This window comes from Balaenoptera physalus, assembly GCF_965194825.1.
Source record: "Balaenoptera physalus genome assembly, chromosome: 15".
Taxonomy (NCBI): Eukaryota; Metazoa; Chordata; class Mammalia; order Artiodactyla; family Balaenopteridae; genus Balaenoptera; species Balaenoptera physalus.
Window position 1 is genome coordinate 73096709 of NC_138894.1, and position 59439 is coordinate 73156147.

Here is a 59439-nt window from a genome sequence, read left to right on the forward strand (position 1 = left end):
AAAGTCTGGCCAGAAGTAGAGGGAGAAGAAGGTGAAAACTGCAGTGGCAACCTGGAATAAAAAAAAGCTTGAGCCCTGGCCCTAACCTGGGGAGGTTAGAGGAGTCAGGAGGACGGTTCAAGTGGCGGCCCAGGTGTCCACAACCCTAGAGCTTGGGCCCCTCCCAGCCTGGCCCCTCCCAGATGAGTACACCATAGTTTACTCATTTTGTTGAGCTCCACTGAAGGGGAAAATGCATCAGCTCAGCCAATTCCTCTTGTTGAGAATTAGACTAAGCTATTTAACCTCTTCTTATGGCAATATCCTCATCTGTGAAACCCGGTCTAAGAATGACACCGCACAATGCTGTCGTGGGGATAAATTGACACAGTGTAGGTTAAGGACCTAATACCATTTTATAATCTCTATACAAATATCTATCTATCTATAGACATAATTACATGTATGTATATATATGTGTGTGTATATATATGTATGCACATACATATGGCATGTAAGTTCACTTTTGTTCATTCAGTTTTCATTCATTCAAGGGGAAAGTGAACTACTGTTCTTTCTACTTGAACTACTGTACTTTCCCCTTGAATGAATGAAAACTGAATGCATACAAAGAAAGGGAAATCTGGAATAAAAATAAGGAGATTAGGAAATTGTACTCGGGAAATTTATAAACAGAAAAGGAGATGAAGTAACAGGCTGAGTCCAGTTGTTCAGTTGTCCCTGAACAGCCTGCCCTGTTCATACCGTTACTGCCACACCTATTGATACTTAATTGCTGGAACGTGCATCTGTCATACACAGCAGCTCTCGTGGGCAGAAAGATAATCTCATCCCTAGGTTACCAGGGGTGAGCTCACCGGAAAAGTCCAACATCACAAGGAAGAAAGCCCACACCATGGGAGGCAGTGGTGGCTGTCTGGTTTTATTAAAGTGTCTGCTTCTTGAGCCCCTACAGCTCAGTTTTCTCTCTGAGAACCTCATCTCCCAAAGGCAAGACATTTGTAACTTACAAGATGTGAGCTATAATTAGAAAACCTTTCATCATCACCTTCATTTTCAGTCTCTGCTTTCATAGCACTTGTGTTCCTAGAGGGTGGGCATTGCCCTTGTAGCATCTGGTCCTCACAGCAGTGCTGAAAGTAAAGATAGGAATGTTTCCTCGAGAGGAACACTCACGCAGAGAGGTCGAAAGCTTTGCCCACACAGGCATCCTCTGTGGAGCTATCTATCATCCTACCTCCTTTCCCATCAATCCACAAAAGGTGTGAGGCAGCTTTCCAAAATCTCCTGAATTCTGAAAATTAATTTAACCCTTGAGGCAGTAGATAGGAGGAGAAGGGGCAGGTGGCTGGTGCAGCGATCATGTCGGGGGGAGGTGCGCTCACCCAGTGCTCCTTAGAAGTGAGCAGCTTGTGCGGCTCCGAGCTTCCTGATGAAAGCAAAACCAGAAGCAAGTTCTTGGTCCCAAGCCCAGACATATCAATCTGTCCCTGCAGGCAGTACCTTGATTGCACCATCTCACTAAACAACCCCCCTTGGGTAATAAAAGTAACAAAGCAGTGAAACGACAAAAACACAGGAATCCAGAGGGACCCTGGAACAAGGACAAGTCTTGAGCATCTTTCCTAGATGGTAAATCTTGCCTGTCTCCCCACTAGGGGAGGTAGAGGAAGCTTCTTAATGAGGAAGGCTGAGCTGTTATTTCTCTTGAAGTCGAGCTCAGTGCTGGAGCAGGCCCCAAACTTGACTCATTAGGGAAGTGGCTCTTGATGGGCAGAGAGACTGGAAATGTGAATTGCCTGCAGTTGGCTAATGATTGTAAAACAATAAGGCTATGACCATCACAAAGTGTGTACCAGCAGAAGGAACCTGATAAAGGCAGAAGACAGGAGCAGGCATTATTTAAAAATACAAAAGCAGACAACAGTGGAAGTTGAAGAAGCAGAGCCTGCTCCTGTCTTTAAAAATCTGCTACTCAGCAACTATGTCTCGATTTTTCTCTATTTAAAAACTGTATTTATTTTTATTTTCTTTAGTTTGTATTTTTTTTTTCCAATTCATGAACACAGGATGTCTTTTCATTTATTTACGTCTCTTGAACTTCTTTCAATTATGTTTTGTGGTTTTCAGTGTGGAAGCTGAAAACTTGCATTTTCTTGTTTTTTTTTTTTGTTTTCCCACACACACACACACACACACACACACACACTGTATTTTATTTTTACAAGAGATAAATAAACTGGCACCAAGCATTGTAAATGGATGACCACAACAAAAGCAACGAAGATTGCAATTGCCAAACACGAAACACACTCATAACTATGTCATAATATTGACATTCAGTCCAGTAATCCTCCACTGTAACAGCTCCTTTACTTTGCAGTGAAAATTGACTTGTATATTTTTTGCCTCTGAGTCCTTGTGGGATTTTTTTCTTCAAACAGAAAGTCACAAAAAGTATAATCATCCTCATCAGTTCACTCAGTCCCATGTAATTAATTGTTTTTTCCATCTTGATCTTTTGTTAGCACTTTTATGAGTTCATCGGTTTTTCATTAGAGTTCTGAAAATGCTTATTCATTCAGTTCAGCAGTACAGTCAGTTACCAGAAAGCTGTACTTGTCAGAGTCTTTTCCAAGAATTCCTTGAAGATGAAACCCTTTTATAGGAACATATTTGCAAAAGCATCAGAGTACACCCAGAACTCTCTGTAAATGACAAAAGACTTAAAAATGACCACAGTTAAAGATTTGATGAAAGTTCATAATAATGCAATTGACAAGGAAATTTAGTTATTTCTGAGATATACATTTTAAAGTAATAACTAGAATTATGACTTATAACATTATACCAGAACATATAAGATTTTTAGAAATTTCATGTAATGTCTGCAACATTTATATTAACATATTTCCATACAAATAACCCAATGAAAGTTTAGTATTAGTTGTTTTGTTTGTTTGTTTTTTTATACTGCAGGTTCTTATTAGTCACCAATTTTATACACAACAGTGTATACATGTCAATCCCAATCGCCCAATTCAGCACACCACCATCCCCACCCCCCCGCCGCTTTCCCCCCTTGGTGTCCATACGTTTGTTCTCTACATCTGTGTCTCAACTTCTGCCCTGCAAACTGGCTCATCTGTACCATTTTTCTAGGTTCCACATACATGCATTAATATACGATATTTGTTTTTCTCTTTCCGACTTACTTCACTCTGTATGACAGTCTCTAGGTCCATCCACGTCTCAACAAATGACTCAATTTCGTTCTTTTTTATGGCTGAGTAATATTCCATTGTATATATGTACCACAGCTTCTTTATCCATTCGTCTGTCCATGGGCATGTAGGTTGCTTCCATGACCTGGCTATTGTAAATAGTGCTGCAATGAACACTGGGGTGCATGTGTCTTTTTGAATTATGGTTTTCTCTGGGTATATGCGCAGTAGTGGAATTGCTGGATCATATGGTAATTTTACTTTTAGTTTTTTAAGGAACCTCCATACTGTTCTCCATAGTGGCTGTATCAATTTACATTCCCACCAACAGTGCAAGAGGGTTCCCTTTTCTCCACAGCCTCTCCAGCATTTGTTGTTTGTAGATTTTCTGATGATGCCCATTCTAACTGGTGTGAGGTGATACCTCATTGTAGTTTTGATTTGCATTTCTCTAATAGTGATGTTGAGCATCTTTTCATGTGCTTCTTGGCCATCTGTATGTCTTCTTTGGAGAAATGTCTATTTAGGTCTTCTGCCCATTTTTAGATTGGGTTGTTTGTTTCTTTAATATTGAGCTGCATGAGCTGTTTATATATTTTGGAGATTAATCCTTTGTCCGTTGATTCATTTGCAAATATTTTCTCCCATTCTGAGGGTTGTCTTTTCGTCTTGTTTATGGTTTCCTTTGCTGTGCAAAAGCTTTGAAGTTTCATTAGGTCCCATTTGTTTATTTTTGGTTTTATTTCCTTTACTCTAGGAGGTGGATCAGAAAAGATCTTGCTGTGATTTATGTCAAAGAGTGTTCTTCCTATGTTTTCCTCTAAGAGTTTTATAGTGTCCAGTCTTACATTTAGGTCTCTAATCCATTTTGAGTTTATTTTTGTGTATGGTGTTAGGGAGTGTTCTAATTTCATTCTTTTACATGTAGCTGTCCAGTTTTCCCAGCACCACTTATTGAAGAGACTGTCTTTTCTCCATTGTATATCTTTGCCTCCTTTGTCATAGATTAGTTGACCATAGGTGCGTGGGTTTATCTCTGGGCTTTCTATCTTGTTCCATTGATCTATGTTTCTGTTTTTGTGCCAGTACCATATTGTCTTGATTACTGTAGCTTCATAGTATAGTCTGAAGTCAGGGAGTCTGATTCCTCCAGCTCCGTTTTTTTCCCTCAAGACTGCTTTGGGTATTTGGGGTCTTCTGTGTCTCCATACAAATTTTAAGATTTTTTGTTCTAGTTCCATAAAAAATGCCATTGGCAATTTGATAGGGATTGCATTGAATCTGTAGATTGCTTTGGGTGGTACAGTCATTTTCACAATATTGATTCTTCCAGTCCAAGATCATAGTATATCTCTCCATCTGTTGGTATCATCTTTAATTGCTTTCATCCGTGTCTTAAAGTTTTCTGCATACAGGTCTTTTGTCTCCCTAGGTAGGTTTATTCCTAGGTATTTTATTCTTTCTATTGCAGTGGTAAATGGGAGTGTTTCCATAATTTCTCTTTCAGATATTTCATCATTAGTGTACAGGAATGCAAGAGATTTCTGTGCATTAATTTTGTATCCTGCAACTTTACCAAATTCATTGATTAGCTCTAGTAGTTTTCTGGTGGCATCTTTAGGATTCTTTATGTATAGTATCATGTCATCTGCAAACAACGAAAGGTTTACTTCTTCTTTTCCAATTTGTATTCCTTTTATTTCTTTTTCTTCTCTGATTGCCATGGCTAGGACTTCCAAAACTATGTTGAATAATAGTGGTGAGAGTGGACATCCTTGTATTGTTCCTGATCTTAGTGGAAATGCTTTCAGTTTTTCACAATTGAGAATGATGTTTGCTGTGGGTTTGTCGTATATGGCTTCATTATGTTGAGGTAGGTTCCCTCTATGCCCACTGTCTGGAGAGTTTTTATCATAAATGGGTGTTGAATTTTTTCAAAAGCTTTTTCTGCATCTATTGAGATGATCATATGGTTTTTCTTCTTCAGTTTGTTACTATGGTGTATCACGTTGATTGATTTGCGTATATTGAAGAATCCTTGCATTCCTGGGATAAACCCCACTTGATCATGGTGTATGATCCTTTTAATGTGTTGTTGGATTCTGTTTGCTAGTATTTTGTTGAGGATTTTTGCATCTATATTCATCAGTGATATTGGTCTGTAATTTTCTTTTTTTGTAGTATCTTTGTCTGGTTTTGGTATCAGGGTGATGGTGGCCTCATAGAATGAGTTTGGGAGTGTTCCTTCCTCTGCAATTTTTTGGAAGAGTTTGAGAAGGATGGGTGTTAGCTCTTTTCTAAATGTTTGATAGAATTCACCTGTGAAGCCATCTGGTCCTGGACTTTTGTTTGTTGGAAGATTTTTAATCACAGTTTGAATTTCATTACTTGTGATTGGTCTGTTCATATTTTCTATTTCTTCCTGGTTCAGTCTTGGAAGGTTATACCTTTCTAAGAATTTGCCCATTTCTTCCAGGTTGTCCATTTTATTGGCATAGAGTTGCTTGTAGTAGTCTCTTAGGATGCTTTGTATTTCTGTGGTGTCTGTTGTAACTTCTCCTTTTTCATTTTTAATTTTATTGATTTGAATCCTCTCCCTCTTTTTCTTGATGAGTCTGGCTAATGGCTTATCAATTTTGTTTATCTTCTCAAAGAACCAGCTTTTAGTTTTATTGATCTTTGCTATTGTTTTCTTTGTTTCTATGTCATTTATTTCTGCTCTGATCTTTATGATTTCTTTCCTTCTGCTAACTTTGGGTTTTGTTTGTTCTTCTTTCTCTAGTTTCTTTAGGTGTAAGGTTAGATTGTTTACTTGAGATTTTTCTTGTTTCTTTAGGTAGGCTTGTATAGCTATAAACTTCCCTCTTAGAACTGATTTTGCTGCATCCCATAGGTTTTGGATCGTCGTGTTTTCATTGTCATTTGTCTCTAGGTATTTTTTGATTTCCTCTTTGATTTCTTCAGTGATCTCTTGGTTATTTAGTAACGTATTGTCTAGTCTTCATGTGTTTGTGTTTTTTACATTTTTTTCCCTGTAATTCATTTCTAATCTCATAGCGTTGTGGTCAGAAAAGATGCTTGATATGATTTCAATTTTCTTAAATTTACTGAGGCTTGATTTGTGACCCAAGATGTGATCTATCCTGGCGAATGTTCCGTGCGCACTTGAGAAGAAAGGGTAATCTGCTGTTTTTGGATGGAATGTCCTATAAATATCAATTAAATCTATCTGGTCTATTGTGTCATTTAAAGCTTCTGTTTCCTTATTTATTTTCATTTTGGATGATCTGTCCATTGATGTAAGTGAGGTGTTAAAGTCCCCCACTATGATTGTGTTATTGTCGATTTCCTCTTTTATAGCTGTTAGCAGTTGCCTTATGTATTGAGGAGCTCCTATGTTAGGTGCATATATATTTATAATTGTTATATCTTCTTCTTAGATTGATCCCTTGATCATTATGTAGTGTCCTTCCTTGTCTCTTGTAACATTCTTTATTTTAAAGTCTATTTTATCTGATATGAGTATAGCTACTTCAGCTTTCTTTTGATTTCCATTTGCATGGAATATCTTTTTCCATCCCCTCACTTTCAGTCTGTATGTGTCCCTAGGTCTGAAGTGGGTCTCTTGTAGACAGCATATATATGGGTTTTGTATCCATTCAGCAAGCCTGTGTCTTTTGGTTGGAGCATTTAATCCATTCACGTTTAATGTAATTATCGATATGGATGTTCCTATGACCATTTTCTTAATTGTTTTGGGTTTGTTTTTGTAGGTCCTTTTCTTCCCTTGTGTTTCTCAGTTAGAGAAGTTCCTTTAGCATTTGTTGTAGAGCTGGTTTGGTGGTGCTGAATTCTCTTAGCTTTTGCTTGTCTGTAAAGCTTTTGATTTCTCCATCAAATCTGAATGAGATCCTCGCGGGGTAGAGTAATCTTGGTTGTAGGTTCTTCCCTTTCATCACTTTAAGTATATCATGCCACTCCCTTCTGGCTTGTAGAGTTTCTGCTGAGAAATCAGCTGTTAACCTTATGGGAGTTCCCTTGTATGTTATTTGTCGTTTTTCCCTTGCTGCTTTCAATAATTTTTCTTTCTCTTTAATTTTTGCCAATTTGATTACTATGTGTCTCGGCATGTTTCCCCTTGGGTTTACCCTGTATGGGACTCTCTGTGCTTCCTAGACTTGGGTGGCTATTTCCTTTCCCATGTTAGGGAAGTTTTTGACTTTAGTCTCTTCAAATATTTTCTCTGGTCCTTTCTCTCTCTCTTCTCCTTCTGGGACCCCTATAATGTGAATGTTGTTGCATTTAATGTTGTCCCAGAGGTCTCTTAGGCTGTCTTCATGTCTTTTCATTCTTTTTTCTTTAGTCTGTTCCGCAGCAGTGAATTCCACCATTCTGTCTTCCAGGTCACTTATCCATTCTTCTGCCTCAGTTATTCTGTTATTGATTCCTTGTAGTGTAGTTTTCATTTCAGTTATTGTATTGGTCATCTCTGTTTGTTTGTTCTTTAATTCTTCTAGGTCTTTGTTAAACATTTCTTGCATCTTCTCGATCTTTGCCTCCATTCTTATTCCGAGGTCCTGGATCATCTTCACTATCATTATTCTGAATTCTTTTTCTGGAAGGGTGCCTATCTCCACTTCATTTAATTGTTTTTCTGGTGTTTTATCTTGTTCCTTCATCTGATATATAGCCCTCTGCCTTTTCATCTTGTCTATCTTGCTGTGAATGTGGTTTTTGTTCCACTGGTTGCAGGATTATAGTTTTTCTTGCTTCTACTGTATGTCCTCTGGTGGTTGAGGCTATCTAAGAGGCTTGATGGGATGCTCTGGTGGTGAGTAGAGCTGACTGTTGCTGTGGTGGTCAGAGCTCAGTAAAACTTTAATCCACTTGACTTGTGATGGGTGGGGCTGGGTGGGGCTGGGTTCCCTCCCTGTTGGTTGTTTTGCCTGAAGCAACCCAACACTGGAGCCTACCTGGGCTCTTTGGTGGGGCTAATGACAGACTCTGGGAGGGCTCACACCAAGGAGTACTTCCCAGAACTTCTGCTGCCAGTATCCTTGTTCCCACGGTGAAAAAGAGCCACCCCCCGCCTCTGCAGGAGACCTTCCAACACTAGCAGGTAGGTCTGGTTCAGTCTCCCCCGGGATCACTGCTCCTTCCCCTGCATCCCGATGCACACACTATTTTGTGTGCACCCTCCAAGAGTGGGGTCTCTGTTTCCCCCGGTCCTGTCGAAGTCCTGCAATCAATTCCCACTAGGCTTCAAAGTCTGATTCTCTATGAATTCCTCCTCCCGTTGCTGGACCCCCAGGTTGGGAAGCCTGACGTGGGGCTCAGAACCTTCACTCCAGTGGGTGGACTTCTGTGGTATAAGTGTTCACCAGTCTGTGAGTCACCCACCCACCAGTTATGGGATTTGATTCTACTCTGATTGCGCCCCTCCTATCGTCTCATTGTGGCTTCTCCTTTGTCTTTGGATGTGGGGTATCTTTTTTGGTGAGTTCCAGTGTCTTCCTGTCGATGATTGTCCAGCAGCTAGTTGTGATTCTGGTGTTCTCGCAAGAGGGAGTGAGAGCACGTCCTTCTACTCTGCCATCTTGGTTCCTCCTCACACCTAGTTTGTATTTTGCTTCTCAATTTTGATTATAAAAATTTTTTTTTGCTTACTGAGTTTAAAATTGTTTTATAGGAAAAGTTATTGGTTTTTTAAAAATTTTTATTTATTTTTACTTTTGGTTGTGTTGGGTCTTCGTTGTTGCACACGGGCATACTCTAGTTGTGGCGAGTGGGGGCTACTCTTGGTTGCGGTGCGTGGGCATCTCATTGCAGTGGCTTCTCTTGTGGAGCACGGGCTCTAGGCACGCAGGCTCAGCAGCTGTGGCTCATGGGCTCTAGAGCGCAGGCTCAATAGTTGTGGTGCCTGGGCTTAGTTGCTCCGCAACATGTAGGATCTTCCCGGACCAGGGCTCGAACCCGTGTCCCCTGCATTGGCAGGCGGATTCTTAACCACTGCGCCACCAGGGAAGCCCAAAGCTATTGGTTTTATTCTTTATGATTTCTCCCATTACTACATTAAACTTAGAAAGAGTTCTCCTGGTCAAGAATTTGAGTTTTTATTTTCTTGAAATTGTTCTCTAGTTTGAAACTTTTATATGTAACTTTAAAATTCATCATTAGCTTTTTTTTTTTTGGTATAAAGTTGTGGAGTGGTGATGTATTCAAAATTATTTCCAGATTCTTTACCAGTTCTCTGTTGAATAGTCTTCCATTCTCTTTTGATTTGTCAAGTCTTCTTAAAGACACATTATTATAAATTATTGGATAATATAAGCCCTATTTCAGAGTTATCCTGTTTCAGTGAGCTGTGTCTATTTTTAGTAACATGCCATTTAAATTACTGTAATCTTATGATACATCTTAGTATCTGGTATGAATATTCACTCTCCCTTACTACCATGTTTTAACAATCTCTTAGTCTCACTTTCTTCTTGTCCTTGTTGTCTTCCCCGCCACCCCCTCCTCCTCCTCTCTCTCTCCCTCTCTTTCTCAATCTTCTGTTCCTTCTAATTGAAAAGTAATTATGAAATTTGGGGGTAATTTAGTTTCTGTCTTATTTCTGTCAATATATATTTATTTATCCTCTGCCTTTCCCCAGTCAACATTATACCATGTGTATTTCACATATCCTGGAAAACTATTCAAATAATTAATGGGAATGAATGCTAATATTCAACTCTATGGAAATTCCTTAATTTAATTAACCGTAATAAATAACAACATGTAAGTCATTGGCAGAATTATTGCCAACAATAATAAAAGCTTTATTTCAGAGTTATCTATTCTGTTTCACTGAAAGATGAACACCTTTGTACATAATTCTTCATCCATGGTTTTATTTACTTAATATGTATTTTATAAATGGAACCATTGGGAACATTATTAATTCTTTCGATACTTACCACAAAATTGTTTTTCAAAAGAGGTACAACAGTTTATATCCCTATTGCAGTGATGTTAGAGTTCCTAGGGTTTTTTTCTTTCCCCAACACTGTATGTTATTATTTAAATAAATTCACCAATTTGGGAACTGGAAAATATCTCATTTTTTTAAATGAGTGTATATACTATTACAAAAAAGTTTGAAATTTTTCATTTGTTTATTAGCCATTTATATTTCTTCTGTGACTATTTTTGTTTATCCTTCATTTTTCTAAAAACATTTTGTGTTTTTCTCATTGTTTTGAAAAAGTTTCCTTGTTTTTACAATAAGGACATTAATCTTATGTCTCTGTGTTTACTCATCCAGATTAATTTTGAAGATGTTTTGTCAATTACCTTCTCCTCGTCTCTTCCCTCCCGCACAAAACAAGATCATTGGGATATTTTTTATCAGAATCTCAATAAAACTATAAATTAATTTTTGGAGAATTAACATCTTCTTAATATTTAAATTTTCAATCCAAGGAAATGATACAGCTTTCCACTTATTCTTTTACATCCGTGTAAACTTTTCGTAGTTTACAACTAGGTAAAAAAATTTCCTGTAAGATTATTCTCAGTTATTTTATATTTTTATTGTTACTATGAAAGATATTTCTATTATGATAATTTCTAACTGCTGATTGCTATATATAGGAATGCCATTACTTTAAAAAGTGTTTATCTTATGTATAGGTTTTTTTACTTAATACTCATTCATACAGTACTTTTTAGTTCATTCTTAGTTTTCCAGTTAAATGAGGATCAGCTAGTGTTTTTCTTCTTTATTAATACTATTTAGGTTTATAATTGTATCTCATATTTTGCCAGAATTTTCAAAACAATGTTGAAATTTTAAAAAGGAGCCTTCTTTTTTTGTTCCCCATGTCAGTGCTACTCTGATACCTATCTGGATTCTTCTTTCTTTCACCTCCTTGGCTTGGGAGTTGTGATCTTTTTCAATGCTTTTTTTTTTTTTTTGGTTAGATAAAAAAGTATTCTTAGCATCTGGCATGTAGCATCCTCTTAGATTTGACAGATACATGTATATGTGTGTATATAGACTCCTACATACATAATTACGTATTTGTGTTATGTGCTCCGAGTGTTTCTTAGAAGCCTGGGTAGATGGTGATTCTGTGAACAGAAACTGAGACCACAGGAGGAATAGTAGGTTTGGAAAATGATACCTACTGATAGCCACAAGGATACTGAAGCTCAGTCCAGGATCTTCTCAAAGGGTTTCCTTTTGCAGGATGGGACAGAACTCACATGTTTTAACATGTGAGACATGAGATTGAATTGACAGCAAACTCAATGTGAGTCAACACTAAGATGTAGTTGCCAAAAATAATTCTAAGATTTGAGCCGCATGAGCCCAAACATAGGAGATGAGGACAATCAGTGCTGCCTGGAAGCCTGTTATATGGCTGGCACTATGCTAGCTGTTCTCACACAGATGACTTACTTTGTTTTCATGACAGTTTGAAGTGTCATGATTCTCCCAGAGAGCAGAACAGAAGCTTAGTACCTAGAACGAGGCAGAGCAGGGCATGTGCCACAGTTTTTATCAAGTGTAGGTGAACTGATTGATAAACCCAGATGTGGTCTGATATGGCATGGTTAACAGTAAGGGAACCAGTCACTATGTTGTATTATGGATAATTTAAGGAACTGAAATTTTAAAAATTATATTTGGAGGACTGTTCCCTGCGAGGGCAAAAACAACCAATCTACTACTGTGCTATTACCCACTTGCAAGATTTTGATTACCATCTGTATGCCAATAATCCTAAACATTCATATCTCCAGTCTGAGCTTCCCCGGGATATCCTGTAGACAGGCAGCTCACATTCAGTCCCAGGAGTTAAGAGTTTCCCAAAGACCTCTTGGTAAGCACTAAATTCAATCATTAAGGAATAATTTTAATTACTATTTTAACACAATTTACTGAGTGCTTATTATGGACCAGCCACCGGACTAAATGTTTTGTACTCATTACGAAATGAATAGTTGAATTTTCCCACTAATCTTACAAAGTATATATTATCCCTATTTTGTAGATGATAAAACTGAAATGATAAAACTGAGTCAGTAAATGGTTAGAGTTGGGTTCAAACCCCAGGTTTATCTGGCTCTAAATGTAAGCTCCTTCTAGGACACAGACTCCAAATTCCAGAGAGGGCAGACCAAGGCAAAACACATCATGCATTTAGGAGGCTCAGACCTGAGGGTGACTAGGTGACTGACGTCTTCAAAATTGCTGCCTCATCCTCGAAAGCCTGGACACTCAGGCTGATCAGAGATTAGGCTCTTGGCTTAAAAGGATGTTTGATCTGTTATGTATTGAAAGGCACACACAAACCCTTCCATGGAACTGTAGGAGGAAAATATATTTCAACATAAATTTCTGCCAATGTCCTGTTGAAAACTTTAAGCCACACGTTCCATACAAGCGTGTTGTTTTCTGGATATAGAGAAACTCTTATTTTAAGAGAATGCGAGGTTGAGGACGGCTAGTAGACATAATTGTAAAGGTGAGGATTTCCTTTGATTGGCAACCCGGAAGCTTCCATGTTAGAGACATCACTTTAGACGGTTATGCATGACAGAACTCTCAGGAATTGGAGCTACTGTATTGGCACTTCTACTGGAGTCATCACCCTGGCTGGAATGCTCCTGGCTTTGGGACTTTTTTCACCTCCTTTCTTGCATTTTTCTGGGCATGAGGAACCTTGTCGTACTCATTTTTGTACCCCTGGGATTAGTCACGGTTTATTTACCATCAGAGCATTTTTCCTGACAAAAATCTTGTCGCCACCTCTTGGAAGGAAATATGGAAACCACACTGTTCTCCTCAGCAGTCAATTTTCCCTGCCATGAGCATCATAATGGCAGGCAAACGTACTGCCAATAAAGATAGCCCAGGGCACAAGTCAAATGGAAAATAAACAAATAAACAGATCCACACCGACAGATAAACAGAGGTAAAATTGTGAGACACTCAGAGCAAAATGATGTCAGGAATAAAGTAAGGGCCGGGAAGAAGAATGGTTAGCAATATGCTCTGTAGTTGTGTATCAGTTGGACAAGCTTAATAATGCCAAGAACATAATTAAGAATAGAGGCAGAAAATAAGAAATGTATACTATGAGGCTTTGACAGAAAGAAGTCTAGACAACATTTTTTCTCTGTCAGGGAACCAGGCTAGGAGCTAAAAAAGAAATGAAAAAACAAATCATAATGTAGACCTTTTTGTTCCTTTGTTTTTCTCTCTTTGGACAGTCTTTGTTTGGAAGAATAATCCATAACTTCATAATTGTGTGATTTTGGGGGGGGTACCAGGAAGGCCCATCATGCCAGGAAGATCTCCCCTAGTGGCTTATGGTTAACAGATGAAGTTCTAGGTTTCAAGGTCTATGTTTTATAATTGAATCATTGGCATTTGACAATTAAACTGTCATCAGTCATGCACATCTTTTCATGAAGTAGGTTATCAGATTCTTTCCAATGGTCATGGGGGAAAGTATGTTAAAAAAAAAAAAAAAAAAAGAGCCCAGAGTGCTAGATTAATGGATATTTCATGAACTTGCTAAAGAAATGCCAAAATGCACTTCCAGTCAACTGAAATGTTACATAACGTATATGATATATATGTCATATACAAGTGTGTCCCAGGCATTACCCCAGTATGACCCTACTTGCTACACAAACCTGGTCCCCTGGACCAATATTAGGTCAGAGAAAGTGGGGTAGAGAAGACAATAACCCGAATGGAGGGTGATGGAGGAGGACTCCTGCTTCTGCTTCCATTTAACCTCCATCCACCCCAGATTTAGTGACCAATTCTGCCCCAAGACTGGGGAAATAACTAGGACCTAATTGAGATATTTTTATGGGCCCTTGACATCTATCTCAATAATTCTGCTCTCTTGTTGTGTGGTTTTCTATGAGAAGCAATTGCCTTTCATCCTAAACCAAGAAGAGCTCCCTGCCTCAGACCCTCTTCCCTAAGAGACGGAGGTCAGCCTTACAACCGCCGCTTTTCTAGGAATCCAGCTGTGTTCTGTGGTCAGGTCACCATAGCTGTTTTAGACCCTCTCTGATGTTGCCTGCCTGGAGCTGGACCTCGCTGTATTTCTGCATCTTTTTGCCCTCACCCATTCCAGACCATCCTGCCCTGATGCCTGCCCTGCCTCCTGATCTGCCTGACTCCCAGTGCATCCCCAAGCCCTTCCCAGATACAGCACACCTTGACAATTGGAGTTCACTCGGGTTATGGGTTAGAAATAAATGTCCTTGAAATTCTAATTAACCCTCTGACAACTCAGGAAAACACCCTCCTGTTGAAAAAATACCTTGTCTGTTTTTATTTCCAAACTTCCTAGTGAGTTTCTTAAAGAATATTTTCCTATGACATTCTGAATATATTTTCAGTGTGAAGAAATTAATAATTTAGGTCTTAGAATTTACTTTGGAACCTTGAAGATGACTTTTAATTTATGAGCTCATCCACAAAGCCTCTTTTTATTACCTTGGTTTTTGGATAAATTTCTAACGCTTAAAAGTTATATATGGAATCACCAATTTTTCCTTTTCCTTTCTCCTACTCACAAATCAAATCTCTTCTCTTTTCCTTGTTGGATCCTAGTTTTAAAGACATATAACTGAATAAAGATCAAGTGGGAAGAAACATCAGAGATACTGTCAGTTTGTTTTATGAAGCTTTGGTGCTGCCATAACCACCAGGACCTTAAATCCCCGTCTATAGGGCTGCCATAAGTAACCATTGCCAGAGCTATAATATCTCATGATTTACTTGTTTCACTCTTATATCTGCAAAAAAGGGGATCAATGCAGGGAGTGGTTAGATCTTAACCACAGTATTTCAGAAGTTTTTCTCATTTACAATTGTATTGGACACATAACAGCTTTACTTGTTTTTTAATGTGAGTCTAATATAATAACATAAGTGATCCATGTAAGCAAGAATGAACACTTTGAACAGTTACTATTCACTATACTGGGCACCTTAACTTATCCCTCTCCTGGACTTTTTTACTTCTTATCTCACTGCCTGAGATTCCAACCACCAAGGATTAGGGCAAGGAGTTTTCTATTTAAAACGCAAATACCTATGGTGAAGATAAGGATTTGTGAGCCCCTTCACACAATAGTGAGAACTAGTTCAATCAGATTGCTTTCCAGTGCCCTAAAAGAATGAGAAGTCTGATTGTAGGAAAAGGAAGGAGATACTTCAGAGAATGCACTGAAGTTTGTGGGAAGGTCCGGCTTGTGCAGAGCACGCGGATTCTTTGAAAGAAGAGTACCAGGAAGTTGGGTAAGAAGAGACAGAGTCAGTTTCTGACAAGAATTCACTTCCTGGCTGGTAGATGGCTGCCTTCTCAGTGCACCCTCATGTGGCATTTCCTCAGTACACAATGAGAGAGAGAGAAAGAGAGAGAGAGAGAGAGACACGCCTCTGGTATCTCTTCTTTTAAGGACACTAATCCTATCGGATCAGGGCTGAGTCACTACAAACTCATTTCTTTCCTTACTCCAAATACAGGCACACTGTGGGGTTAGGGCTTCCACATATGGATTTTGGGGAAGACACAAACATTCAGTCCATAACAGCTATTATTATCAGTACTCTTTTCTTTATCAGTATTACTCAAATGAGTGAGGTGATAATTGTACAGAAAGATCGAGGTGTGAGAGATTAGAGTCAGGGCAAAAGGTCACTGCAGAGAAGCAGGTAGGAAGGCAGAGGAGAGAGGAGTTCTAGAGGTAAGGGACCTTTTAATTCCACCGACATGTACTGAGCACTCACTGGGTGCCAGTCATCGCTCTAGGTCCTAGGGATCCAAGGTGTGCAAGCGTGGAGTCAGACAAGCTGGAACTGATTTAATCACCAGGAAGAAAATCTGTGCAAGTTGTGCTGGGAACCCAGAAGTCTTCCCAAAAGAGCAACCACGTGAGCACCAGGAAGTGTTTTGAGGGAGGAATAGCCAGTGTGAGATGTAAGGAAACAATCAATAGGGGTCAACATTTCTAGCTTTGAGTGGTCAAAGACATGAAGGCAAAATTGGCAGAAAAGTGGGATTTGGGGAGCAGCTTTGGGAAGGGAGAGGGGGATCTCCCCTATCTCAGTAGCAAAAAGGTGTCACAAAGTTCCTCCTCAGCAGGAAAAGCTGCATCAGACTCTGAAGACCGCAAAGGAAAATAATAATTGTATTATTTCTGGCGATGATATAATGCTCTAAGCCGTATCTCCAAATACCCTCCCTAGATTGGAACTGAGAAGATGACTCTCTTCAAGGCATTACTGGAACAAGTTCTGTTTGTATGTTGTTCTAAGAAAATAACTGGATTTGTACCACGTCATCACAAAGCCCCGGGCGGTCCCCTCCCTTCCAGGGAACACACAGCGGGGTGGAACCAAAGCTGTGGAAGGCAGGAACTCAGATTCTCAGCCCAGCACTTGTGCCTAAGAAGGACCTTACATGAAGAGTAGTCTCGGGCAGCTGGGTTCTACCTGCATTGGGATTAGAGCCTGTCCAGTTGCTTAAAGAAGCAAGATCTCCTGTGCAGGTAAATTTCTTTAGCTCCAAGTGTGGGTCCAGAGCCTCTGAGGCCTCTGTGAGGTCTGGATTCAGAAGGTGAGAGAAAGGTAGTTGCTTTTCCTGGTATGAGCTTTGCAGGTCAGGGTGTATATAGAAAGAGTCTGGAGTCTGGAGATGTGAATGTTGTTCTCAGCTTTGCGTTTGCTCACCAGTGTGACCTAGGACAGTGGACTTCAGCCCTTTGGTCTCAGTCTCCTCATTAAAATCAGGGGGTCTTAGGACCTGGGTGATTCCTGGGGTCCCTTCTGCTCTGATTTTCATCAATGGTGATTTGGTAGAGTTATTAATGCTGCTAGATGCTGTCATTTCCCAGGGCTCAGGACTTTCCGGGGATCTTCTGAGCCTCCTTGATTTGGGGAGGGGGCTGAACGGGTCCTGGGGCCTTGTGGGGTCCTGATGTCCCGGGAGACAGGCTGCTCTCTGGGTGCTGGCAGGCAGCAAGGCTGGTTTGACGTCCTCTGGGAAATCAGATGTAAAGAAACACTGATGACGATGCTCACCTTCTGTGAGAGTGAAATGGTCCCTCACGTGATAGTTGTCAGTTTGGTGCTAAGGAGTAGCGCTTGCCTAGATGAGAAATCTAGAAATCACCATGCTGGAGCAGTTTGCTGACCTCTGGGCATCTGAGGCTTGGGATGGCTCCGGAGGAGGGTTGTCAGCTCTCAGCTCAGTGTGCGACCCTGTCCTATGAAGGCAGAGGGAGATACCCTTTGTGTGGGTGGGACGCAGCCTGGATATAGGTTAAACATTTCTGTTCCGGACATGCCAGATTCAGTCTACAGGAGCTCAGGGCTAGAACTGTGATCCTAACTTTGAGCCAGTGAAGTGGACTTAAGTTTCTCAGTCTGGGGAAATCTTCCAGACCTGGCAGGGTGGGAGCATATCTCTAACTTTGGAGAGTGAGGATTCTTGGATGGGCTGGGTACTGACCATTACGGAGTAAACCTCACAGGGAGGAGAGGAGAGCCCTCTCTCTTGGCCTGTGATGTCCTTGAGGGCAGAAATTCTGATTCATCCTGCATCCCTGCCATTGAGGGCCCATGGGGAGGTGTCCAGTCAAGCAAGATTTGTTTAAATGAGTAGAATGTATCGCTTTTCAATCTCCCTTGTAAATCTCTCTACTGACGATCACAACAATCAGTAGAAAGGAATAGAATCTATTTAACTATTAGTGGCATAATTGGTTTGGGGACAAATCTCTCCACCCCAAGGGTAACCACTAAGCTGATTTCTAACACATAGATTGGTTTTGCGTTTTTTGAAAGTTATGTAAATGGAATCATAGACTTTCTGTGTCTGGATGTTTTCACTCTGTACTAAGTTTGTGACTTTCATCCGTATGGTAGCACGTAGTCCTTGTTTGTTCACTCTCAATGCTCTATAGCATTCTATTGTGTGAATGTTCCCCAATATCATTTATCCAGGTTCATGGCCTTGTGGGTAGTTCTCAGTTCAGGGCTATTTTGAATAATGCTGTTATGTATATCCTTGCACATGTTTTGTGATACACAGATGTAAGCATTTCTGTTGGGTAATATCCAGGAATCGCTGCATCAGAGGATGTAAATATGTTTACCTTTAGTATTGACTACCAAATAGTTTTTGTGAAAGATGTTTTTGATTGACTTCCTTTTTCTGAAGTGTTGCCTGGGTTTCTAACTGCATAGCTTGATTTTCTGGAGTGGTGCAAATCATAGCCTGAGATGCGAGGCCACCCGTTCCTCAAGCCCAGGACCAAGGTTTCGGGGGGCTGGGAAGTGCTGTCACCCAGCATTGTCCTCCCCAGGTCATAGCAGATTTGGGATTGTTCTTTCATGGTGGCTTCTTTTGCAACAGTCTCCTTTTTTTTTTTTTTTCTGTAGACTGGATTTATTCATTCCTCCTTGATCTCATAAAACCTACCACACGGCAATAATTCTTATTGTTCCAATTTTTTTCATGCTACATACCCGGTCAATGAAGAGATTACAAAACTCTTGCAATAGAACTATAACCCGAACAGGGGTATTATAAAACGTGGAATGACTCCAGATCAGACAGATGGTATGAAATAACGAGGCAATTAATACACCAGTCTGTGGGAATTCCGTCTCCTGGACACATTGAAGGTGTCTCCTCAGGGGTCTCAGGTAAAGTTCCACGTCTTGGGCTTCGAGAAGAGCATTTTTCACAGCCAGGAAGATATCCTTCAAAGTTGGAAAATAGCTGCTTTGCTTATTTTTCAGGATCTTAACCATTTTGAGGACAATGGGAGCCTGAAGTTGATCATAAATGCATGCTAGGTTCTCTCTCCTCATCATCCAGAAATCCAGTTCAGTTTGAGGATTTGAGTGAAGACTATTCAGCAAAGGCTGCACTAAATCTTTTTCTACAATTTCTTGGATTTGATGCGACCATTTAATAACCACTGATTCAATTGCATGGAGTACTGTCCTTTCATTTGGCTCTAGTTTGGTCTCTGAATATTTCTGATCCAGGTCAATATTTCCTGCAATAGTGGGAACTGGTAGAAGAGTTCTTCTTAACATTTTGCCCTTATAAATATGCATTTTATTTTTCATGACTTCTATGTGACGTTCCATGTCTTGTGAAATACAACAGGACCAGGATTTATGGTTGTTCTTATTAGAAATAATTGGCACTAAAATCTCGTCTAGGAAAGCAGTTACATGTCCAAGAGATGAGGCGGGTAACTCTCCAAATAAAACTGTTTGAGAGAAATCATTTACTCCAATGTTTTCAGTACTCTTCTTGGCAATATAAACAAGTTTATGTTTTGCATCTCTTGGAATCTCGCGCCTCACGCCCAGGCAGCTGAAAGACGCGCTGCTTTTCCTGCTTTATCGGGATGGAGCAGGCGCAAAGGCTGACCTTCGCAACAGTCTCCTTTTAATACTGTCACACAAGCTCAGAGATCCTTAGAATGCCTTTCCTGAGGTGTAAAACAATCTGTGCATCAATGAGGTAACTCAGCTGTGAGAAGATAAAACATGCTAGAAAGCTGGAGAAGGCTCTGGGGAGGAGGGGAAACTTGACCTGAACTTTGAAAAATGGATGCAGTTTGAACCAGAGAGGGCAAGACACATCTTGTGTTTGTGTGCGAGCGAAAGGTGTGTTGGAATAGAGCAGAGGGCATGTGCTGGGGGTTGTTTACCCAGAAAGGGGCCCAAACGCTGAGAGCCTGTCCATTTGGGTTTGAGGCCACGCTCTGTGTGAATCAGGGGAAGGAAGGCTATTTCTGTTTCATCAAATAACGCAGTTCAAAGCCTGTGACTCTCTTAAGATGCAAATACTCCTGAAAAAAAAAAAAGAGGAACTCATTTACATCTGTTTTAGAACTCCTTCCTATTCAGGTGTGTTTTGAAATGTCCAGAAAGGAGAAAAATCAGAAAGGTGGTCCTTTAAAAGGGTGGAAGGTGCTGGAGAAATCAGAGTAGGGAATGACTCCAAGACTAGGATGGTAAGAATTGCAAGAAGCAAATGGTGTGGCCCCGCTGAGGTTCCGGTCTAGGAGCCTGTAAAAAAGTAAAAAAAGAGGATGTGCCAAGAAGATGCCCCCGGGCTTTTACACCAGCCAGGCTGGACGGCCAAGAGCCACTGAAACTGCTCGGAGGTCCTGCCTCTACACAGGGCCGCTGAAAGGGAGGACCACCAACTTCCTTCCAGCCCGATGTTTAGTTCACCTACAAAGAGTGACATCAGGGTCTGGCTTCCACATGGGCCAAGTGAATGTTCGGAAGCCTGCAGAAATTTACGTGGCAACTCAAGGTGCACTCTCACATTCTGTGGGAGTCTGGGGGTGTCTGCATTTCTACAGAGATCTGTGGCTGTGTAGTGTCTCACAGAGTCAGATGGAAGATGAGGCAGTTGGGAGTGGGTAGGGAGCTCCATCCGCCAAGTTCTTATTTCTCCAAATGGTCCTGCAATCACCCCAGAGGACCCTCTCACACAGCATCACCAGTGAAGGCAGAGGGCTTCCTGCCTCTCCTTCCCTAACCCCTGCCCCGGCCCCAGTCTACTCTCCCGGTGCACGGTCACTATGGAGACTCCTTAAGGCTGACCTTGATTTTACTTTGTTCCTCAGGGCACTTTGCCCTAGATCCCACACACCCTCCTTGAAAAGGAGCCCTAAAGCCAGCCTGGATGAGGAGGGAGTGGTATTAAGGAGGCCTTTGAAAACAGTTCTCAGCCTAAACTAGTTCCAGGGATGTGATCAGAACAACAGAAGAGCAGCCGAATGGTTGAGAGCTCACAGAAAGTGTTCCTGTCCTTTTCTCCTTTCAGCTTCACATCAAGAGGGGTGGAGAGGGCAGGCTTTACCATTCTTTACATTTTACAAATGAAGAAACATCTATTCATTCAGTCAGTCAGTCAGTCAGTCAGCAAACACTTATCAACCACCTCTTTTTTCATAATACAATGATGGGCACTGCAAATCCAGGAAAAAAAATACTCTTGCCTTCAATATCTCATAGCTGGACCAAGTCCTTCATTGTTTCCTGAAACGCAATGTCTTGGGGTCTTCTATTAAAAATTCAATCTAAATGCAGATAGATATCTAAATGGTAAAAACTTTCAAGATCCTTTCCAACTATTAATTTTGTAAAATCATTTCCCCTTTTATGAACAAGTCATGATCTGTACATAGAGATGTGGGTTTTCCTATTCATAATCAGTACCCACAAAAGCATCTGAAAACTGCTCAAGAATGCCTGATGTCATCACCTCTAAAAAATGCATTAGAGACCGGACTTTAGCAGAGAGAAGTGGCAAGCCAAATCTTTAAGTCTTTTTGAGACACAAATGTAACTGAAAATGTTGAATCTGTAAAAAAAAAAAAAAAAAAAAAAAAATCAATAAATCAATTAGAGATAAAATTCTGTTGCATTAAGATAAATTCTCAGTGATGGATTCAATTAACCACATTTTATTCTGTGAATTCCTCCTTGGAGCTTACCCCTGTGCCTAGTGCCACGCAGCAACAATCCACCTGGGTTAGGTAGTGCTTTAGAGCAGACGTCTCTGTAAAGGGTCAGGCTGTAAATATTTTTACTTGTTGGTCATATGATCTCTCCTCTAACTACTCAACTCTGCTTTTGTAATGTATATTGCAAAAGCAGCCATGGACAGTACATAAATGGGTAAGTGTGGCTGTGTTTCAATAAAGCTTTATTTACAAAAACCAATGGTCGGCCAGATTTGGCCCATGGACCATAGTTTGCCATCCCCTGCTTTAGAGTTTATTCAAGCCACTTCACATCGTTGTCTCTTTGAGTCCTGAGAGTAGGCACAGTATATGTCATCTCCTTTTTATAGGTAAAGCAACCAGCTCATGCATGGTAAGTGGTCTGCCCATGGCCACACAGGTAAGAGGTGGCAAACCCAGCCACCTGCTGGGTTTTCTAATTCCAAATCTGGCACACCATGAACACTGTACAATGCCTGTTACACAAAAGAAGTATAGTTCTTCCCAAGATAAATCAGGCAGGGCTGATTCTTAGTCTTGTTCTTTTGTTCCGACTGTCAAGAGGATGGAATTGATCATTTTTTCCATCTGATGCCTTTTAATCATGTAGACAGAGCCATTGTGCAAGGAGCCTAGGTTTCTATTCCAATTTTACCTGAGACAACTCAGTGGGTTGTGGTAAGATGCCAGAGCTCTCTGGAAATCAGTCATCCTGTAGGAGGATTCTACAGGTCCACTGTAGCTGTGAGCGGGGACATGCTTCTTATTTCTTTTGTTTCCTTTTCAGAGCCCTGACTCTACCCTTATTGGTGAGTCAAGAGCCAAGTGTATGTGTCCAGCATGGTACTGTGTCTGCACATAGTAGGTTCTCAGTAAACATCTGAAGGAACTGACCATCAGGGCAGGGACCTGAGGCATGAAAGAGACCCAGTGTCTCACCCGGTGATGGTGCTCCATGTTCACCAGCCAGTTAACATTGTAAGGCCTCCTGGGGGTCATGAGTACCAGGGATCCCCCTCCCCACCATAAAGCTCTCTCTTGCCCTCAGCATCTACAGAGAAGGCAAGCATAGCCAACATGGGAAAAGTGAAGATTGAAGCTCTGACTACTGATTTGCTGAGGACAAATGAATCCCGACCTGAAGAACATGATTAATGAGTCCAACTCCCTCTGGGGAGCCAAGGAAGCTCTCGGGCCAAGCAGCGTGTCTTTAGGCTGCACACGCTAATACCTGTGTCCTGGTTAGTGTGTTCATTTACCGGTCTGCTCCAACATTGCTCACTTACAACAGTTAAAGTGTATTTCCACATATGACCGAGACCCATGTGGCCCTTTGTAGAGAGCTGTGGCAATATGGGAATGAGACAATTTCTTCCACAGCTTGTAACAGAAGACACACAAGAACTTCCAACGGGCTGCATCTGGGTCTAGACTCTCCTGAAGGTGACTTAGGAATACTTCTTTAAAGATAAGGTATGTGTGTGTGTGGCCTCATCCTGAAGAAGCTATTAATCACTTTACAAGTGTTCTTCTCTTCATAAAACGCATCAACAAGTCCTTTAAAAGGCAACGTCTTAGTGTGTTCAAAGGCAATCCAGCTCCCCCAAACTTGGTTAACACACAAGATTTCCCAAACACGGCTAGTGAACAAAATGACGTCAATCTGTGCTACAGATTCTCCCCTTTTCTGTTCCCTATTCAGCCGTTACCATCAGGGCCTGTAGCCCCCGACTTACTAAGTCCCTACTGTGTGTGAAATTCCCAAGAGAGCCTCCTAAACTAGATGACAGCCAAGATTCTCCTTCTCCCAGAAAATCTTGGGAACTGCTGATGTAGTGAGTCTGTCACACACCTGACCTTGAGGGAAGCGTGCACATGCAAAGATGGAGGGATTAGGGCCTGCTGTGGAGCAGAGACGGCCCCCCACTCCCCCTGCCCCCCCAAGCCTGCATCTCAGCATGGAAGCCAAAGAGGCCGCTAGACTGGGGGTTGGGGGTAGGAAGGAAGAGTAGGGGGAGAATAAGGAGAATGAGAAATCTCTAGGAAAAATTAGAACACCCCCTAAGAGAGGTGCTTCCATTTTTCACAGATGCCCAAGAAAAGGCATTCTTGATACAAGTGCTACTTCTCAATATCTACATGGGGTTCTCCAGGACTCTCACTTAACATGAGCTGCAAGAAGGAATGAGAAATACAGTGGGCAGAATCTGTATGCCTGATTTTCTGGAACAGCCCTGATTTCACATATGTTCTATATTTATGTCCCCAGAAGTCCAGTTTGGGGATATGGGAAACTGTGGTCCTTGTAGCTCCAGGAGCTTCTTTGTTCTCACTCAGAAGGACATTTCTGTTTGTTCCTACAGGAGCTGCACGGCAATCCCCACTTCTATTCTGCCAAGGCCAAAAGGCTGGATCTGTGCCAGGGACTGTTAGGTAAGTCTGCACAGCCCCTGAGACGCACAGCTGGCACTACCCAGCCCAACCCAGACAAGGCAGAGCTGGGTGGGGAGGAGGGGGATTGAGAGAGCCCAACGGGGGAAATGGCCACCCTGAACTCTACCTTGACATGTTGTCCTTTGATGAGAAAATGATCACAACTTGTCCCCTGAGGATGTGTGGGAATGCCACACCTTGCCTAACGATCATCCTTGTTACCAGTTTACAGGTCTAAGTTTCATCTTTGGAAAATGTGCTCACTCTACCTTAGTCCCTGTAATGAGTTCTTCTTGGCACACCAGTCACTAGATACCCCAGAATCCAAGCAGATCTATCCTCAACCCAACTTTGTTTTTAGAGGAATAGAAAAACCCTTGGCCATGAGGGAAGGCACACGTGTAGTGATACCCATTTCACAGACAGAGAAATGGAGTCCAGAAGGGTTGAGGCTTTCTCAGAAGAATATAAATCAGTTACAGAAGCAGGCCTTAGAAAACTTTGGTTGTGTTTAGGCCCAAGTTCCTGACGTTGGGGCAAGGGGAAGCTAAAAGCTGGTCCAGGAATATGGTTCAGTTCTTGGTGTCAAGTCTGGATTCCAGACAATGTTCCCCACCCTCTATTCTGCTCACTCACCATCTTCCTCCCCGGTATAGAATTCCCTTCTCCTAAACTAGGCTGCAAGCCCAGAGAGGATAGCAGTTGGCGCCAGACATTTCTTGCATGCAGTGAGCCCTCAGTAGATTCATGTGGACACTTGTAGCATGTGCAGGCCTGTACAGTACACCCATGCAGACACTGCGGTCTGTGCACGCACGTCCAGCAGATTCATGTGGAGACTGTGTGCTATCTGGCTTAGGCGACTGCTGGCTCTTGGCGGCTTTGCAAGCTCTGACTTTGCACCAGGACATCCTGAGTCGTGTCATTCCCCTGAATCAGAGTTTCACTGAGAAGTATGCTGGCATCTTCCGGTTCTGGGTGAGTGTCCTCCTGGTGCCCCAGCCTGGAAAGAGGGTTCTGGAAGAGTCATGTCTTTGCTCCCTGGGCTGACTAACCTCCATGGCAGTCTTCACTCACCGGCGGGCACTCTCTCCTTCCAGTTCTGGCACTTTGGGCAGTGGGTTCCAGTGGTGGTAGATGACCGACTGCCTGTGAATGAGGCTGGCCAGCTGGTCTTTGTCTCTTCTACCTACAAGAACTTGTTCTGGGGAGCTCTTCTGGAAAAGGCCTATGCTAAGTAAGACAACCCCTTTCCTTCCCAGCCCTTCCCACGTCCTCTGCCTCTGTCTCCCTCTCATCAATGTTGAGGGAGGACAAGACGAAGAAGCAGTGAAGTTTCTCACGTGAGACATGAGGCGCGTCTCAGCAAACGTAGAGGTCACGCTATCGGAACACGCTTTCAAGAGTCTGACCTTTCCCTGATGGATGGAGTCCTTTAATAGGGTTAGAAACTCTGAGTATATATTTTCTTTTTTTGCCCCTAGGATGCAAGGAAGGAATAGCAGACACATGACTGGGGAATAACCAAGTGGGGGATTCTCTAGACTTGTTTGGACCATCCCAGGCTACAGCATAGACACCCTTCCCTTATCCCATGCTTATGCCTTCCCTGGGCAGGCTCTCTGGCTCCTATGAAGACTTGCAGCGTAAACAGGTATCTGAAGCCCTTGTGGACTTCACTGGAGGGCTGACAATGACCATCAACCTGGCAGAAGCACCCGGCAACCTCTGGGACATCCTAACCCGAGCCACCTACAGCAGAACCCGGATTGGCTGTCAGACCCACTCAGGGGTGAGGCTGGGCTGCGCCCTGGCAGGATGGCCTCCCCCCTGCTCCCATCCCCTTTGTCAACCAGCTGCTGCTCTCACCTCGTGTGGGCCCCCGGACTCCACCAGCTCCCGCACCCAGAGTCCTGACGTTCAAACTAGAATAGCAGAGCTGAGCCCCCAGGGCAGGGGAGAACTCCATAGAATACAGATTGTGTTCAGAGAAGGGAGCTAACAATTCCTGAGTGTCAACCACATGCAAGGCCATTTACCAGCACCACTAGCTGTCGCCGTCTAATTTCATAACAAACAAGAACCCGGAAGTGGAGTAGGAAGCCCTCAGTTCAGCCCTGCCTCTGCTAACGACCGTCGCAGTCACCTCACATGACTTAGCAGCTCTGAGTCTGTGTTTCCCTCGGGATAGTGGGGAGCTAATCACTGCAGAGTGGCACCCTGACTTCTTGAAAGGCTCAAATGAGACTGCAGGTGCTGAAGAGCTTTGAAAACTGTAAGGAAACGCAGCATGGGTCTCTCCCACCCCCTCCCCATAAACCCTGGCTCCAGCCAATAAATCCCCCCAACTCCCAAGTTAGCTGTACACAGCAGAGTGCTGACAGGAGCTCTCTGTCTCTGCAGAAGGAGAGAGTGCTGAAGAATGGGCTGGTGCATGGTCATGCCTATACTCTCCCAGGGATCAGGAAGGTGGTGGAACCCAGCCCCTCTGTCTCCCTTCAACCTCTCCCTTCTCTCCCGGGCCTTCTCGCCGAGGCCTTGCCTCATCTTGGTGAACATTGGTGTCTGTGCCCAGTCTAGGGGGTGAGTTTTTCTGGTAGGCCTGCCAAAGCAGGTAGTAGGCTCCCCGGACCTCCGTGCCGCTTCTTTGGGGTGAAGTGGTGGGTCCAGCCTTTGCCACCTCCATCGCACCATCCCAGCCTCTCTTGACAGTCCCAGCCAATCAGCCGTCTAGCCCTGCTGTGCCTCACAACCTTTCTTTGAACTTCACTTCGCTCTAGGCTGCCATTGATAGCTTTTCTATCTGGGTTTTCCCTCCAAATTCCTGCTTCTTTCCCACATTCTCTTTGTCCCACAATCTCCCAGTTTCCTTCTGATGCTATCCATCTTTTGAGCTCTACTAAACATTGAGAGAAAGATGAACCAGACCGGGACCCTGCCTACAAGGAGCTTACAGTCAAGTATGGAGGCAAACCATATTTGAAATGGATAGGGAAGCAAAGTAGAAACTGAAAGAAGAAAGCAATGGTGAAAGGCTTGAGGGATTTAGAGGTAGGAGAGAAGACATTTACCTGCTTGGGTTGGAGGGAAATCAGAAAAGACTTTATAGAGGAGGTGACATGGAGTTGGCCCCTGAAAGATGGGTAGATTTGTGTGAGGGGAGAAGGGCCTTCCTGGTAGAGGGAGGGCAGGAGCAAAGCACAGAGATAAGGAATCAGCAGGTTGAATCTTAAAGAACCTCTGCTATCCTCTAGAGAGTGTGACTTCCCCAAAGTCCTCCAATTCCCTTTAACTCTGTTTCAGATTTTTTCAACTCCATTTGCACCTGACTTCTTCTTTCTCTTAGATCTCCATCAGTCATGTTTGTGTGTGTCAAGAACTTTTAATTTCATATTTAGATAACAAAATTTATATTTAAAAATATTTACGTTTATAATTTTATATTTATTTAACAAATGTATTTAACAAAATGTAGCACTTAATATGTGATAAATACTGTCCTAACTGCTTTACCAATGTTAACTCAATCCTCACAACAGTCCTATGAGTAGGTGTATTAGTGTCCTAGGGCTGCCATAACAAATTGCCACAAGAGAAATTTATTTTTCACGGTGTTTTTTAAAGCCAGAAGTCTGAAATCAATGTGTCCTTAATACCGTACTCACTCCAATGGCTGTAGGGGAGAATCCTTCGTGCCTATTCCGGCTTAGGGTGGCTCCCAGCATTCCTCAGCTTGGAATGCATAGCTCCGGTCTTTGCCTACATCTTCACACGCCCTTCTCCTCTGTGTCTTTCCCCTTCTCTTCTTTTGTAAGGACATTTGTCATTGGATTTAGGACCCACCCTAATCCAGGGTGATTTTGTCCCAAGATCCTTAACTTAATTACACCTGCAAAGACCCTTTTTACAAATAGGATCACATTGACAGATTCTAGGTAAACATATCTTTGGAGGAGGGTACCCATTCAACTCACTGCAGTAGATGTGACTATTGGCTTCATTTTACAGATCAGGAAAAGGACACAGAGAGGTTAAGTAACTTGCCTTAGGTCTCACAGCTAGTGAGCAGCAGAGCCATTTTCTCCTCTTACCAACTCCCAGGGCCTTTGATCGTTCATTTCAAGGTCTCATCTGCAGGCATGAATCTCACCCAGATATCTGCAACATTTGCTATTGGCACTCAGCCCAGCCACCTGGACTGGTTCTCTTTTTATACAGGTGACCTCCAAACGTGGACCTGCGTACCTAATCAAGCTGCGGAAACCCTGGGGAAGAGTGGAATGGAAAGGAGACTGGAGTGACAGGTGAACTTCTGAGACTGGCGGGGAGGGGTGAGGACCGGGTAGGTGAAGGCTGCAAAGGAGGCTGCCTTTGGCACACAAATTCAAATGCGTGCTTTTGACATTTTCACATCTGCATCATCACTTAATCATTTTTACAGATGAAAAAATGAAGGCTCAGAAAAATAAGTGGAATATTACTCCTGATAGAATGTATTATACTCTATTTATTATAATTAATAAAGAGAATTGTCAGAGGGACTGAGTCTATGTGGGAAAATGGCATCCAAAGATTTATATAAATTTTTTTTTTTTGGCTACGTTGGGTCTTCGTTGCTGCGTGCGGGCTTTCTCTAGTTGCAGCGAGTGGAGGCTACTCTCCGTTGCAGTGCTTGGGCTTCTCATTGCGGTGGATTCTCTTGTTGCGAAGCACAGGCTCTAGGCGCGCAGGCTTCCGTAGTTGTGGCATGTGGGCTCTAGAGTGCAGGCTCAGTAGTTGTGGTGCACTGGCTTAGTGGGCATGTGGTATCTTCCCAGACCAGGGCTCGAACCCGCGTCCCCTGCATTGGCAGGCGGATTCTTAACCACTGCGCCACCAGGGAAGCCCGATTTATATAAATTTTAAAGTGTTGTAGAAATATAGCATCATAATGTTGTTGGTAGTGGTTTGTTTAGGAAAACAAGTGCTTGCCTTTGAGAAAAATGACGGGTTAAATTAACTTTGGTAGCTGTGTGATCTTAGGCAAACTTCTTAATTTCTTTGAGCCAGAGGTGTGATGAGGATTAAATAAAATGATGGGCTTTATTCCATGGTGTCTAATCTGCTGTTAGTCTCATCCAGAGTAGTTTTCATTTTAGATATTATATTTTTTAATACTAGAGATACCATCTGAGAATATCTTTCACTTTTCTCTTCATCATGTCCATAGTTCCCTTTACATCCTTGAGAACATGAAGCACATTTATAATGGGTGTTTTAATGTCCTTATCTGCTAATTCCATCATATCTCTCTTATTTCTAGGTCTGTTTTTACTTGTGGTCATGGATCACAGTTTCTTTCTTTTATTTTTTTAAACATCTTTATTGGAGTATAATTGCTTTACAATGGTGTGTTAGTTTCTGCTTTATAACAAAGTGAATCAGCTATACATATACATATATCCCCATATCTCCTCCCTCTTGCGTCTCCCTCCCACCCTCCCTATCCCACCCCTCTAGGTGGTCACAGAGCACTGAGCTGATCTCCCTGTGCTATGCGGCTGCTTCCCACTAGCTATCTATTTTACATTTGGTAGTGTATATATGTCCACGCCACTCTCTCACTTCGTCCCAGCTTACCCTTCCCCCTCCCCGTGTCCTCAAGTCCATTCTCTACATCTGCGTCTTTATTCCTGTCCTGCCCCTAAGTTCTTCAGAACATTTTTTTTTCTTTTAGATTCTGTATATATGTGTTAGCATACGGTATTTATTTTTCTCTTTCTGACTTACTTCACTCTCTAGGTCCATCCACCTCACTACAAATAACTCAATTTCATTTCTTTTTATGGCTGAGTAATATTCCATTGTATATGTGCCACATCTTCTTTATCCATTCATCTGTCGATGGACACTTAGGTTGCTTCCGTGTCCTGGCTATTGTAAATAGTGCTGCATGAACATTGCGGTACATGACTCTTTTTGAATTATGGTTTTCTCAGGGTATATGCCCAGTAGTGGGATTGCTGGGTCGTATGGTAATTCTATTTTTAGTTTTTTAAGGAACCTCCATACTGTTCTCCATAGTGGCTGTATCAATTTACATTCCCACCAACAGTGCAAGAGGGTTCCCTTTTCTCCACACCCTCTCCAGCATTTATTGTTTCTAGATTTTTTGATGATGGCCATTCTGACTGGTGTGAGGTGATACCTCATTGTAGTTTTGATTTGCATTTCTCTAATGATTAATGATGTTGAGCATCCTTTCATGTATTTGTTGCCCATCTGTATATCTTAGTTGGAGAAATGTCTATTTAGGTCTTCTGCCCATTTTTGGATTGGGTTGTTTGTTTTTTTGATATTGATTTGATGGATCACATTTTCTGCTTCTTCATATACATAGTAATTTTTTATTAGATACTGGACATTGTAAATTTAGTTGCTTAGGGATTATTTTGATACTTTGACGTTTTCTTTTAGGACAGATCTAGGAAAACTTTTAGTTGGGGCCTAACTTGACCCCACTACTAAGGTGTAGACCCTTCGAGTTCTCTATTAAAGACCCCATGTATACTGTAAGGTCTTTTGACTCTGGCTGGTGGGAACTCAAATGATTTCCAGCCTGGTGTCAGCTCTGGAAATTGTTCTGTGTATAGTCCAGTCTTGTGGGATTTCATTTTACGTATGCACAGATTTTATTTTAGCCAAAGACTCAAGGGAACGCCTATGAAGTTCTTTGGAGGTCCTTGTTTAAGTAGCCCCCTCCTCTTGGGCACTTTCCCCAGCAAATTCTAGCTGTCTTGTCTCCCTGAGCTTCAGACTCTGTCTCTTCCACTCAGCAAGACTGCTAGGCTCTTTTGGGGTCCACTTCCCTGCATCACTGTCCGGGGAATTAGTTTCAGGCAGGAGTCTAGGCAATGTTAGGGCTCACTTTATTTGTCTCCTTCCTCTTGGGGTCACAATTCTGTGCTGCCTGCTGTCTAATGTCCAAGAGCAGTTGTTTCTTGTATTTTGTCCCATTTTTAGTTGTTTATAGTGGGGAAGTGGTACATGAAAGCCTTACTCCTTCGTGGCCAGAAACAGAAGTCCAAAATGATGGGCTGTGGGAAAAAAACCAATAGCAACATAGGTTCCAATGCTAGTTCTGACATTTAATAACTTTGTGACTTCAAGCATGTGACCTAATCTCTTTTAACCTCAGTTTCCTAATCTCTAAAATGGCAGTAAAAATCCCTACTTTGTAAAGTTGCTGTTAGCCTTAAATGAAATAAAATATGTCAAGAGCCTAGCCCAGAACTTGGCTCAGAGTGAGTGATGAATTAATGTCACACGTTGCTTTCATAATAGAGGATGTGAGATGTAATTGTCTGCAAGCAGTATGAAGATGAGAATAAATAGCAACACTATAGAGCATTTACTGAAGAATTTCTTGCATGTCCCTCTCAATCCTTTCCTTCCCCATGAAAACATTTCTGATTTCAGCTCAAGTGTGTGGGAGCTACTGAGCCCCAAGGAGAAGCTTCTGCTGCTGAGGAAAGATGATGATGGAGAATTCTGGTATTTGACTCAGAGGCTTGGGGCACGTGCCCTGGCTTACATTAGGACATCCATCCAGCAAACGTTTACAGGGTGCCTCATGTATGCCAGGCATCTCTTATACAGAGATCGAGAAGACCCTTTAGGGGCTCATGAGAGCAGAGACCCCTGGCATGGAACTCAGCAGGTGCTCAAAGCAGAGGGTGGGTGTGGCCACTGCCTCCTCTCTGACTTCTGTTTCTTGCCAACTATAAGCCACCGCACCTGTGCCCTCCAGAGCAAAGTAGTACTACTCCCACCCACCCCAAAGCCTCTCACCCCTTTTTATGAAAGGCCACCAGACACCCTGAGCTGACGCTGCTTCTGGGTGTCTGACCTGAGACCCACCTGCTCCCCGTTCCTTCCACTTTTCACCCTTACTATTAACTCCCAAGCTGTCCCTCTTCTCCCTGTATCCATCCTTTTCAGACTGCTGTGGCCCTTTCGCTCTTGAAGTAGGTGGTCATTGAACTCAAGAGTCCTGCAAATACTGTTATTTCCCTTTACAGATAGTAAACTGAGCTGGTTCAGACAACACGCCTCGGGGCACAACGTTAGCCAATAGGGGTGAAGATTATTAATCAATTGATGATGAGGAACTGATTTGTGCAATTCTTATTGAACATGTATAAATCAATTGACTAGCTATGAATGCCCCAATTCCACTTTATCACCACCAGCAGCGGCCCAGGAGCATTGCCCTCAGGCAGCCATTGTTGGACGCTGCTTCCAGCCACGGGGTGGGGTTTCTTGGTAGCACCACATGCCCGAGATGGACCCTCACACTGGTCCATCCAGCCCCAGTCTCATGGGTCCAAAGCCAGCTCAGCTCTGCGTGGGGGTGTGGAGGATGGGGCCCTGGGTCCAGCAGAGGGCTGGGATGCCCGTTACTTAGTTGCAGCCTCCCTTCTGGTCCTGATGACTGGATGTCATCTCCTTCATCCTCTACACAGGATGGCACTGCAGGACTTTAAAGCACATTTCATGCTTCTGGTCATCTGTAAATTGAGCCCAGGCCTGCTGAGTCAGGATATGGGCCAGAAGTGGTCGTACACCATGCTGGAGGGGAGATGGGAGAAAGGGACCATGGCTGGTGGCCCGACAAAGTCACCCCAAGGTGAGCCTGTGCGCAGGAGCCAGGGGCTCTTGGGTCTAAAGTGGCAGCTTCTCCAGGCAAAGGTGGGGCTGCAGACAGAGCCGCTGCCCAGGGCCCCTGGCTGAAGGTGAGGGGGCTTTGCTGGCCAAGCTGCGTGCTCTGGCCCCGGGCTATGTGAACCAGGAAGATGGGACACCTTTGTCCTAATTTGCACCAGGGCATAGAATTCTCAGTCAGGCTGCCTACCTCTTGGGGGTGTATCTTTCCAGAGGGTTCCCTTTCCTAATAGGCACCAGGAGGCCACAGGGGCACAGGCATAGGAGAAGGTTGGGTTACATCTTTCTGTGGTTTTAGGATAAGGTCACTGATATGCTGAAGTAACCACCCCATAACAGGCAGGATTGAAATAGTATTTATATCGTATGTATCGGGCCCTCCTTACCTAGAGTTTGGGAGAGAAACAAAATCAAGGATTCCCAGGTCATCAGGTATAGGAGATGAAGGTGTATACCTTCTCCAAGTGGAGAGGTTTGGGGACTGTGTCCCTTTCTCCACAATGGGCCATCTCTTGGGTAGGAAAGATTTGAAGGGGGTAAGATCTCAACGGGGCCCGGGTGGCCCTGGCTCTGGCTTCATCTCCCCAACAGGGTCCCCCCAAAGGCTGAAGCTGCACATAAGCTAAGGTCCCCGTTAAAATCCTGCTACCCTGGGACCACAGGCACGTTCTCTTCAGTTAGTTAACAGTCACTGGCCCAGGCAGTGAACGTCTCCAGGACACAAAGCCTGTGCCAGGCAGCGTGCTGGGCAAAAGCTACAGTGGAGAGTAACTCTCAGGTCTGTGTGTCCATAGAAGAACCCGGGATGGAAGAGGTGGGAGGGAGGGGGACAGAGCTGTGGTGAAAGAGACCCCAGCTCTGTCTGGGAAGACCTTGGGTGGGAATCCCGGGGCATCACGCTGGGTCTGTGCTCCTCTCTGTGGTTTGGCAAGCAGGATGCTAGGGGAGCCTGTCTCACCTTGGCTATGTTCTGCCCCAGACACATTTTGGAAGAACCCACAGTTCCTGCTGTCGGTCTGGAGGCCCCAGGAGGGCAGGAGGTTCCAGATGCCCTGCAGCATGCTGGTGTCCCTCCTCCAGAAGCCCAGGCACAGGCACTGCAACAAGAAGCCTCACCTTGCCATTGGCTTCTACCTCTTCAGGGTAGGTGGGCCTCTTGTGGAGTCTTATCCTTTCTTCCTCTTTCCTGTCCTCTTTACCATCCATCTCTGTCTACCTACATCCCTCTCTGTCTACCGTGGGTACAAATCCTTGGGAATATATGATCTAGAACGAGCCACCTTCTTGCATTTGAACATCAGTTTCTACATCTGTAAAATGGGGACAATGATATTTATGCAAAAGGTGGAGTAAAGGAAGATCGTGTAGCAGTGCTTATCATTGTGCCTGGCACACAGTTGGTACAGTTAATTCTGGTTCCCTTTGTCCCTCTCCAAAAGCTGAGCTTACCTTGCCTCACCCTTTTCTAGAATTTCTGATGATGGATTAGAATGTCACTGACGGGAACAGCAAGTCTTATGGGAGGGAAAGTGGCCTCTGGGTAGAGTCTTCTTGTATACCAGCCTCCATTAGAATTCATGCCTGTGAAAGAGCTGGATTCACTGCCTAATGAGGCCTCTCTTTTTTGTTTTTCAGATGAGCAAGGTGAGTTGCACACTTGCCAGGCTGGCCCTGGTAGGGAGTGATGTCCCGGGTTCACTGAGACTGCAGCAGCCTTATGTAAGGAGCCGTGGGAAGGTCTGGCAACAATGCCAACTGCCTCTGTGTGTGCAAGTAAAGAGCATCTGCTGTTCTTTTTTTATCCAAGGGTCCCCCAAAGTCCTTATACCTCCACAGACAGGTCTGAGCCTGATGCAGAACCAATAAATTTTAGAATCGATTAAATCCCTACATAAATACTTAGGGCTAATATTGAAGACTGTCAGAGCATAGGAAGAATGATAAATCACAATCTTGCCTGAGTTATGAAGCCCATAATAAAATAGATCTATAACAGATGGGACATCAGGAGCCCATGCAGCCCACCTACTAGGGGACAAGGGACAAAGGCTGGGAAAACAAAACAGAAACACAGGCAGGGGACAAGAGCAGCTCTGTGTTTCAGCTGCAGTGGCAGCCTACAGGGATCAGTTGAGAAGGCCTGAGCTATCCCAGCCTCTGAACGGTGGCAGCTATTCTTTGTTTCCCAAAGAAAACAGGAGTGAAAAACTTAATTTTCTCAGATTGGACTGAATCGAGTAAAAGGGTTTTTGTAAAGAAACCATTTCGCATTGGGTGTCTTGGGTCGGTTTGGGTTTTTTGTTTTCCTCACGAGGGAATACTGAGTGCTCCCAAAGTTGCCTATTAATTTAAAAAGAAAAAGTTATTTAGTTGGGGAGTGGTGGTGGGATGAATTGGGAGATTGGGACTGACATATATACACTAATATGTATAAAACAGATAACTAATAAGAACCTGCTATATAAAAAAAATAATAAAATTCAAAAAAAAAAAAGTCTAGGAAATAGTATAAATGATGCCAGATCTCAAGATAGACATTGGTAAATCTAGACAAATCTAAAATGCCATGAATTTCTATTAAATTCTACTATTTCATTAAAAAAAAAAGCTATTTATATCAAGTCTACTCCTAAATAGAATTGGGTCAACCTACAGTAAAAAGTATAAACAGAACAAAACTATGAACCACTTACAGAATTCAAAAGGTGAGAAAAAAGTTAGAAATAGATGAGGGATAGGGAAGCAGTTAATTCTACCAGGAACACTAAACCTAGAACAGCTACTACAGCTGATTATAAAATTTAGTTCTGAGATTCCTGGCAGCCAGGGCAAAGACAGCAAAGGGCTGATCTTCTAGTTCTCATTGTCTCAATAAAGAAAGCATGCATCACCAAGAGATGCATTTTGTTTCCCCAGCCCTAAGTGGAATCTGGGAAATGTCTTTACGTGGTGGGTAGTGTCTTTATCAGCAACTGTGTGCATCCCCCTTATGTATCTCCCCTCCCTCCATAGTCCTGCATGAGAGCCAAGGGAAGAGGAAGCAAGAGAGAAAAATAGGGCAAAAGGGGGATATAAAAGAGGGAGGGAGAGAGAGAGAGTAAAAATATGAGATAAAACAAAACACAAACCAGACCTCTGATTTGGGTCTTCTGAGCTTTGGCCAGTACTCTTTCCCCTTTATGAGGCTGCTTTCACTGAGATGACATGGAATCTCCAGTTGATCTGTATGGAGGGAGATGGCTGGTGGTCCGTCTGTACCTATGAGCATAATCATGTCATAATCAACCTTGAAATTGTAGCACATACATGGAGGCAGCATCAGGAAGTATCAAGAACGTGGACATTGGAGCTCAGCTGCCCTGAATTCCAATCCTGGCTGAGACTCTTACCCGCTAGGTGACTTTGTGCAGATGGCCTAACTTGTCTGAACTTCAGACCCCCAACTGTAAAGTGGAAAGTGCAGACACAGTGACATTCCTCACCTCATTTTGTGTATGATATTGTTTTTAACACAAAGTCAAATCAGTCGACATATTTATTCAACCTCATGTAGGGTTCCAGCAAAGGTGCCCACTATGGACGTGTTCTGGTGTTTTCTCTCCACTCCTCATCCCTTTATCTCATCCTCCATTGGGGCAGGTGGGATTTGGCAAATCAGAGGCCATCTTAGTCCTGGCTCCTGGCCAAGGGGCCCAGGCCTGGCCACAAGCCCTGGGTGATCAGCTCAACTGCTGCCCTCTGTCCTCTACCCACAGAGCTATGATGACCAGAGGAGACTGCCTCCCAAGTTCTTCTGGAAAAATGCTCCCCTGAATTGGCCTGAGACGTTTCTCAGAGAGAAGGAAGTGAGTCGGGAGCTGTGGCTGGAGCCTGGGACATACGTCATTGTGCCCTACACATCTGAGTCCCGCCAGGAGTCTGAGTTCGTCCTCAGAGTCGTCTGCAGGAAGCATGTCTTTTAGTAAGGTCCAGGCCTCTCCCGGAGGTTGGGGTCCACTCGGGCCAGGGGAGCGGGGCAGGGCGAGGCGAAAATGGTGGAGGACGGGGGTCTCTGTGACCAACACAGGGGACGGGGTGAGCAGGAGAGCAGGCGCAGACATCCCTCACTTCTTCCTCCCCGCTCTCCTTCTAACAAAGGAACACTCTGCTGGACGTAGAGAGAAAAAGCTAGAACAGGTCTGGCCCCTGCCCTCCAGGAGCTCAAAATCTGGAAAGGACATGGACGTATGAACAGTTATTTATGTTACGCTGTGTCTGGGGCAAGCGTTTATCTGCCCAGGGTGTTTGGAGAGCACCAAGGAGAAGCATCTGAGCCAACCTTCCATGGTCCTGGGGGAAGCAGGGGTGGCTTCAAGGAGGTGGTGATTCCTAAGAGATGCACAGGGTTTGTTCAGTTGAGGGGGGCTGTCATCAACCATCAGGCTCAGATGAATCAATATACACTCATCCCAGCCAAACTTATTACAGGCCTACCTCGGCGATATGGCAGGTTTAGTTCCAGACCACTGCAATAGAGCAAATACTGCGTTAAAGAGAGTCACAGGATTTTTTTGGTTTTCCAGGGCATATAAAAATTATGTTTACACTGTATTGTAGGCTATTAAGTGTGCAATAGCATTATGTCTTAAAAAAACAATGCGCATACCTTAATTAAAAAATACTCGGGAATTCCCTGGCTGTCCAGTGGTTAGGACTCTGCGCTTCCCCTGCAGGGGGCACAGGTTGGATCCCTGGTCGGGGAGCTAAGATCCTGCATGCCGAGTTGTGCGGCCAAAAAAAAAAAAAAACTTGACTGCTAAAAAATGCTAACCATTGTCTGAGCCTTCAGTGAGGTAGAATCTTTTTGCAATGGTAACATCACTGATCAAAGATCACAGTAACAAATATAATAATGAAAACGCTTGAAATATTCCAAGAATTACCAAAATGAGACAGGCAGTGAGCCAATGCTGTTGGAAAAATGGCACCCATAGACTTGCTCGATGCAGGGTTGCCAGAAACCTTCAATCTGTAAAAAAATGCACTAACGCGGAGCACAGTGAAATGAGGGAGGCCTGTATTTTGCCTATGATTGTTCTGACATGACAGCCCTTCAGTGCTTAGAACCCAGTTCTTTTTCCATCATATTTCGGGCATAGATAGTTTAACTTGGTCCCAGGCCTCACTGCCTTGTGAGACCACTGAGTCTGAACGTATGAGTAGGAGTAGTTAGGTGAAGGTGGGGGAAGGAAAGGGCACACGGGGTGGAGGGCTCCGCTTGAGCAAAGGCCATGGGGTGAGAACACAGGGCGTGTGGGGAGGTACAGCCGTGTGCTGAGCCCTGTGCCAGACTGCACGCTTCAAGGGCAAGTGGGGCATCAGCTAAGGAACTGGGAAGGTGAGTTCCCAGGGGTGGGAGAATATTGGTCAAAACGTTCCCAAAATGATCCCCAAGAAGTAATTTGGTCTTTTCTCCCCCCTCAGTGAAATTGGCCGCAATTCAAGTGTCGTCTTCTCTAAGGTGAGTTGTCAGGTGGAATTCCACATGATGGGGACCGTTTACAGAGCCGGGAAGGGGGACTTCTCCCCTCACATTCAGGGGTCGGGGGAAGAGGTCTGCAGATCCTGCAGGCCCTACTCTATGGCACACATAGTATGTTATCTATCGTGCCCTAGAAGTATGCAGGTTCTGCTGTTTTTGCACCAAAATAACTGCCCTTCTGGTCAGGTCCTTGGCATTGAAGGCCCAGAGCCCCAGATGCATGAGTCACACCTCCATGTTCTTCTGTTTCTCTCTACCTGGTGTTTCTTCTGCCCCTTTCACGGTTTGCTACTTCCCCAAAGCCAGTGACGATTGGAGAAACAGGGATGTGGGTGAGTGCTATGGTAAAACATTTAAACCAGCACTCAAGGTCAGACTCACAGATTTCAGAGGCCTGGGAGCCGTGAGCACATTAGTGAGTGCACGAGAGTCCATTTGTCCAGGGGAATGACCCAAGTCCTTCTGTGTGTCTGTTCCTATAGGAAACTGTAGACCAAAGTGAAGGGCAGGATGAATTCTTCACCAAACTCTTTGAAAAGGTAAGTTGAACCAAGGGAGGTAGCAAGGAGCAGGGGACACTGTGGAGCCTATAATTCCATGGAGGGTGGGTTTGCATCTGCCTGACCCTGTGTATAAATTGTGATTTAAGGCTTCCTAGTCTCCAAACTGCCACTTTCTATGAAAGCCCTCAAGGTTTTAGACAAATGAGTAGAGCTGTTGTTTCCAGCAGACTCCTGTAAAATGCATATCCGTTCTTGGAAGCTACATTGATTTGTTGTAGGAAAAACAACTTTAATTTTTAATCCCTGTGACGATGGAATATGGCAGAGGTGAGACTCAGTGTTGGGAGGAGTGGGTAGAACATGGCAATGGTGAGCCCTGGGGGGTCTGGGGGAGGGAAGCCCAGGGAGAAGACCCCGTGGGTGGGTTGGGGGCGGGGTGGGACTGGTAAGAGGCATTGGGGAGGAGGAGGGCTACCCACCTGGTCCCTTCCAGTTCTTTCCTTGGGCTGACCCAGGTTTGAGCACCAGCAAGAGGCCACCCGTCCCTAACCTGCAGGACACTAAGTACATTGAGGAACAGGGCAAGAAACCTGGGCCTGCCATCTGAGTGATGTCATCACAACTGGAAGAACATGAACCCCCTGTGTTAGTAACACTCCTGATTTCATTCCCAAGTTGCCTGCCCTCCCGTCTCCTCTCATCTTCACCACTGGTGTTTCGCTTAATGTCGTCAGAGAGGATACATCAGAATCTTATGTGTGTTGTTTATAAAAGTTTTCCTCCATACCAGGGGTTTCCAAACATTTTCTGCAGCAGTCCTTTTTATCAAATGGGATTTCACAGAGAAACCTAACATATATAAAACAGATAAATATGAACAGATAACTTATAGCCATTTTATAAGTTCAAATTTATGGTACTTATATTGCATTAATATGTTCTAAAGTTAAATGTTCATGTAAAGGGTTGCTTTTCTGAACTCTAAAATGGAAATCTGGACTCTTGGCTAAGGATAGTTTATTAATAATAAAACTGAAACCCAATTGCTGAACTTTCAAAGCATCTCTATAGAACCCAGTTTGAGAATCACCGCTATTAGTCTACCTCTTAAGAGTCCTGCCCTGCTGGGGGGCTCTGAACTTGGCACCCAGTTAAACTGTTGTAGAAATTCTTATGAAATTCCAGATTTAGTTGTATGTCTAGTCATGTTCCTTATGTGCAGGAAAACGGCATCACTTTTTCTGCCCAGAAATGGCATATGTGCCACCCTGAGCAGATGTGGGAGAGGCCTTTCCCAGCCCCCTTTAGCTGTGGGCCCTCTGCATCTAACGAGCCTTCAGCAATGATGATTTTCTTCTACCACTCTGCTTCTGCTCTAGCATCCAGAAATAAATGCAGTCCAACTGCAGAAGATCCTGAACCACATGCCCTGGTCAGGTGAGTATTTCAGAGTCATCCTGTAGGACTCAGGGGACACAACTTTTCTGAACTCTGGGTCTATTTCTCTGTCTCCTGGTGGGACACGTGAATGCCCACTGGTCACCCCAGGAGCTGTGTCTTATACCAGGGTGGGTCGTGTGGTCTGAGAAAGAGGTAGAGGAATTTATGCAGCTTAGAGAATTGTTCTTTTTTTTTTGCTTAGTTGAGTGTGTAAAGATAGATGGCAGTGAAAATGAAGATTTCTGCTAGTTTGCTAGTTTGAGAAGAATAGTTGAATATTTCTTTCTTGGCATATAAAGTCCATGTGGAAGAATGGCATTCATTTTCTCAACCCGGCAAATAAATATTAAGTATCGACTAGCTTACCAGGGAGCTCTCTGATGAGCTCATATTTAAATTGATTTACCCACAGAAATCTGATAGAAAGGAGCACATCACGTAGGAGAACTGCAGATGGGCGGTGTGGATGCCTTTGTATGAAGCTTGGGATAAATCATCAGGAAAGCTTAAAGCCCATATAAAAGTATTTCGTATGTATATTTTGAGTGAGAAAAACATGATTTTGAAAAAAGTAAATCAAACAATTAAAGGGTATTTGCTACCTGAAACATGTGATTGCTTCTCCTTTACATGAAGCCAAGATTTCAAACCCAAACACACTCAGAAACTGTATAATTTCCAGATGGTTTCCCAAAGCCAAACTCGGGTATCATAAAAGAGCCAGAAAGGGAGACTCTAGAAATTATACAATATGAGATGCGGCCCCTCCCTACCCCTCCTCAAAAAAAAAAAAATTGTAAAAGAGATGGCACATTAAAATTTTTAAGGCATTAATCACAAGTATGCAAAATGATTTTTGAAAGAATGGATGGACACATTGTTTTCATTTATTCCTATGAGAGGGTTTCTGGTTGATAGATCAGAGAGCTACTATAGCTTTTGGCAAAATAGTTGGTAAAGTCTCCCATAATAAATGATGAAATGTGGGTTGGAAAGTTGCAATATGATTCACAAGTTTTATCATCATCCCAAGAGTTATATAAATATGAACCCAGAGAGATAATTCTATGTTATGGGTCAGAGCCTATACGTTTTAGATATTTAGTTGAGAGTCTCTGTATTCTGCCCTTGGTCCCCTTACACTTCCTCAACTTTTATCAATGGCTTGGAAGAAGACATGGCATGCAGGCTTATCAGATCTGCAGATGGCACAGAACTGGGAGGAATAATTAATATAATAGCCAACAGAATTGAAATTCCGAATGCTCACCACAAGCTGTGCCCAAGCGAAAAAGATGAAATGTTGTCAGGGTGGTAATTAAAAACTGCCATTTTATAATATTTAAAAAATCAGTTGCACAAGTTCCTAACAGAAGAGACCTCATCTTTGTGGCAGTTAATTTGAAAGCTATCTGGTTAATTTAGTTCACCTTGAGCTTAACATGTGCTAATAGTTTCAAGTTGCTGCTAAATAAGCTAATCCAAATTCAGGCGGTTTTTAATGGAAGCATTTAGTGTGTGTTTTTGAAATTGTGTTCCAAGAAATGTTAGAAACCAAGAGGTTTTAGTAAGTGTTCCATGAAGTAAAATGGGTTAGATTCTATGGTCAATTGTGCCTAGGAAATTCTGCATTAAACAAAATTTCAACATTGGCTCCTGTACACCGATCACGTGCTAAGGTACATGGTGATGGAGACAGGGTCATAGATACAGAATATTTCAAATGTATTTGAACTCAAAACCCTTTCTCTGCAAAACATCTCCCTTGGAACCTAATTTGGGAAATGCCGACTGAAAATTTTGGAAGTGATAGACCCACTGTACTCTGCTTAATCCACCTGCAGCTGCAGGAGTGCATTCCAGTCTTGGTACCACATTTTAGGGAGACGCTGGTAAAGCATAGTGCGTAGAAGAGGGAGGTGGGGATTTAGAAACCATATCCTCTGGGGAACCGATGGAGAAAGGTTTAGATGTTTAGAATGGAGGGGAGGAGTCGAAGAGGGGACAAATACCTGTCTATGCTTTTCTGGAGGTAGAACTAGGACTAGTGAGTGAGTTTTACAGGAGCTTCCTTTGGAATTAACATGAGAAATTTCTCCTGACTTGGAGCTATGGATCCATGTGAAAAAGTGAGCTCCCAGAACCGACAGGCCATCTATCAGGACATCTGAGATTGTCTCCCAGTTTGGGTGGGAGCTTGAAAAAGGTGCCCTTTCAGACTGGGGAGCCTGTGACTCTATCGTCCTGTCTGCCCCCACCCCAGCCCTCCGATACACAGGGCCACGTTCGTCTGACCTACTGTGAAGCAAAACCAGAATGTTCTCTGCAGGGTTTTACTGTGTTACTAGGATGTAGGAATCCCCTCTAAGCCTTCTCTCTCTGTCTCCACTGTTCTCATTCTTCCTGCCCCAACGTAAATGGTGGTCATTGGACCCTATGGCCGGCCTAGACAGCACTGCCTCTTCCTGTTCAGAAAAGGGCCATGCAGTCCTGGGGCCACCCCCATGCAGACTCTTTCTGTTCCTTCACAGGTCTAAGGAGTGAACAGCCTCTCTTCAGCCTCGAGGCCTGCCAGGGGATCCTGGCCCTACTGGATGTATCTTTTTGGGTTTGTGGGAGGATGCATTCTGCTGTTTGAGAGCTTTGCCCTGGAGCCAGGCTGCCTGGGGTTGAATCCCAACCCTAGCGCTTACGAGGTCTGTGATCTCCGACTAGTCACTTAGCCTCACTGTGCCCCAGGTCCTCATGTGCAGCACAGAGATGGTATTAAAACCTATTCTGGGGCTTCCCTGGTGGCGCAGTGGTTAAGAATCCGCCTGCCAACGCAGGGGACACAGGTTCGATCCCTGGTCTGGGAAGATCCCACATGCCGTGGAGCAACTAAGCCCGTGCACCACAACTACTGAGCCCACGCGCCTAGAGCCCGTGCTCTGCAGCAAGAGAAGCCACTGCAATGAGAAGCCCGTGCACCGCAACGAAGAGTAGCTCCCGCTCACTGCAACTAGAGAAAGCCCGTGAGTGGCAACGAAGACCCAAAAAATCGCAGCCAAAATACAAAAACAAAAAACAAACCTTATTCTGTAAGATTGGTATGTGAATGCACATGAGGTAACCCATGTAAAGTGCTTAGGACAGAACTGTCATCGAAAAGTGATCGATATTGTTATTAATAACAATAAGCTTACTTCCTGATAGCGAGGAGGGGGCAGCTGCAGGGTGGCGGTTAGTAACGATTCTCCAGGTTACAAGAAGCTTTTACAAGAGCCTCAGGGTCCTGAGTTTTCCATTTGGTGATGGGGCAGCAGCTGCCCCCATTTACAGATCAGGAAACCAGAGCTTGGGGAGTTCCATGACATGCCGCGAAATCAGCTTTCCTCGTTCTTAACACTGTCATTTTTCTAGCAAACCGTCTGCCTTAAGTTATTCGGAGTTTAATTACCCACAGAGAGGCACGTAGAACGGATACTGTGAGAGGGGTTGCAAATATAAAGAATGTTGGCAGAGACTTTGCAGAGGCTGCGGGCAGTGTGGGATGGTGGTCAGGTATGCAGGCATTGGGGCAGGTCCCAGCCTTGTCACCAGCTGTGTGAACTTGGACAAGATCATGCTCTCTGAGCCCTCATTTCCTCATCCATAACAGGGAGGAGTTAGTACATACCCCACCTACTAGGTGAAAATGAAGTTCCATAGGTCAAGTGTATAGCTCAGCGCTAGGCCCGCCATCAGGGCTCAAAGAGAGGTGGTGTGTCATGGTGTTTCTGAGCCAGTCTCTCTGACGCGGGGGTACTTGGACGTGGTCTACAGGGCTAACCATTCACCTTTTAACTGTTCCTAAAATGACTAAATATAAGAGGCATCCTTAGTCACCCTGTGCCTGACTCCGTCCATGAGTTGGTTTTGACAACAATGAAAAAAAGAGTTACTATTTTTTATTTAAATTGCATCAGATTGGCCATGTCAGAATACCCTGCTTCACTAAATGGTAACTGTCATCATCACCATCATCAGACCATCCTCTCCTCCCAGTGCTGCTGTGTTCCAGCTCATTCTGTCCCTTCCTAGTAAGGGCCGGAGAGCCCTGGGCTGGACTGATCAGTCAAGGGAGGCCAGCTAGGGACAGCTAGCATTGAATGGGGTGTCCCAAAGTGCACATTGCTGTGTGGAGGGCCCATCACTGCCTCCAGAGGTGTGGACAAAACTCCCCTGGCGGCTTTGACCTTAACCCTGCTATCAGCTTAATGCGTCCGGCACCGTGAGTATCCAGGAATTCAGGGACCCGTGGAAGCAGTTGATGCTCTATCAGGTAAGAACGAGTGTTCACCATGTCTCCCACGGGATGGTGCAGAAATGGCAATTCTGCAAAACTATAAGGTACCTCTCTCCCTTTCAGCCCTTTCTACCCAACCACTCACCCAATCTTCCCTAATGTCCTTTTAGTGTTTCCTCCTTTCTCTCCCAAACTCAGAGAGCCTGTTGCAATAGTCTTCTGAATTTTTAAGGCGACATCTGATCGCATCGCTTCCTTACTAAAAATTTTTTGAGACTCCCCATGGCCTTCAGTCGGGTTCACACTCCTTAGCATGGCATTTACAGTCCTTCATAAATTGGCTCCCTCCTACTTTTCCAATCATTACTCACAACTCTCCTCCCGTCTCCTGAGTCATAAGGTTGGAAGCCCTTCAAAATTTGGATGGCGTGCTCAGATTAGACACGTTTACCTATCCCCAGACTCTCCATCCCCCGTAACAGAAAGACTGCCCCCTCTCACAAGCCTTAAGGAGAACTGGGAGAGGAGGTGGCATCCTGGCGGGACCCCCTGCCCTATTCTTGTCTAGGCAGCCGGGCCTACTGGTGGAGCTCACACTCAGCAGTCCTGCAGCCTTGACACTGGGGTGTGAGGGGCTCTCAGGTGGGGCTTGGAAACGCCTGGCTTCCTTAGCCTTTGGTGTGGGCTCTTTGCAGGAGGTTTTCCACAAGCAGGACACTAACCGCTCAGGATGCCTGAACTGGGCCCAGCTGTGGGCTGCCATGAGGGACACGGGTAGGCCCGGTGGGTGGGGAGCTGGTGCTGCAGGGCGCACACCAGGCAGGGGAAGGGGGTGGGGGGCGGGTGAGTGGTGCTGGGCAGGGCGTGTGGTGTCCTGCAGTCTTCTGATGAGCAGAGTTACTCCCCGAGTTCAGAGGCCCAGAGACCAGGATCCGTGAATAACTAAACCATTGATTATTATCACTATGATCACAGCTAACATTCATTGAGGGTTGGCACATGTATACTCACATTTAATCTTTGCCAACACCCTGTTATAATCCCCACTTCACAGAGGAAGAAATTGAAGCTCAGAGAAGTTAACTTGCCTGGGGCTTAAATCCAGGACCCCCAGACTCCAAGGCAGATGATCTTGACCACTAAGCAGATTGCCTCCTGCCTTCAAGGCCAGTAACCCACGCGATAAAAAGATCCTCATGCTGGTTGCCTAGGGGACAGGGATGGAGAATGGAGAGACAATAAAATTAATAGGCTAAATAATTGAACAATTCACAATGAACCATATAAAAGAAGATCTTAGGCTATTAGGATTCAGGTCCCGGAAGTGGAGGGACAATTTAAGGGGCCTCAGGTGGGAGGAGAGCTGGATATGAGGTTTCCGGCGCCCACGGTGGGAGCCCTTGTTGAATTCAGGAATCGTGCTCAGTGATGACGTCTGCCGGCTGATGCTTATCCGCTACGGTGGCCCTGACCTCCAGATGGACGTCGTCAGCTTTGTCCGCTTGATGCTGCGTGTGGAGAACATGGAGGGTGAGCTGGGGGGAAGGAGGGAGGGCCCGGGCTTCCTCTGCTCTCCACGTGGACTGCCCACCTGTCCCCAGTTCAAGCACGAGACAGGACTGTTGCCGGTGCGGGGAGCTCCGGGGAACGCTGGCTCTGTGCCTGTGAAACCCAGCTGTGTCTACCCGAACTAACTTATGCCCTGTCTGCTCTGGGGCAAAGGTGTGAGGCGGCTCGCTTAGAACAAGTGTGGCGCGTGTGATTGCACAGAGGCCGAGATTGGCTCCCTGGGTGAGGGCCCATATACGGGAGGAGCTAGTCCCCCTTGTTTCCAACACATGCACTCGCATTAGCTGCGTTCTTTTCTGCTGCATTTTCACAGACGTCTTCCAAAACTTGACCCAAGATGGCAAAGGGATATACCTCCAGAAGCCAGAGGTAAGACCTTCTCCACGGGGTCGGTTCACGTCATCTTAGGGAGCAGTGGCCGCTGCTGGTTCAGGGGCTTGTAAAGGAGAAGGGTTCTGAGTGCCCTTCATTCTGCTGAGCTCACGATGGGGCACTGTATTCATTGCACGTATTCATGGGTGCCTCACATATGACAGGGCAGCCACTGTGTGCCAGGCACGTGTGAAGGTACAAGTGTTCGTTGAATGAATGAGGTGACACGCTGAGGAGAAAACAGCTCTGCGTCTGACGCTGGTTGTCTTCCCTGATCATTCAAGCTGCACGGATGTACTGAGCACCTGCTATGGGCCAGATGTGGAGACACTGGAGTCTGGAGTTGAATCATCTGCCCTTTCTGTCTAAAACACATCCTCTGTTTGGGCTGCTTAGAAAGAGACTAATAAAAGCTGGGGTTTCTTCCTTGACCTCAGATGTTCAGTTTATGGAATAAGCTTCTAAGATATAGGGACCCTCAACGTGTATCTACCCTCAATCACTCCCACATTTGAGTGTGAAGGTGGGATGCAGGTGGAGGGGCAATGGTTAGAACTTCTGAGCCCATACCCAAGCACAGATCCCCAAGGACACCTGATCCCAAGCGATCCTTCCATAGAGACGTACTCAGCACTGAGAGAACAGGACAGCCATCACAGAGGCAACTGACACACGGCAGTGCACAGCTTGAGCAGTCTCCTAGAAAGCAACGTGCTATCATGGCAAGAGAGCTGGCCTGAGACCCAAGGTGAAGCCACAGCACCCCTCGTAACCACCTGTGGGACTGTCAGCAAATCACGCTACATCGCCGGGCCTCAACTTCCCTATGTGCGAAATGAGCTGGCTGGGTGAGGTAGTCTCTAACGTTCTCTCCAGCTCTGACCATCTCTGGCTCCTTGAGGAGATCCTCAAGGCCATCCGAGGAGGCCTACAGGGAGTGGCAGCCAACTTGCTGGAATTTCACTCTGGGGTTTTCTCTGACCCCACTGGCAACTTCACCATTATCATCTTCATCATCACCACATCAGCGTCACCATTTTTATGTAACTGGCCTGGGGAGTGGTTTCCCCAGAGGTTCCCCCCTATGTGAGTTAGAGGGACCGTTCATCACGCCCACATAAAGCTGTCAGACAAATGGGCCCATAAATGTAAACATGTAGACTATGCTCTACTGGATGTCTGCTACCCAGTGGTTCCACACACCTGCACACTGCTGTCACAAGCATGCCAAATTGAATTCATGGGGGAAAATTGCATTGAGAATTGAATATAGAATCAGCCTGCATCTTGGCTATCATCATTCACAGGCACCAAGGGAAGTCAAGGTTGATTATATTTCAGGTTGATTTATACTTACTATGGGATGGTGTGCTCCCTCTGGCTAAGCTATCCATTAATGTCCTGTCTCTGGCTTCCCAGGAGTGATGGGGGAGGAGGCCCCAAGCCCTGCGTCAGGCTCTAGGACCTGGTGACTGAGAAATGAAGCATCCTTAACTGAATGTCAGAGATGGGTCTGAATAGATCATAACTTTCTTCCCCATTATTCCAGTGGCTGACGATGACTCTGTATCCTGAGAAGGCTGGACGCTCATCGGCCCTCACTGAGGAATCTGCATATGGCCCAAGGGTGGCCTTTGGCTGAGACCAACCCGTGCTCAACCCACCTACAGTTCTTCAGGACTGTGTCTCCAGCCATCACCTTCTCATCTGGGAAGATTTCTTTTCTGCAGATCTCCCCTTTGGATGGGCAGCATACAAAGAGGGAAGCAGCGAGGTAGTAAAGATTGCCTTGGACTTGTCAAGACCAGCTCTCTTTCCCTGTGACCACGACCTTGTCACAAGCAGAAACATCGTCTAAGCAATCTGATTCCAGGGTCGGTGTGCTTTCCTTTATACAGTACTGCCTCCACAGGTGTCCAACTTAAACGACCTTAGACATGCCGCGTTCTCACATTTGGGGTAATAGTCTAGGTTTCAAGATCTGAAGAGGGAATGATATGTTTGTAGGCATCTGTACCGGCATCTATAAACTGGTAGAAGGATAGGCTAACTTTTAACGGTCTGGGGGTGGGGCGGGGGTACACTGAGCTTTTAAGAACACAGAGAATAACCGAACTGTCAGGGTCCAGGTGGGATGGGCTGGATCTGGCATCTGAGGTCACTGCGTGATCTTCTGCTGACAATATCTCCCGATGGTTGGATTTGGGGGGTGCCAGTGAATTTAAAACACCCGACTTCTTAAAGGGCTTCTGCATGTGATGGGTGTCAGTCTGTTTACCTGACCTATGGGCTATCAGATCTACTTCAAAGAAGAGTAACAAATCCACGCTGCATTGTAGAGTTAATCAGCGGATGGTCGGTATATCGGATTTTTTGTGCTACAGTGACCCCTCACTTTCCTGGCATCCCTACCAACCCAGAACCCAGGCAGAAAATCAGAACAATGGCCATTTCCCAAGGCCCATGCGTTTTACTCATAAGTTAGCAACCTAGAGCCATTCGTTAAAATTCTATTTATTATCAATTTACAAACTGTTCTAACAAACATGACTACCTGGTTTCCAGGTCCATAGCAGACTAAAGGAGGAGGCTGAATAGTGGGTAAAAGGGTGTCCATTGGTGGAACTAAAGGAAGTTTGACAGCCTGGTAGATGGGCAGTGCGGGAGGAAGGAGCACTTGAAAGGGGCACTTTTGAAGCATAAAAACCTTTATTTAGGGCTTCCCTGGTGGCGCAGTGGTTGAGAATCTGCCTGCCAATGCAGGGGACACGGGTTCGAGCCCTGGTCTGGGAAGATCCCACATGCCGTGGAGCAACTAGGCCCGTGAACCACAATTACTGAGCCTGCGCGTCTGGAGCCTGTGCTCCGCAACAAGAGAGGCCACGATAGTGAGAGGCCCGCGCACCGCGATGAAGAGTGGCCCCCGCTTGCCGCAACTAGAGAAAGCCCTCGCACAGAAACGAAGACCCAACACAGCCAAAAATAAATTAATTAATTAATTAAAAAAAAAAAAAAACCTTTATTTATTCCAAATGATAAAATGTGAAGTGGTTTACCGTAAAGGGCCATGTGCACTGATACATGAGGTATTACTGATTTTGTAAACAGTCATCATATAATTATAGTCTTTTAAAGATTTTTATGTCTATTTATTTATCATTATTTCTCTCTTTAGACCCTGCCGTTTTAAATATTTGGTTTAATTAAGTTATTATTGCTTTGCATGATGAAGGCCATTTTGCAGATTTTTGGGGTGATGGGAAGGTGGTACCATTATTCCGTTCATGACACTTGCATTACAATGTGATGGTTTTGCTTGGTGCAGATGAGATCTACATTCAAATTAATTAATTCTGATAGAGCCCCCTGCTTGGCTTCTTGGTGGTGGTCTGAGCTGCCCTCCTGTCACTTGTGTGTTACCCTCACCCCCCTGAATTTAGGTATCACTGTAGCAACTCACAGATACCCTGTGCCTTGCTGACCTTCACCCCCACTGATTCCCTCTGTGCCCTCCCAAAGCTGAGTACTGGAGATGAGGGGCAAAGCCATGTCCCCACCCACATATCCCCTCCCCATCTTCTGTCACCCCAGGGCATGGGGGGCAAGTAAAGCTCTAGGACAGGATAGACTGTTCAAGGGTCCGGATGAAGTCACGCTGAAGGTCTGAGTGGTGGACATCAATGATTTCCAGAAGTTAAAAGCCAGAAGATTATCATGACCAAGACAGGTGGAAAGTCTGCATTCCAGAAGCCCAGCAACGGAGGAGCAAACAGTCAGTCCTCAGGTGCCAAGACAGGTGAGTCAGGGAGTCCAGAAGGTAGGGCTGTCTAGAAGTCCAGCCCAAGGAGGCAGAGCATGCCTGGGGGTCCCGTCCTAAGCCTTCAAATCTCAGAAAAAAAGGACTCTAACTGATAAAAGGACAGTGCAGGAGGGGACTAAAATACCTGCCCTTTATTTATCCCTGTTTTTCTTTTTTCCTTTCTCTCACGTTTTGTACAAAAACTTAGTCACCAGAGAGAACCTTCTAGATACCAGTTAAGGCCCAGGGCAGGGCAGTCAGCAGCTTACTGTACAGAGCACTGCTTTCCTTCTGTGGTCCTGCCGGGTTAGAGAAATGATTTTAGCCTCCAGGATTTCCAAGCTGATGTTTTCCCAATGAAATATATGTTTTTTAATATTTATAATGGAAAAAATGAGTTTTGTGGGTCCTAGGTAGGTAAAAGGGGGCCAGCTCTGCCTGGCTTTGTGGAGGAGTAAGCTGTGTGTCTAGCTCTTGGGGAGCTCTGGGAAGACAGCCCTCTGGGGTCACTGGCCCCAGGGCCTGAGTTACCAATGCTCTCCCAGAGTCCTGAAGACTGAAGGGGTACAAAATCCAACAGGAATGAAAGTGAGGAGAGGTTGGGCAGGAACACTCTAGCTGTATGACGTTGGACCTCAGGTTACTCATTTGTAAAATGGAGCCCAAAATGTCTACGTTACTGGGTCATTATGAAGATTAAATAATGCTGGTATACTGTAGGCACTCAGTAGATGAAGCTGCTCTTTTTTTCCTTAGGCAGGACAAGTCTTTCTTCACAACCACTATTATTTAGTTTTGTTTTTAAAACACAGTCACTCACAACGACCACTCCTCTGAAATGCCCAAGGTTTCATACCCCATTTCTACTTTCCTCTTCTTCCTCTACTTCCCATCTCTGAACCTATCACCGCTTCCTTGAAGTGTGGCCTCAGGAGGGCAACCCTCGTCTCCAATGCCAGGCACCTGCAAAAGGGGCCATCTTGTTATTAAAGCTCCTCTTACGTCACACAGACACAGGCTCTGTCCTCCAGTCACCTTGAACTTCAGAAGCAGGAGAAGGTTTACTCGTCAGAGGCCCAGGTTGTCAGTGAGGGCTTTTCTGGACCACAGACCAAGCAACTCTGGAGACCATACTGACCAGCAGTTGTTCCGGAAGCTCTGTTGGATAATTTAGATGTGACCTAGAGCTGACCTGACACTAGGAGTGAGAAGGCCTGACAAGCGCACAGCCATGGCGAGGAAGCAGTTACTCTCTGTTAGACCGACGTCCTCACGGTGGTCCTCCATGCTGATTGGCTCAGCTGGTTTGCTCGTGGTGCTGATGAGGCCCTGGCATGGTGAGGCCAGCTGGGCAGGGGGATTGCATCCCCTCCACCTGTCCAGACAGCCAGCCGTTCAAACATTCACCCATCCATCAGAAGACATGTGTCAACCTCCTATAATGGGTTGGGCACCGTGCTAGGCACTGGGGACACAGAGTCACAGTTTACTGGAGTGACAGCTGACAGACAGATGGTCTAAGGCACGCTGTGATGGATATGCACAGAGTGCTGGGGAAACACACAAGACAGGTGCCCAGGCCCAGCCTGAGAGAGTCGGGGGAAGCTTCCTGGGGGGTGATGCTTGGCCGTCTTAAAGGATAGAGGCACTAGATAAGACAGTAAAGGGAGAACGGTGAGGTTCCAGATAGACGGTCCTGCACGTGGAGAAAAAGTACACAGAAGCAGGGAAGGGCATGGTGTGTTTGGGAAACAGCCACGGTCCCGACGGCGGGGCTTAGCTCTGTCGTGAGGGAGCAGGTGAGCGAGTCCGCACAGGCAGGCAGGGGCCCAGTGAGTTCTGTCATGGCATCGGGACCCTCTCCTGAGGGGCTGAGGCATCAGCCAAGGCCTTCAAGCTTGGCCATGAGACGTTCAAGCCCTTCCTCTCCACCACTGTCAGCAGGGTGCAGGCAAGGACCTCAGAGTCCTAAGAACTGAGTTCAAATCACGGCTTAGCTCAGGGGTTACTTCGGAACCTCGCCTTTTCGAATCTCTACAGCCTCATCGATAAGACGGCGAGAAACATGCTAACCTCACAGGGTGAGTTTCATGAGACAAGATATGATCGTGTCTGGCATTGGGCAACGCACTTAAAAAAATGTGAGCTCAGCCTCATCTTTCAGGTTGGGGGCGGAGCACCTTCCTTCCCACATCTGTGGCATGTGCTGCGGATGAGCAGACACTAGATGGCGTCCTGTCCCCACGCAAGGGCTCCTTCCTGGGTGCTGGACTGCAGATGACAACTTCAGCCCCCGACCTGGGAAACGCCAGCTGGTTTAGAGTCCTGCCAGCCTGACTCAGAGCAAAAGGCCCCCCTCAGCCCCGCATGGACTCACTCCCCTTTTCTTGCCTCCTTTTTCTGCTCAGGTTTTAATTGATGTACTGTACTTTATTTTACACAGCTCATTCATTTCTGAAAAAGAGCAAACTATGCTTTTAAGCCCTTGTTTCAAATGCATCTCTTTGATGATGCACTCAGTCCACTCACCCTTAGAACCCAGCGCCTGGCTTAGTGCCTAACCCATGTTTGGTATTTATTGAATGAATGAATGATTTTTGAAGTAATAGGTGAATCTTGTCATTTAAAAAGTCAGCATCTAATTGAGTTTCTAGCGGAAAATATTTAGTACATAATGTTTGCTTGGGGACAAACGACTTTCCTCTAAAAGGGTCCCTCTGATGTTGCATAAGGTATAGTTTCACTCTGATGCCAAGCACTGTGGCTTTTCAAACCACCTTTGAAAAGCTCATCGGGCTCTATCTGAAGACATTCTTCCTATCTTGACATTCCAGGGACTTGGGCATCATTTTCTCTCACACATTCAGAATTCATCCTTCCAGAGGGATTAACCAGTTGAGGAAAGTTCCAGAGACTTTTGCGTTCAGGGTGGCAGTGGCAGTGGCAGCTCTGTGAGTAGCGGGAGGCGGCTGGTCCTGGGCCTGAAGGCTGGTTGTTAAGTCCTCGTCTCCATCCTAAGCCTCGACAGCTTCTCCTGCTTGCAGAAGAAAATGAGGCCAGAACAGGCAGGGTGGGGTGTTGGAAGGAGCAGGCCTCACCCTGGCAGGGAGTCTGGGTGTTTTTTGTTCTCCTGAAGAGCAATCCACGGGGCCTTAGATGACTTCCCTAACTTCTCAATTCAACTATTTACAAAAGTTATGTGTGCACTTGGAGGAGGTTGGACTGTATAACTTCTAAATCTGCCTCTGGCTGGAGATAAATTTGCCAAGAGTACAGGCTGGGCTTGAAAAAAGACGCCTGCTTCAGTCCAGCTCCACCATTTACTAGTGTAAGTTACCTTTGGCCAGTTGCCAATGTATCTGTGGTCCAGAGGATGGTGTGGATCACGTGTGATCACGTAAGTACGCTGCTTAGCACTGAGCCAGGCCTCTGCTATGGTTTACTGTGGACCCACAGGAGGGGCTGACTCCACTCTACAATGGCCCCCCACCCCCAGGATTCCCCCAGGGGAGAAGCTAAGTGGTTTCTGAACCAGGGCAAACCAGAGGCCACAAGGCTCTGATGCCTGAAACCCAAGCTGCAGTTCTGCTTGGAAAACATCAATCTCGGGGCTTTCATACAGAGGGTTTGCTTCCCAGATTCATTTTCCTTTTGGCCGAATGAAAGGATCAAAATGATCTTTGTCTTTGTTTTGACTTCCCATTGGCCTCACATCAGGTCTCCCCCAAGAGGGAATGTCACCAAGCTTGACATTCCACTCACCCAGCTGGTGGCCTGATTTGCTCATCAGCAGTAATGACAGACGCAGCCCAGCTAAGGCTGCACAGCGGCAGCAGTGGCCTTACTCAGGGAGAGCGGGTGGACAGGTTGCGGGCCCCAGGCTGGCGCCTCTGCTCTCTCACCCTCGGTATTGCACACACTCAGAGAAGCAGGCCGGTTCAGGCCCCACAGCAAGGCTGGGCTGTGTGCTAAGCCTCTCTCCCATTTTGCAGGGTCCGGGGTTCCCTGGGTGCAGCTTGGATGGTTGACTCACACAGAACATTCTTTTCCTGGTCTTTGGCTTCCTTGAGAAAGGAGGAATCTGAGATTATTAGAGTGCCTTGGCCAGGGCTTTAATGATGGGAGGGCCATGGAGTTCTCAGGAGGCAGGCACTCTTCCCCTAAAACTGCCCCTGCCTCTGGGTGGGGGAGGAGCTTCTGGAGGGGCGAGCTGCAGGGAGGTCTCCCGGGGACTCTGGTGGCTGGGAAGGTGCAGTACGGTTTGCAGGCACTGCCTGGAAAGGGCCCTGGGAGATTGTTGCTCAGGGCTGCTCGTTGCTGCCCGAGTGCATGTGTGTCCGACACCCAGGCTCCCAGAACTGATGGTTTCTTCAGATCAGGCCATGCCAGGCTGGAGGCTCAGCAGCTGAGAGGAGAGGTCTGAATTCTGCAAGTCCTACTGTGAAAGCTGGGGTCCTTAACGGAGTGAGAATGATCCAGGGGTGGGCTGGTGAAATGGGCAACACATTTGACCAGGAGCCAGATGACATGAGCTTACGTCCCCTCTTCCACCAACTGGATGTGAGGTTGTGTGGCCTTAGGAAAGTCATTTAACCTCTCTGGGTATCAGTGTAGTCATGTTCTGATTTGGGATGGTGATTCCTGCCTCCCAGGCTGGTGGCAAAGATTAAATAAGATTGTGAGCATGAGAGAGCTTTGCAAATTGTAAAGTAGGGTTCGTAGTTGGGGGTTACTATTCTAGTGGATAGACCTGGAGTCATATGCATCTGCTGGATTATTTGAGAATATTTGATTCTGCTCTAGAAAATAAGAGAAACCAACAAATAAGGAGGATAGATAAAACTAAGTGTAGAAGCACACGGCTTGAGAGACAAGTCAGACGTAGATAAAGAGAGTGAATCACCGCGTGAATTTAGGAAGGGATGCAGGAGCTGAGTAGGCTCTGAATATTCATGCTTTGCACTAAATATACATGAGGCACCTGAAGCATCAAATAGTCAGGATACATCAAACATACACGAGACCCATGAGGCACTCAGTCTTCAATCAGCCGCCCATTGGTGACGCCCACCTGGTCCCATTCTAACCCCTAGAAATGCAGATAAGCACCATGGCTTTCAGCTGAGTAATTGGCGAGCTGCAGCTGTGCCCTGCCATCCCTGCCTGAGGCTCACTGATAGAGCACCTGTGTGGTTGGGCCCAGAGCCTTCGGTCTTTTGCTCAAAGCCTCAGGTCTGGTGCTTGTGTGCACACCGTCAGCAGGAAGGGCTGATGTGGCAGAGGGACAGGACACCCCAGCATTCTGTAGCCCAGGATTCAGTGGTGTGGACCTTCTACAATATCCTAAGTGTGTTTACTACTCCGTCTCTCCCTGCCTTGCTTTTTCCTGTTTTCAATTGATCCAATCAACCACGTGAGCTGAGGCTCCTGCGTTTTGGTCCGCAAGCCCTTCTGTTTGGTGACTTGCTGGTAGAGGAGTCGGAAGATACCCGTGCAGCAAGGTAATTTCCTCCCTGTCACCTGGGACCAGAATGGGGAGCTGGGGGCTGGGGGCAGGAGGACTGCGTGCTTCCAGCTCTGTGGCTTGGCTGCTGAGGTGCGGGTGCCGTGTCTACACGCATGGTGGGTGGAGCGGGCCCTTCAGTACACCCCTCCCCAGCAGCCCTCGTCAGGTGGGTCAGCTCCCATGCAGAGGGCTGAGCAATGCCTAAGACCACACGTTGTGGAGAGGTTCCCAGCGACCCTGCCGCTCTCTCCCCTTGTCCTAAAACGACAGAAGGTCAAGCGATTTCAGCAACCACCTGACAGAATCTCATGCTCTCCTCACTGGCCTGACCGGTGTTCCAACTTTCTCACCATCACCTTCCCATAGCCTCTTCTGAAAGTCATCCATGAGAGGCTACGTGTCTGAGCGCAAAGAAACCTGGGCCAGAGTCCCGCCTCTGTCACGTACTAGCTGTGGGATGTAATCGAGTCACCTAAACTCTGGGCCTCGGTTTCTTCATTAGTAAAATGATGCCTGACCAGGCACTTGTAACAGCTGATGTCTGTTCAATAACCCCAAGCACAGAGAAGGCAGGTAGTTCTTTATTTTATTTTACTTTACTTACTCTATTTTATTTTATTTTATTATTTAGATTTTTTTTTTTTTTTAAATAGATATTTAGGTGCTGGCCTAGATCCTAAACTATGGAGATGAAAATTCAGCTCCTGTTCTTAAGGAGGTTGCAGTCTGCTTGGAGGAAAATACAAGAAAGTAGCCCGGTGTAGGGGGCGAGAACACACCTGGGGAACTCAGATTAACTTGGGGAGGCTTGGAAGAGTTCCAGGAGGGCGTGGTACTTAGTTTGAATGCTCAAAGATGGATCCAGGGACAGAAGGATGAGCTCGGTAGAAGGAAGGGCATGGGAAAAGACAGAGTATTAAAACGTGGATTCATCAGGAGAGGGATGAGTGCTATAGTGACAAGTGGTTGCAGCAGGATAGAGGGTGATTTGGAGAGAGATTGTTCCAATAGCTTAGCAGAGGACAGATTGGTAGGAGTAGAAATGGGAAGGAGTTCAGAGATTGTAAGTGACCTACCCAAGGTCCACAGGAAGTGGTAGGTCCTCATGACTCAACTCTTCCCGGGCCTCCCCCTCAGGTTTCTTAGAATTCCAGAAGGGCCTGATAGGTGCCTTTCCTGCCAAGTTGCTGTCAACCCACACCCTGGTGGCTGCAGATCAAGCCACTCTGGAGGGGAGGGGAGGGGGGGAGGCTGCCCCATGCAACCTCACGTCATCAGAGGCGCAGACAGAGGCCAGGTTGAGAGTGTGACGGGGACAGGCAGGTGTGTAGAGGCAGCTTCCCAGAGCCTCAGGCTGCCCTGCCCAGCCGTCCTTCCTTAGGAGGGTCCTGCAGGAGGTAAAGGAAGAGAGGGAAGGAAGAGGAGGCTTAACGGGTGACTTCAAAGCTGCTTCTCCCTCCTCAGTGTTGCCTCACCCCTCTCCACGAGAAGGCATTTTGTTTCAGAAGCAAACGGGGCATCAGTGAACAAGGCAAGGTCCCCTCCTAATCCCCACCCCTCTGACTCACACTATGCAAGACCAGCCCTCTGGGCAGCGGTTTTAAACACCCCTTTTTATTACCATGGAAACTTACTGAACATTCAGGGCGCTGTTGGACTGGGGTCTTCCTTTCTAGGGGATGTGGAGGAAACCATCTTACTGTACGGGTATCAATCTGGATCATATCAGGAGAGAGAAACCACACAGTAAGGTGAATAGGGGTCCTTTACATAAAGACTTTTTAACTATAACGGGGGATTGGAGTAACAAGAGACAGGGTAGTAAAAAGTAACGAGAGGGCTAAATAATGCAACAAAAGCAGATAGAAGGGCATCTGCTATCCCTAGGCCTGAGATAAGAAATAACTCCCTTCCCCCACCCAGAGCTGATCCAAGCCTTGGTGGAGAGGGCACGCTGTGGTTCCTGCACGGCCGAGAAGCCACTGGGGTGCAGGCAAAGTGGCAGACTTGCTGGAGATCTCAGCTCTGGAACTTGCTCAAGTTCTGCCCTCCAGAACCTGCTGGAAATCTGCCCTCCAGGGTGCTAAGGAAAGCTGTTCATGGGAAGGTGTCTCACCAGGGCCACTTTTCACGTGTACTTTCCTCGCGCAAAATACTGAAAAGGTGTGAGTTCAAGGGTTGAGATTTAATCAAATTAATCATTTTTACTGCTTTATCAGAGACATTCTTTTTTTTTTAATTTTATTGCATTTTTATTTATTTATTTATTTATTTTTGTATTTATTTTTGGCTGTGTTGGGTCTTCTTTCTGTGCAAGGGCTTTCTCTAGGTTGTGGCAAGCGGGGGCCACTCTTCATCGCGGTGCGCGGGCCTCTCACCATCGCGGCCTCTCCTGTTGCGGAGCACAGGCTCCAGACGCGCAGGCTCAGCAGTTGTGGCTCACGGGCCTAGTTGCTCCGCGGCATGTGGGATCTTCCCAGATCAGGGCTCGAACCAGTGTCCCCTGCATTGGCAGGCGGATTCTCAACCACTGCGCCACCAGGGAAGCCGTATCAGAGACATTCTTAAATGAAATTGGCTGTTACCCCCTGTTCTCCTGCAAATGTGCGGTGGTGAAGAACATGATGGGAGGGTACGGCTGGGGGGAACTGGGCTGAATCTAAGGCGCCAGCTGTTTACCTACCACTGCTTCTGCATCACCGGTGTGAATGTCAGCACAACAAAAAAGGACAAGAACAGTTTCGCACTATTATTCAAATAGTTTTGGCCCTGCAAGGCCCCTGAAAGGATCCTGAAACCACAGAGGTCCACAGACTACCCTTGGAGAACTGCTGAGTTGCTGGCTTGGCCAAGCTCCTAGACTAGGAAGTAGGGGTAGAATTTAAATATTGGGCTCCTGGCTTCAAACCCTGTGCCATTTCCACCAAAACTGTTGGGGTTCCCAATAAACAGCCTACCTCTTCTTTGTCCAGATTCTTAATAAGTGTAAAAATAAAATAAAACTAGGGTCCAAATGTCATTTTTTATTACAAATAGAGACCAGGTTGAAGGATGTAGCATCAAGTCTGTCAACCAAGTGGGCTTGATAATACCAAACCCAATCAGCCACACAGCGCTGGCCTGGAAATAGACCGTGTGTGTGTGTGTGTGTGTGTGTGTGTGTGTGTGTGTGTGTAGGGCTGGGGAAGGCGTGGGGAGCATTGCCCAGAGAGACAGAGCAGAGCACAGGTGGTCTGCAGCCCCTCGCCCCCAGGAGGTAGAGGGCAGGGCTGAGCTGAGCACGGTCAGTTATTCCTAAGACAGAGGAGTCTTCGGCCTTCATAAGACAGGGAAGAAACCCAGCCTTAGAACAGGAGTCTCAGATGCTTCCGAACCTTGCATTCCACATTCGAGAAGTTTTCCCTCCACCCCATGTCTGTATCCTACCAGCCAAAGGCAGTCTCTGAGTAGCCAATTCCCAAGGTTTCTTGTCATTTCTCAGATATGCTCAGCACCCCTCCTTAATGCCTTTGTAACTTTCTATATCCTAGAT

At 45.3% G+C, this 59439-nt stretch overlaps 1 protein-coding gene across 1 annotated transcript; it reads left to right on the forward strand.

Moving 5' to 3' along the window:
- Positions 1 to 22182: 22182 nt before the first annotated feature.
- On the forward strand, positions 22183 to 49439 carry CAPN14 (calpain 14; the record flags this gene model as incomplete). The annotated part of the gene is made up of 20 exons (XM_082427082.1): positions 22183 to 22194; positions 24104 to 24227; positions 25087 to 25205; positions 25328 to 25464; positions 25845 to 26019; positions 26634 to 26696; positions 28446 to 28531; positions 31686 to 31760; positions 32732 to 32895; positions 33910 to 34073; positions 36686 to 36891; positions 38394 to 38430; positions 38934 to 38990; positions 40334 to 40391; positions 42926 to 42990; positions 44629 to 44697; positions 45357 to 45435; positions 46075 to 46191; positions 46544 to 46599; positions 48152 to 49439. The coding sequence occupies 20 exons, from the start codon at positions 22183 to 22185 to the stop codon at positions 48242 to 48244; spliced, it is 1956 nt and encodes a 651-aa protein (XP_082283208.1). The 3' UTR covers positions 48245 to 49439.
- Positions 49440 to 59439: the final 10000 nt, after the last annotated feature.